Source organism: Lolium perenne, chromosome 3, assembly GCF_019359855.2.
Source record: "Lolium perenne isolate Kyuss_39 chromosome 3, Kyuss_2.0, whole genome shotgun sequence".
NCBI classification, from domain to species: Eukaryota; Viridiplantae; Streptophyta; class Magnoliopsida; order Poales; family Poaceae; genus Lolium; species Lolium perenne.
Genome location: NC_067246.2, coordinates 159,254,977 through 159,327,065, shown reverse-complemented (window position 1 = coordinate 159,327,065; position 72,089 = coordinate 159,254,977). Strand labels below are relative to the sequence as shown.

At 43.7% G+C, this 72,089-nt stretch overlaps 3 long non-coding RNA genes across 4 annotated transcripts; all 3 read right to left on the bottom strand.

Annotated features, from left to right (window-relative positions):
- Positions 1-19,787: 19,787 nt before the first annotated feature.
- Positions 19,788-23,034, bottom strand: LOC127323506 (uncharacterized). Of its 2 annotated transcripts, XR_011754139.1 has the most exons (4): positions 22,505-23,034; positions 21,578-21,642; positions 20,437-20,603; positions 19,788-20,154 (listed from the first exon to the last, which is right to left on the bottom strand). It is a non-coding gene; the product is annotated as an uncharacterized lncRNA (long non-coding RNA). The 2 variants fall into 2 exon arrangements; XR_011754140.1 differs by lacking the exons at positions 21,578-21,642; positions 22,505-23,034 and adding an exon at positions 20,921-21,456.
- Positions 23,035-38,474: 15,440 nt separating this feature from the next.
- On the bottom strand, positions 38,475-40,516 carry LOC127323502 (uncharacterized). The gene is made up of 2 exons (XR_011755538.1): positions 40,040-40,516; positions 38,475-38,760 (listed from the first exon to the last, which is right to left on the bottom strand). It is a non-coding gene; the product is annotated as an uncharacterized lncRNA (long non-coding RNA).
- Positions 40,517-46,554: 6,038 nt separating this feature from the next.
- Positions 46,555-49,822, bottom strand: LOC139838503 (uncharacterized). The gene is made up of 3 exons (XR_011755537.1): positions 49,449-49,822; positions 48,117-48,197; positions 46,555-46,837 (listed from the first exon to the last, which is right to left on the bottom strand). It is a non-coding gene; the product is annotated as an uncharacterized lncRNA (long non-coding RNA).
- Between the last annotated feature and the right edge of the window lie 22,267 nt (positions 49,823-72,089).

Below are 72,089 nucleotides of genomic sequence, written 5' to 3'. Positions count from 1 at the left end.
GATTCATAAGACGCATGAAAGTGGATGGAGCATTGGAAAGACCGAAAGGCATAACGAGCCATTCATAGAGACTAAGCTTGGTCTTGAATGCCGTTTTCCATTCATCACCAATGGCCATGCGAATTTGGTGGTAGCCACTACGCAAATCGACTTTAGAGAAAATCGTGGCACCACTCAATTCATCAAGCATATCATCTAAACGCGGAATGGGATGGCGGTAACGGACGGTAATGGCATTGATGGGGCGACAATCCATACACATCCGTTGCGTCTCATCCGGTTTAGGCACAAGAATCACGGGAACCGCACAAGGGCTAAGGCTTTCGCGAACGTACCCTTTGGCGAGGAGATCTTGTATTTGGCGTTGTATCTCCTTTGTGTCTTCGGGGTTGGTGCGGTAGGCGGCACGGTTTGGAAGCGGAGCGCCGGGTATGAGGTCGATGCGGTGTTCTATGCCTCGAAGTGGTGGTAGTCCATGAGGGAGCTCGTCGGGGAAGACGTCTTGAAACTCCTGCAAAAGAGACAACAAAGACGAAGGAATGTTGGATAAGTCGTTAGTCGCCGACGATGGTCCCTTGCATATGAGCACATAGTGCAATATGGTGGATGGGTTCTCTTGGACCTCTCTCCACTCACTCTTGGTGGCTAGGAGAACACTCTTGGTCTCACTCATATATGGCTTGTGGCACTCACTATCTTTGTGGTGGGTCGCTCCCTTTCCTCTCATCTCACTATGGTGGGTGCGGAGTTGTGCCCTCGCTAAAGCCTTCGCATTATCCGCGATGATTTGGCTAGGAGTCATCGGGCGCAACTCGAACTTCTTGTCGTTGACCTTCAAGGTGTATGTGTTGGAGAGTCCATCATGTATAGCCTTCTTGTCAAATTGCCAAGGGCGGCCAAGCAACATGTGGCACACCGTCATGGGTACCACGTCACACTCAATAGTATCCTCATAAGGTCCAATCTTGAAGGTGACAGTGACGGTATGTTGTATCTTGACGTTGCCCTTGTCACTCAACCATTGGATATGGTAAGGGTGAGGATGCTTGCGGAGAGTGAGGTTGAGCTTCTCACACAACTCGGTGCTTGCAAGGTTATGGCAACTTCCACCATCGATGATGACCTTGATCGATTTGCCACCAATTCTGGCACGGGTTTGGAAGATGTTGCACCGTTGCTCTTCCATAGCTTGAGGTTGGGTTGTTAGCACCCTTGTGACCACAAGTGAGGGACTTGGGACATGCTCGCATAAGAGAGGGTCTTCTCCACTTTCTTCTTCATAAGCTTCTTCATTGGCCGCGGCGGCTTGCACAAGGGCTTCGTATTCATCTTCACTTAGTGTCTCGATATCACCATTCTCCATAGTGATCATAACCTTGGTGTTTTTTCACTCAAACGATTTGTGGCCTTGGGTGCCACACTTGAAGCAAGTGACATTAGAGGGTCCCGTAGATGCCTTAGAGGAGGCGGTGGAGGACACCGTTTGCTTCATACGACTTTGGATAGTCGGTTTCTTGGATGATGTAGAGGACGCGTCGGGCTTGACACTTGTAGTAGGAGGAGTTGAGGTTGCGAGCTTGGAGGCGAAGTACGTCTTGGGCTTGGAGTACTTGATGTCCTCAATCACTTGGCGCTCGGCCTTGGATGCTTGGTGGACCAACTCAACCAAGTTGGAGTATGGTTGGAACTCCACAATTCTCTTGATGGGGTAGTTGAGGCCATTGAAGAAACGAGCAATGGTTTGTTCCTCGGACTCTTGGATGTTGGCTCGCATCATAGTGAGCTCCATCTCCTTGAAGAACTCCTCAACGGTCTTGGTTCGTTGCTTCAATTGTTGTAGCTTGTTGAAGAGGTCGGTCATGTAGTGCGTTGGGACAAAACGAGCATGCATCTCTTTCTTCATCTCTTCCCAAGTGTCAATTGGAGGTTCACCCTTTTCTTCCCTAAGAGTGAGGACTTGCTCCCACCAAGTGTTGGCATAATCTTCAAACTCAAGAGATGCCATAGCCACCTTCTTGGCACCGGAGTAGTTGTGGATGCGGAATATCTTGTCAACCTTGAGTGCCCATGAGAGGTAGGCCTCGGCATCTTCTTCACCTTTGAACTTTGGCATGGTGAACTTAAGCCTTCCAAACATGTTCTCTTCATCCTCCAAGTTTCTTCGGCGAGGACGGACGCCTTCATCTCTTGCGGCTTGAGGTGGGATAGGAGGTCTTCCACGGCCAACCATAGCATTGGGTTGAAGTTGAAGGTGGACACTAGCTTCACTTGGCTCACGGTGATGTTGTTGTTGAAGATCTTGTCGAGGTTGTTGACGAGGCTCAATGTTGGCCCTTTCATCTTGGTCATGTGGTGGAACGCCTCTTCCACGTTGATCATGGCGAGGGTGACGCCGGAGATCACGCCGAGGTGGATCTTGAGGACCTTGGTCTTGGGGTTGGTCATCACGCCCATGGTGGGCATGGCGATCCGCTTGGTGACGATCTTGTTGGAGGACTTGATCTTGTGGAGGACGTTCATGTGGACGAGCATGGCGATGGATTTCTCCTCGCCTAGAGTTGGAGCGAGAGTCTTCATGACGAGCATGTGGGCGATGAGGTCGATGATGGTCTTCATGCCTAGAGGAGGAGCTTGAGGACGAAAGGCCACCATGAGAGTAGTAATCTTGTGGCGAGCTTGAGGAAGATGATGTAGAGCGGTGTCGGCGATGACGACCCAAGTTGGTGATGGCGCGCTCGAGACTATCCATGCGCCGCTCCATGTTCGCATCATTGGCCGCCATTTGGCCATTCAAGTTGTCCGTAGCTTCACGAAGAAGGGCCAAGTCTTGGTTCACGGCGGAGAAGTTGTGAGCCACTTCATCGTATTGCTCATCGATGCGCGTCTCGAAGAGGGCGAGTTGCTCCTTGAACTCTTGTCGATGCATCCATAGGTTGTGTTGAGTAACCAACCTCTCGTTGTTGCGGAGGACTTCTCCCTCCCTTGGTTCATCTCCGTTCCTATCCATGATGGAAAGACAAGAACTATGTTGTGTATGTTAGTGGAAGGAGACTACCTCACACTCTTACCAAGGTAAGATAGTATTGAGGCAATCAACCAAGCCAAAAGCAAGATCAAGTGTATCGGGACACACGCAAAACCACACGCAAAAGCTAGCAAATATGGTGTTAGGCGAGTGTTGTGGAAAACCAAATGACAAAATCCAAGATCGAGTATGTTGTTAAAAGTGGGTGAGGTCCAAAAATCCAAATGTCAATGTGAAGATCACTATAAACACGGAAAAGTTGTGGAACACACACACGGGATAAGCGGGGTTAGTGCAACCAAAAGTGAGCGGAAAAGTGTATGTAAAGGTGCTCGGTGTCACACTAACACAAGGAGAGCCAAAGCTTTGGTTGCAAAGGAAGAGACAACAAGATTCACACGCGGCCTCTCTTCTCTTATCTCTCTTTTGCTTAAAAACTTTTTCTCTTTTGTATATGGTGGCACTTGCACTCTTTTGTATCTATGGCGGCACTTTCACACTTTTGTATGTATGGATATATGGATGTATGGTGCTACTTGCACTCTTTTTGTGTTTTTGGGGCTTTTTCACGCACTATGTTAGCGTTAGCTCGCTTTCGCTATCTTGCCACACGAGTGTTTGCTTGGATGCTTTACTCAACACGACACACACACCTCACAATGCGGGGCCACGTGCAATGTCTCGCAACACTAAACAAGCAATGCTCGATGGGATAGATCGCAAAAGGAAGAGGGTTACAAGGGAAAATTGCAAGTTATACCTGCGATGATGGTGGTGGTGGTGGTGGTGGTAGCCGAAGATCGAGCTCGGAGAAGGGCGCGGAGCTGTGCCCGGTCTGGATCCGGTTGGACCGGACTGTGGACCAGCGGATCCGGTTGGCGCCCGGTTGACCGGGTGCTGGGCCGGCTGGTCCGGTCTGGGGTCCGGTTGACCGGGTTTCTCAACCGGGTTTCGCGTTTCTCTCTCCTGTTCTTCCCCAAACCAAAACCAAAAGAGGAAATCGACGGGAAACGATGGAATTGGAGGCTAAAAGTTGGGGAAATAGTAGATCAAGCACAACAACACCAGATCCACGGACCAAAACAACTCAAAACGCAACCAAATCACAGATCGGTCAAGAGGCACTTTGGGTCTATTTTTTGGGGATTTTGTGGAAAATTTTCTAGAAACGAAATCGGGTGGGTGGAGGGTCAAAATCGCGGTAACCAAGAGCTCTGATACCATATGATGAGATCTAAGATCCCGGGAGTGGCCCGATCTCGCGATTTGACCCCGAAGACCAAGGGAAGAGGTGGGAGAACACGAGGAACACGAAGAGCACGAAGAACGCCGGTACGCACACACGCACACCAACCCGATACACCCGATACTTACCCCCGTGGCTCGATGGACCACGCCAATAGAATCTCCTGGAAGAGGCACACGGTAGAATTCCTGGAGAGAGATTGGGGTTGGAGAAGAAGAGATTGATGAGGGAGAGAGAGTAGCTTGTACTAGAATCTCACTCAACAATATCCAAATCAACAACCAGGATGCCTTGATTACAGAGGGATGGTAACCCTAGGGAGACTAAGCTCGAAGTTATGTTTGAGTTCAAAACAAGTCTAAGGGGTAAAGGAGGGGTCCAGGCTACTTATATAGGCATACATGGCCAGCAAGGCGAAAAGGTACGCGAATGGATAACTTAGGCAGTTTGGTGGGGCATTCTCGTCAAATCCGGTTTGGAATCCGGTCAGACCGGGCCTATGACCGGGTGGTCCGGTCCTGGGTCCGGTCGACCGGGCGCCAACCGGGAACTTGTGAAGTTTCCGGTTTTCTTCCGGTACGATGGAGCTGCGCCCGGTTGGGAGCCCGGTTGACCGGGCCAGGGACCGGGTGATCCGGCTGTGGGTCTGGTCCGACCGGGTCCTGGATCAGCCAGCGTTCTTCTCTTCCTATGAGCGCTTCGAGTGACGTCGTGTCCAGCTTCGTGATCATCTCCATGTCCCGCTGCTCCTCTCCTTCCCTTGACCTTGGCGTGTCCTCCTCTCCGGGGTCTTGATGCGCCTTGTACCTAATGACACATAGTACATCGGCATGAGGTAGCATTCCATCCAAAGGGGTACTAAGATCAAGGGTGGTGAGGAGCGAGTTCACCTCATCATGTAGAGCTTTAACTCGAGCTCGCGTCATTGGTCCACTTGGGGGACTTGTTGGTCTTGGTGTAGCGTCGACGGTGAGCGGGGCTACATCAAAACCACTCTACACTCTCTTGTTGGATGATGAACACCACTAATTGTGTAGGGCTACAAGAGCACCTCAATGCCGGAGTTAACAAGCTCCACAACATTCGATATTCATATTTAAATAACCTTAGAGTGCATGATAGATCAACACAACTATACCAAGTACTAACATAGCATGCACACTGTTACCATCACACTATGAAAGGAGGAATAGATCACATCAATACCATCATAGTAATAGTTAACTTCATAATCAACAAGAGATCACAATCATAGCATATACCAAGTACTTCATGATGCACACACTGTCAACATTACATCATGGAGGAGGGATAGCCTACTTTAATAACATCACTAGAGTAGCACGTAGATGATATTCAACTAGATCACAAAGAGAGAGATGAACCACATAGCTATAGCAGAGCCCTCAGCCTCGGGGGTGAATTACTCCCTCCTCATCATGGGAGACAGCGATGGCGATGAAGATGGCGGTGGAGTCGATGGAGATGGCTCCGGGGGCAATTCCCCATCCCGGCAGGGTGCCGGAACAGAGACTTCTGTCCCCCGAATTGGAGTTTCGCGATGGCGGCGGCGTCCCTGGAGTCTTTCTGGAGTTTCGTCAATCGGTGTCGAAGTTTTAGGTCACGACGGCTTAAATAGGCGAAGAGTCGGAGTCGGAAGAGTCCTGAGGGGCCCACCCCATAGGGTGGGGTGACCACCTCTCTGGCCGCGCCGGCCTATTGTGAGGAGGCCCTGGGCCTCCTCCTAGCTTGCCCTTCTGGCTCCGTGAATCTTCTGGCGAAATAGAATTTCTGTGATTTTTCTGGATTTTTCCGAGCACTTTGGTTTTTGGGCCTTTTCTGCAATAAACAGACATAATAAACAGAAACTGGCACTGTGGCATCTTGTTAATAGGTTAGTCCAATAAATGCCATAATATGATATAAAGTGCAAGCAAAACATGTAGGTATTGTCATAAAACAAGCATGGAACATCAGAAATTATAGATACGTTGGAGACGTATCAGCATCCCCAAGCTTAGTTCCTACTCGTCCCGAGTAGGTAAATGATAAAAGATAATTTCTGAAGTGACATGCTACCAACATAATCTTGATCATACTATTGTAAAGCATATGAGATGGATGAAGTGATTCAAAGCAATGATAAAGACAATGATTAAACAACGGAATCATATAGCAAAGACTTTTCATGAATAGTACTTTCGAGACAAGCATCAATAAGTCTTGCATAAGAGTTAACTCATAAAGCAATAAATTCATAGTAGAAGCATTGAAGCAACACAAAGGAAGATATAAGTTTCAGCAGTTGCTTTCAACTTTAACATGTATATCTCATGGATATTTGTCAACATAAAGCAATATAACAAGTGCAATAAGCAAGTATGTAGGAATCAATGCACAGTTAACACAAGTGTTTGCTTCTTGAGATAGAAGGAAATGGGTGAAATGACTCAACATAAAAGTAGAAGAAAGGCCCTTCGCAGAGGGAAGCATTGATTGCTATGTTTGTGCTAGAGCTTTTATTTTGAAAACAAGAAACAATTTTGTCGACGGTAGTAATAAAGCATATGTATCATGTAAATTATATCCTACAAGTTGCAAGCCTCATGCATAGATTACCAATAGTGCCCGCACCTTGTCCTAATTAGCTCGGATTACCTGGACCATCATCGCAATACATATGTTTTAACCGAGTGTCACAAAGGGGTACCTCTATGCCGCCTGTACAAAGGTCTAAGGAGAAAGCTCGCATTGGATTTCTCGCTTTTGATTATTCTCAACTTAGACATCCATACCGGGACAACATAGACAACAGATAATGGACTCCTCTTTAATGCATAAGCATTTAACAACAAATAATATTCTCATATGAGGTTGAGGATATTTGTCCAAAACTGAAACTTCCGCCATGAATCATGGCTTTAGTTAGCGGCCCAATGTTCTTCTCTAACAATATGCATACTCAAACCATTCAACTCATGGTAAATCGCCCATACTTCAGACAAGACGAACATGCATATCAACTCACATGATATTCAACAAAGTGTTGATGGCGTCCCCAGGATCATGGTTATCGCTCAAGAAGCAACTTAATAAGAAATAAGATGCATAAGTACATATTCAATATCACAATAGTTTTTAGGCTATTTGTCCCATGAGCTATATATTGCAAAGATAAAGAATATAAATTTTAAAGGTAGCACTCAAGCAATTTACTTTAGAATGGCGGAGAAATACCATGTAGTAGGTAGGTATGGTGGACACAGGTGGCATAGTGTTTGGCTCAAGGATTTTGGATGCATGAGAAGTATTCCCTCTCGATACAAGGCTTAGGCTAGCAAGGTTATTCGAAGCAAACACAAGTATGAACTAGTACAACAAAACTCACATAAGAACATATTGCAAGCATTATAAGACTATACATTGTCTTCCTTGTTGTTCAAACACCTTACTAGAAAATATCTAGACTCTAGAGAGACCAATCATGCAAACCAAATTTTAGCAAGCTCTATGTAGTTCTTCATTAATAGGTGCAAAGTATATGATGCAAGAGCTTAAACATGAGCACAACAATTGCCAATGTCGTTGCCTAATCGACGGTACCACGGAGGAGGGATCCTCACGAGGGGGAGAAGAAGTAGGGGCCATAGGGCGGAGTGCACACGGGACGGTGGTACGCGATTTACCCAGCTTCGGAACACCTGCACGATGACAGGGCCTACTGCTGCTTGTCTGGAATTATCTGGGCGCTTTCGCGATATTACAATGAGTTGAGGTTCTGCCTCTAGGGCTCCCGGGATCCGGCTTATAAAGGCGCACGGATCTAGGGTTTACATGGAGAGTCCTACCCGGATACAGGTTTCCTAACTACGGTACAATGTCTTGCCGTGTACGCCAAGGATCCGCCCTTCCATCTACGTCGTACCGGATCCGGGTCCCTTAATGGGCCTCCATGGATCCGGGTTCCTCCTCAATGTCGGTTGGATCCGGCTACCTGCTCCTGGGCCGGACATCTTCCGTCAGGATCAACAGCAACTGGGCCGCCCGATGGGCCACATGCCTCACCACCATCTGTGGGCCACCCGGGCTTGCCGGATCTAGGCACTGTCGATGGTACACCCATGAAGTATACCCACAACAGTAGCCCCCAGAGTTCTCCGAGTTTCACCAGCGGTTTCCGCCTTGCTGGTCCATCATGATCTCCGGCAAATGTTGGTAACGCGGAGAAACTTGAAGAACTCCAACTTCACTTTTACTTCTTTTTCCAACTTATAGCCGGAAAATGCTCCCATCCTGCGGGACTTCATCCATCGACGTTCCAAAGAACATTTCCGGGTTACTCCCTGCTCGCGAATGAGAGCCAACTTATCCTCACGCAATTACCCGGAATCTTAAAAGACTCAAACGGTTCCGCCAATTCTGGCGCCATTTTCGCGCGATTTGTGCGGTAACTTATCTCTAGCCATTTTTACCGCTTATGGTTTAGGACACGTGTCACGCATCCAACAGTGCGACGCTTGCATTCCGACCACAGGATGCGGAGCACGAATCTCGTCCAGCCGGCCTATAAATATCCGCCGTCGACGCCTTAACCCTCATTCACCCCCCTTCTCACCTCTCTGCCAAGCGCCGCCGCGAGCTCCCTCTCCGCCGTGCCGGAAACTCACCGGAACATCGCCGGAGTTGCTTCGCCGCCGCGTCGAGTTCATCCTGTTCTTAACATCAGCGAGCCACCGCGTGGAAACCTCATCGTCGGCGACTCCGACCGCCGTAAACGCCATTACGGTAAGTTCTCGAACTTTGCCCTTGCGCCGTAGTTGGTAGGGATGAACTTGGGGAAGACGATGTTTGGATCCGACTAAAGAACATTCTCCGCCATCGGTATTTTCTTCAGATGTCTTCAACGACTCCGCCTCCAGCCTCTGAACCGATCATGGCCACCCCGATCTCCTCCGCCCCTCCACCTTTCGTTCCAGTTAAGCTGGGTCCTTCGAAGGATTCCGGCAAGGAAACTGAAGGGACTTCCGCTAACCCGGAGAAGGCCTCCGGGGAGGATCAGGCGGAGCATAAGGCGGAAGAAGCCGCCGCCAAAAAATCAAAGGCTCGCCAACGAGATGCTGAAGCCAAGGGAAAATGGTGGCCATGCACCACCACCAAGACGGAGCTGACGAATCTCGAGACGGAGGGCTTCCTGCAACCCGGAAGCTGGAGGTCAGTTCCCAATGCCTTAGCCCCAGCTCCGGAGGACAACGAAATGGTGCTGACAAAAGCACTGGTGGAGCGGGGTTTTTCATTTCCGCCTTCGGACTTCTTCCTGGAGATCCTGAAGGTTTACGGGCTCCAACCCCACAACATTTCTCCAAACAGCGTGCTTGCAATCAGCAATCACGTCACCCTGTGCGAGGGCCATCTCCGGGTAACTCCCGAGCTTCCTCTGTTTCAATATTACTTCACCGTCAAGAAGGAGAGGATCCGAAACTCCACCGAGCTCGCAACATGCGGATCCATCACCTTCATGATCCGCCCGGGCCGCGTCTACCCCCACACTGACCGCCACAAATCCGCGCGGTACTGGTCCGGAGGCTTCTTCTATTTGAAGGACGTTTCCGACCCGGCGAGCACAAGGAGGCTGCCGCCGTTCAAGAACTGCCCCGCCACCGAGCCAGAGCATGGACGCCTTGCCCCCATCTCTCCGAGTCGCCCCAGCTCACTCGCGCTGTCAGGCGGATCTGCAAGCTCACGGAGGAGGGGCTGTCAGGGAAGGACTTGACCCTTTCCTGGTTCACCAAGCGGATCCAGCCGCTTCAACACAGGGATCGGCTGATGTTCCAGTACTCAGGGCGCGACGACCCAATGCGCGCCACAAAAGACAATCTTTCCGCCGACGCCATCGACAAGAGGATCCGGCTCCTCATCAAGGTTCCGCGTGAACTTCATGTTCACGTGTGCAACAAGGACATTCACACGAATGGTTCCGGAACCGCGGTACGTCGTCTCGACTTTTTAGTCCATTGCTTTTCTTCGCATTCAAACTTTTTGTCTAAGTGTTCAACACTGCATTAGCTTGAGGCGCTCGAAGAAATTGAACTCGGAACTCTTCTACGGGTTCCTTCCACCGACAACACGGATTCGGAAGCTGCATCAGAGGCGGAAGTCCACGAGGCCCCACGCCCTCCTAAGAGGAAGAGGCCAGCTCCTTCCAGCCCCGCTGCTAAACGCGCCCGCGAAATGCCTAGCACTGCGGCAACTCGGAAAGCGGAGGCGGAAAAGAAATGCCTCAAGCTGATTAATACCAGCAACAAGGGGCAGCCTGCCATCCAGCACTTCTTCAAGCCTTCCGGGTAAGTGTTTGTTTCCGAGATCCAAGTTCTAGTTTCACGAGCAATTCCTCATGTAACTGTTATGCTTTTTTCTTTCTACTGAAGCTCCGGCAGCCAGCCCTCCAAGGCTCCAAAGGTCTTGAAGAAGAAGGTCAAGCCGTCTCCGGCTTCAGTTCCTGTTACTCCAGAGGTGGAGGTCCCACCCAAAGCTTCATCTTCTTCGAAGCCGGATCCCAAGGACATCATCGACCTTGAAGATCTTCCGGAAGATCCAGCAGACCACGGCGATTCCACCAAGGGTGCCTCCTCGTCTGCCCCTCCTCAAGATCAACCAAGCGCCACTTTCGCGGAGCCCACCGAGGAAGAATATGAGGAGAAGGTAAAGCTCGTTCAAGCCTCCAACGCGATCCGGGTGGACCCTCGTCCGACCCAGTCTCTGCAAAAGCTTACACTCGCCGAGCGCCACACGGAAGTTTCCGCCATGCTGAACAAGGTCTGGGGGAAGTCGGATGAGGAGATGCAAGAGCTCACCGTCCTGGAGAACGATCTGAAAGAGTTTTTCGCCAAGCACAAAGAAGTGCGGCAGGTAATACTAGCCCCCAAGCATTGGGTCAGACATTTCCGAGTAACATGTGTTAGCCGATGCTTTCTCAAAATGTACCTTAGGCGGAGATTTAATAATTTTATTCCTTCAAGAATTTGAATTCCTCGCCAGCCCCCAGATTTTAAATCTCCGGCTAACTCCTCTCTACTTCTCAGACGACGCGGAAATTGCACGAAGATCTCCGCGTTCATGTGCTGGAGCAGATCACGGAGATCGAAGGGCTGCGTCAGAGCGCGGAAAACAGCAAGAATGCTATCCAGCTTCTTGAGACCCGCCTCTGTGGTACGTCTTCCAAGCTTTGCGTTCGTATATTGATATCTGTTCATGATGTTTGATATGTGCAACTTTCCACCTTCAGAAGAAACTGCCAAGCACTCCTCGTTTGATGAGCTTTCCGCCAAGGTCAAGGTGCTTGAGGCGGAGAACGAGTCCCTCAAAACCTTCATTCAAGAATCCTCCAATAAGGAGACTGAGGCGAGGAAAGAGCTCTCCGAGAAGCATGCCCGCGACCTGGCGGAGCTGAATGAAAAACTGGAGAAGAGCCAGGGCCGCGTGATTTCCGTGGTAGCCAAGAACAAAGTTCTAGAAACGGAGGCGGAGGCCATCGACAAACTTATCTTCCGTAAGCGTTTTTCCGTGTCGTTGCTCCGACTATCTTATATGCTTTCTCTCTAACGGAACTGGACCTCCTTCTTCCACAGCAAGCCTTGGCTTCGAGTGGTCAAAAGAGTCGAACCTGAAGAGGACGGAGGCATACGATGAAGCGCGGATTTCAATTGACGCGTTATTTGAAGCCCGTCGATTAGCCAAGTATCACATTATTCAAGACATTATACCAATCTACCACATGTAGCATTTTCTGTTTCCAACCATATAACAATGAACGAAGCAGTTTCAACCTTCGCCATGAACATTAAAAGCTAAGAACACATGTGTTCATATGAACCAGCGGAGCGTGTCTCTCTCCCACACAAGCATGAATTTATTCAAACAAAACAAAAATAAAAAACAAACAGACGCTCCAAGTAAAGTACATAAGATGTGACCGAATAAAAATATAGTTTCAAGAGAAGTGACCTGATAATTTGTTGATGAAGAAGGGGATGCCTTGGGCATCCCCAAGCTTAGATGCTTGAGTCTTCTTGAAATATGCAAGGATGAACCACCGGGGCATCCCCAAGCTTAGAGCTTTTACTCTCCTTGATCATATTGTATCATCCTCCTCTCTTGACCCTTGAAAACTTCCTCCACACCAAACTCGAAACAAACTCATTAGAGGGTTAGTGCATAATCAAAAATTCACATGTTCAGAGGTGACACAATCATTCTTAACACTTCTGGACATTGCCCAAAGCTACTGGAAGTTAATGGAACAAAGAAATCTGTCCAACATAGCAAAAGAAGCAATGCGAAAGAAAAGGCAGAATCTGTCAAAACAGAACAGTCCGTAAAGACGAATGTTTTAGAGGCACCAGACTTTCTCAGATGAAAATGCTCAAATTGAATGAAAGTTGCGTACATATCTGAGGATCACTCAAGTAAATTGGCATATTTTTCTGAGTTACCTACAGAGAACCCGACCCAAATTCGTGACAGACAGAAATCTGTTTCTGCGCAGTAATCCAAATCTAGTATCAACCTTGCTATCAAAGACTTTACTTGGCACAACAATGCAATAAAATAAAGATAAGGAGAGGTTGCTACAGTAGTAACAACTTCCAAGACACAAATATAAAACAAAATCACTGTAGTAAAACAAACACGTGGGTTATCTCCCAAGAAGTTCTTTCTTTATAGCCATTAAGATGGGCTCAGTAATTTTAATGATGCATTCCCAAGAAATAAGAGTTGAAGCAAAAGAGAGCATCAAGAAGAAAATTCAAAACACATTTAAGTCTAACCCACTTCCTATGCAAAGGAATCTTGTACACAAATGAATTCATGAAGAACAAAGTGACAAGCATAAGAGGATAAAACACGAGTAACTTCAAGATTCTCAACATAAAGAGGGGAAACTTAATATTATTAAGATGCATATAACCATGTTTCCCTCTCTCATAATAACTTTCAGTAGCATCATTGATGAAATCCACAATATACTTATCACTTAAAACATTCTTATCATGGTTCATATGCATAAAAGTATCATTAATTTTGGCACAAGAAGAATTCTTCTCATTAATAGTAATTGGAGCAGGATTATTATCAAGAATTTGAACATGGTAAACAAGTTGCATACTAAGGGAATTGTTTTTGGCAATCCAATCATGACTATGACAAGTTTCATAAGGATAGTTATAACCTATATCATAGCATTCTTTATAATAATCATCAAAGGTTGGAGGCATAGTGTCATCATAAGAAATAGAATAGTTATCTTTCACAGTATGTTCATCGTGATTATACCATCGTTGTTACTAGGAGGAGATGTATCAAACATATAATGATCAGTAGCAAAAGGATTTTCAAACACCTCATCCCCAAGCTTAGAGCTTTCTATATCATTATGGGAGGAAGCATGGATAGTACTGATACTATGGCAATTATTAACATCATCATTTTCAGAATTAGTTTCCAAGAGATTTGCAATATCAAAAGTAGTGTGCTCTTTCAAATCATGATCACTAATGTATGTAAAGGGCATAGGAAGATCATTGTGTTCAGATTCATTATCATAATAATCATTAGGAGCAACATACTTACGGTTACCTATCGTTATCTCTTTCTCTTTATTCCCCTTCTTCTTCTTCTTCTTCGTCCCCTTCTTCTTCTTCTTCTTCTTCTTCTTCTTCTTCTTCTTCTTCTTCTTCTTCTTCTTCTTCTCTTCCTTCTCCTCGTTCCCTTCTTTAGGAGGAAGAGGCTTGAAGGGAGGCTTCTCCACATAACCTGACTTATTTCTAGAAACAATAGAAGAAACTTGGGAGGATTCCTCCTTCTCATTAATAAGTTCAAAACACACAGCGGTCCTATCATATTTTAGCAAAGTGTCATCTTCTAAAATATTTTGTATGTAAGTATTTGTATGGCAATTATCAATGCAATAAGAAAAACACCCATGCAGGACATCATCAATATCAAGATCACTCATATGTAACAAAGAGATTTTTCTTGATAACTCTTCACACCACAAAAATAAATTAAGTTCATCATGCTGATTAGGAGTAATTTCATCATCACAATACAAATTTGCAGCACTCATGGGGTTCAAATTATCATTGGAGGAGCATTGAAAATTAAAATGACCCACTCTATGGCAAAGTTCACAAATAAAAGGATAGAGGGCACAAACTTTTTTACCAAGATCATCTAGAGCCCTAAACCACTTTCTAGTTTTTTCATTAATATGACGGATACAATATTCATCTTTGATTTGATTGATTCCACAAGGTCTATGCATTCCACAAAAATTAACATGCTTATAGGAAATATCATTCTTAGGAGTTTGAGCATGTTTATTGCAATCATTAACAACAATTTCATCCTTCATGCAAACCTCTTTAAAAGGTTCATGATACTTATCAAAATTCTTCCTAGGCAATTCAAAATGGGAGGCAAAAGCTTTATAAAGATTTGCAGCAACTTGAGAGTCAAGACCATAAGTAGCACTCATATTTCGGAATTTACTGGTATCCATAAAAGTTTCAATGCATTCATAATCATAATTTATACCTGACTCTTTACCTTTGTTGTTCTCCCAATCTTCAGCATTCTCCTCAATCCGATCAAGAAGATTCCACCTAGCTTCAACCTCCTTGCTTGTGAAAGATCCCTCCGAACAGGCATCTAGATAGTCCTTGTGATGTCCTGAAAGCCTCGCATAAAAATTGTTAATAATAACATTACGGGGGAGCTCATGAATAGGACATTTGAGCATTAGTGACTTCAATCTCCCCCATGCTTGGGAAATACTCTCTCCATCACGAGGATAAAAGTTATAAATGTAATTCCTATCAATATGCACTTCATGAGGAGGATAAAATTTAGAATAAAAGAGAGATACAATTTCCTCCCAACCAAGAGAATGACTATTCTTCAGCAATTTATACCAATGCGCCGCTTTACCAGACAGCGAAATAGAGAATAGTTTCTTCCTCACTTCATCCATAGAGATACCTGCACACTTGAATAACCTGCATAATTCATGCAAACACAGTAAATGATCTCCAGGATGGACAGTTCCATCCCCTTCATAGCGGTTATCAATAACACGTTCAATAATTTTCATGGGTATCTCGAAAGCAGTACTTGCAGTTGGTGGATTTAAAATATCACAAGCATCATTAGAGTTATCGCATATGGGAGATAAAGTATTATCAGAGCAAATTTTCTCCCCTAAAGATGGGAAGCTAAAAAGATCATAAAAACTAGCTTCCCCAAGCTTAGACTTCTCCATAGCATTAGCAGTGATTGCGTTCATACTAATAACATTGCTACTAGCATGCAAATGAGGTTCCATAGGTTCTTTAATTTTCGCATCACACAATTCATGTCTTAACTTAGGAAATAAATTAAAAAGCAAATAGTTGTTTTCCATTATGCCTTACTAGTGTTTAACAAGAAACAAAAAGATGCAATTGCAGGATCTAAAGGAAATAGCTTCGAGCACTTACAACGGCGCCGGAAAATAGCTTAGTAGCCGAGATCCGGAGTGTGAGTACCTTTTACCTTTCCTCCCCGGCAACGGCGCCAGAAAATAGCTTGATGTCTACTCACGCTTCTTTTCCTGTAGACAGTGTTGGGCCTCCAAGAGCAGAGGTTTGTAGAACAGCAGCAAGTTTTCCCTTAAGTGGATCACCCAAGGTTTATCGAACTCAGGGAGGAAGAGGTCAAAGATATCCCTCTCAAGCAACCCTGCGATCACAATGCAAGAAGTCTCTTGTGTCCCCAACACACCCAATAGACTTGTCAGATGTATAGGTGCACTAGTTCGGCGAAGAGATAGTGAGATGCAAATGATATGGATGAATATGAGTGGCAATAGCAATCTGAATAAAATATGGCAGCGAGTAAACATGCAACGGAACAGTAAACAAACGGAGATTCGATGTTTGGAAACAAGGCCCAGGGATCCTACTTTCACTAGTGGACACTCTCAACATTGATCACATAATAAAACCACTCTACACTCTCTTGTTGGATGATGAACACCACTAATTGTGTAGGGCTACAAGAGAACCTCAATGCCGGAGTTAACAAGCTCCACAACATTCGATATTCATATTTATATAACCTTAGAGTGCATGATAGATCAACACAACTATACCAAGTACTAACATAGCATGCACACTGTTACCATCACACTATGAAAGGAGGAATAGATCACATCAATACCATCATAGTAATAGTTAACTTCATAATCTACAAGAGATCACAATCATAGCATATACCAAGTACTTCATGATGCACACACTGTCAACATTACATCATGGAGGAGGGATAGACTACTTTAATAACATCACTAGAGTAGCACATAGATGATATTCAACTAGATAACAAAGAGAGAGATGAAGCACATAGCTACAACAGAGCCCTCAGCCTCGGGGTGAATTACTCCCTCCTCATCATGGGAGACAGCGATGGCGATGAAGATGGCGGTGGAGTCAATGGAGATGGCTCCGGGGGCAATTCCCCATCCCGGCAGGGTGCCGGAACAGAGACTTCTGTCCCCCGAATTGGAGTTTCGCGATGGCGGCGGCGTCCCTGGAGTCTTTCTGGAGTTTCGTCAATTGGTGTCGAAGTTTTAGGTCACGACGGCTTAAATAGGCGAAGAGTCGGAGTCGGAAGAGTCCCGAGGGGCCCACCCCATAGGGTGGGGTGACCACCTCTCTGGCCGCGCCGGCCTATTGTGAGGAGGCCCTGGGCCTCCTCCTGGCTTGCCCTTCTGGCTCCGTGAGTCTTATGGCGAAATAGAATTTCTGTGTTTTTTCTGGATTTTTCCGAGCACTTTGGTTTTTGGGCCTTTTCTGCAATAAACAGACATAATAAACAGAAACAGGCACCGTGGCATCTTGTTAATAGGTTAGTCCAATAAATGCCGTAATATGATATAAAGTGCAAGCAAAACATGTAGGTATTGTCATAAAACAAGCATGGAACATCAGAAATTATAGATACGTTGGAGACGTATCACCCTAGCTAGCTAACCCTAAACCCTAAAACCAAATTAAACCCTATATATAGGCCAACGGCACTTAATTGCGCATCAAGCAAGCGACCAACTAATTAGCGCTGATAAATTAATTAACTTGAATTTTGACAAGTTCTCTCGAATGAAAACACATTTGATTAAGTTGCCTCATAATATATATATATATACAATTAGTGTGAATGCGCGCACGGCATACCTTGCACATATCATTCGTGCATATATTTCAATATATATCTGAACATATTCTTGGAGATATATATATATATATATTTCAATCTCTCTCTCTCGATCTATATATCGTTGGTGGCCAAGAAATACACTTATATATATACACGCATGCACTTTATGCGCAAAGGCGCGGGTGCCTCTAATAATGTGTGTGTGCACTCGATCGATGATCCCTAAACCTTAAACCCTAAAACCCTAATCCCTAATTATACCCTAAACGTACAACCTAAACAATGTAAACACTAAACCCTAGACCCTAAACCCTAAACACTACACCCTAAACCCTAAACACTAAACCCTAAACCCTATAATTAAACCCTACATATATAGGCCAACGACACTTAATTGCGCATCAAGCAGGCGACCAAATAATTAGCGCTAATAAATTAATTAACTTGATTTTTGACAAGTTCTCTCGAATGAAAACACATTTGATTAAGTTGTCTCATAATATATATATAATTAGTGTGCATGCGCGCATGGCATACCTAGCTTGCATATCATTCGTGCATATATTTCAATATATATATTTGAATATATTCTTGGGGATCTATATATAGTTCATTCTCTCTCGATCTATATATCGTTGGTGGCCAGAAAACACACTTATATACGCATGCACTTTATGCGCAAAGGCGCGGGTGCCTCTAATAATAATGTGTGTGTGCACTCGATCGATGATCCCTAAACCTTAAACCATACAACCCTAATCCCTAATCCCTAAACACCCTAAACCCTAAACCCTAAACCCTAAACGTACACCCTAAACACCCTAAACACTAAACCCTAATTAAACCCTACATATATATATAGGCCAACGACACTTAATTGTGCATCAAGCAGGCGACCAACTAATTAGCGCTGATAAATTAATTAACTTGAATTTTGACAAGTTTTCGAATGAAAAACACGTACATTTGATTAAGTTGCCTCACAATATATATATAATTAGTGTGCATGCATGCATGGCCTACCATGCATGCATATATATATATATATATATATATATAGGTCTGCTATTCTCGAACCGGTTCGAGAATAACTATTCTCGAACCCTTTCTGAACTTCCGGGTGTTTTCCTAGTGAACTTCCCGACGGAATACCAGAATTGCATGTTCGTGCGGACAGTATTTTCATGATGATTTTCAAACAGCTTATCGGATTGATGCGTATAATATACCGTTGGATTCGCACGGAAATTTCGCAACTTTTTCGTGTTCATTGTTTTCCCAAATTCTATATTGATTAAAACTAATTTGAAATATACAAAACAACGTTTTCGCGGATTTCTCTATTTTTGTATAGTTTTGGGGTTCCAGTTTTCAAACCGTTTATCGGAATGATGCGTATGATATGCCGTTGGAAAGGTGCTGACTAGGCGCACCTTTTTCATGAAGAACACTTTTCAAAATTCTTTATAGTTTAAGAGCAGATTTGAAAATACGTGATTACGTTTTTCAAACTTCTCGGTTTTTCAAACTGTTTTTGGGGCTTATTTCCGAACCACTTATCGGAATGTTCTAAATGATATTGCGTTGAAAAGATATTGATTAGGCGAATATTTTTCATGTTGAATGTTTTTCCAAATTCTAAATGGTTTTAGTTTAATTTCAGAAATACATAAAAGTGAAGATAACGCCGACACAAGAACATTTCGAAATTGGCTCATCTAGATTGATTAGGTGTGGCATTGCGATATGTTGGAGTATTAGTAGAGTTATATTAGTGCTAATTGTACGTTGAGTTAGTCGATTTGCGTAATCGGTGGTTGTACGGACGATTTCTATGCGTATGATTTCCGCCCAGAAAAACAGAGTGCATGAGGTGGTTGAATATAGAAGTGAACTTCCTTATATTTGTTAGTGAACTTCCGATCGCGGTATAAAAGTTTCAGGGCATGTAATAAAATTATAGCGGACTTCTGTGGATGTGAACTTCTTCTCCCCTGAATCTGAACTTCTCGACGAACTTCAATAATATACAGGGCGAACTTTCGAAACTTTTAGTCTAGTTTAAAGTGAACTTCAAATAATATAGCGAACTTCCGTCGCATCTGCACTTCTCTGGATACAGATCTGAACTTTTATTTGTCAATGAGTCAAAGCTCGATGCCAACAAAAGGAGAACTTCTCGTACATACTAAACGAACTTCCCAACAAAGACTGTCTTTTTGGACTAAAAAAGTGAACTCGCATTTTACATAAAATGAACTGCATCAGTTTATACATTTTATACAATTGTCCACTTCCATTCAACCTCAAAGTCGCCAAACCACAAGCAGGACAAGAGAAACAAAATAACATTAGCACAAATCATGTTCACAACGCTAATCCAATGTCTCAACCAAAATAACAAATTGAGCTCTCTAAACTACATAGCTATTGGTCTCTGGACTTCACAAATCTGCCCCCCTGAACTTCACAGCCAATGCGTGCTTCCACAAGGTACAGCTCCACTGTAAAGGGTGAACTACTAAGTGCTGATGGCATGGGCAAATCGCACTTGGTCGAGCTTGCAGCAGCGGCGAGCTCACAGGAAAACGATCACTTTTCTTACTCCGAACTATCACCATCACACATGAAACTGCAATAGGAAAAGAACTACATCAGGTTGATTACCACCTTACAAGAATACATGCTTGTAAACCAAATATTTGTATTATAAGAGAATTTGGATATGCTATTTTATCTATTCCAATCTGCATAATTATAAGGCTTGATGTCACCTAGGGCATAAGAACAAAGTACTGTGGTTCTCCTATCTCTCCTTTCTCAAGAATTGCAGTGAAGAAAAAGCTATCCAATTAAATTGGCTGCATAAAACAGAGAAAATCAAAGAAGTTCAGAGAGGTTCAAAGAGATTAACCAGACACCATCTCGCTTGAAGCAGCAGCGGCAACGACAATGCTCGTGAAGACCACACTATCACTCGCGGAAGTCTAGAGCTGTGCTTGCAGGAGTCCATGCCAGTGCTCTTTTCAGCCCACAATGAACTTCTTCTAGAGATGAAGCTAACTCCCTGCATGGCCATGACTAACGAAGAAAGCAACAGCTCAGTTCAGATCATATACTAACGAACTTCCCAAAAAAACAATAGTGAAATTCTATATCCGCATCTTGGTAAATAACTAAGCATTAACATCAAACGAGAAGGGGTAAAATCCAAACATGAACATCGATAGTAGCTTACAGCAGCTAATGCATCAATGGAAACTGCACGACAGCTAATACATCAGCAGCATCCAACAGCATATCATGACCAATGATGAACTGTACCACAACATATTAGCTACTGTAGTGTTTAACTGAACGTCTTTCCCAACATCTTTCCCCTCACGCAGTGAACTTACCCTAAAAAGAGATGTGAACTTCATAGCCAGTCAGTTGCAAAAACATCTCAGCCTGACGAGGAACTTGGTGTGCACTGATGTTCACCAACGCCGATGCGGAGGTAGGTGCGCCGACGGATGTTCGCCAACGCCCATGTGAACTGCACTGCTCCACAATTAAATCCGAACTTCTAGTTTTCTACGTCTGTACCATCGACACTTACCCATAGATATAGCTAACCGCATAAGAGTGAACTTTCCAAAAACAAATTAGTGAACTTCTCCATAGCAAACAACAAATAAAGCACACATGAATTGATTTTATGTGTACACATGGAAAAGCTATTTTTTTCTAGATGAACCGACAGTAGTGAGCATGTACAAAATGAAACATAAACTTTCTTTGTAAACCAAAGGAACTTCTACTTTTTATAGCCAGACACGCATCAGCACATACTTGTACCGTGTTTTGCCCATGCTTGATTCATTTTTTCCATAAAAAACAAAGAACTAAAAAATACGCAAGTTCATAACCATACACGTACAAGCTCAGGTCAACTAAAAAATATAAAGTGAACTTCACAACTAGGTGTATACACACTGAACTTTCCTAGATAGAAGATGCGAGCTTAAGGGGACAAACAAAGTGCATTCTCTAATAATTTAGAAAAAAATTACCTCTTTTCAGATTGACTTCTTGGTTTGATGCAATGTGGACTGCCGATCATCATTGACACCGTGGACTGCTATGGAACAAGAGTGCACATGCAGGGATTAGGAAAATATCAATGTGATAAGAAGTGAATTTATATGCAGGCTGTTCCCGCTGAAGACAACCTAAATACAAGAAAAGTAGCACACTTATATTATTTTATATAAAAAGAACTGCCTATTTTCTCCTATGTGCACTTCCAAGCATATACTTTCTATTTAGTTCTCTGTAAAATAGCATGCAAGCAGCATAAATTTTACAGAAAAGTGGATCCAAATATAAGAAAAGTAGACACCCTGAAGAAATTAATCACACGATCGGATGGGACATGCAGCAGTATAAATTCATCGGAAAAGGTATCCAAATATAAAAACAAGCGGACAGGGATATTTCTAGTTTGAATGACCGTAAAGTTGTTTCTAGTTTGAAATGATTCTCCAATCAAATGGGCTTCTCAGGGATATTTCCTCCCTCTATTTTCTCATACAATTAACTACCAGATTTTGGATAAGTGCACTGCCTGCAATAACTTTAGAGTTGAATCCTCCATAATATAGAATAAATAAACATTACACAACCACACAGTTAAAATGCCATTGAATCTAATACTCAATTTTTGAAAAAAATGCAGTAGGAAGAATAAATGCATGCTCTGCAACATGTGTACATTCTGAACTTCCTGGCAAGAATTTTTCCAATTCCATGACTAATTACACTCCCACATAATTCACAAGAAAATGAATTTCTTTTTTATGGACAAAGTAGACTACGCATTTTTGTACAAACCGAACTTCCTAAGATCTGAACTTCAGATGGCACCGAATACAACAACAGAGAAGGTTTGACATGGAATCAAAGTAGAGGCACAAGGCTCCAGTGCCTGAGACCATTACCTGCATTGAAGGGCGAGGTGGCGCTGTGTGGGAGCACACACCATGTAGAAGTACCGCAAGTGACATGAACTGAGGGTAATTTAGTTAGTACCACACACCATATAGAAGTACAATAAAAATTAGCAACAGATGCGAACTTCCAGATTTGAAAATAGTGAACTTTGTGACAACAAAATGCGAACTTTTTCCCTCGTGGGTGAATTAGAACCTTTTTTGCTGGAAGAAATGAATATCTGCACTATAACAATTGAACTTCTAAAAAATAAAGTGAACTCTCCCACCAATAAAACTGAACTTCGACAAAAAATTGACTTTCACAAGGAACTAAATAAACAAGTGCATATCTAAACCAAATGGATGAACTAAATAACAAGTAGCAAGAGATGTAAACTTCATGAATTAGGGGAAGTGAACTACAAGGATTAGAAGAAATGAACTTCAGCAATACTGCATTCGTCCTGGCAATGCTCCTGAGAGAATATCGCCGGCATCCTGTAGCTGCTCGAGTATTGCGCAAACGCAAACTAACTTCCTGCCAACAGAGAATGAACTTTAGGACAGGAAAAGGCGAATCCCCTGAATTTTTTTATTGTAGAAGTAACATGTTGTCAGGCATACATCAACATATAAATGAATAGTTGAACTCCTAGGCGAGAAAAAAATGAAAATAGCAGTAGATGTAAACTTCGCAAATTAATAGAAATGAGCTTCACAAACTTCTCAAATAAAGAACCGCTGTAGCTTAACTAGTGAACTTCCTATTTTTCCACAATTTTTTACAGTAAATAGAACTTCTATTCCAGGTCAAAAAAAAGTGGGTGTACACCTTTCTGTTTATCACATTCAGTGTCCATCATCGTTTCATACCATTATATACATCCGTTTATGCACTTGGTTTTACTAACAGACTAGTTTATACATACATGGATGAAAGGGCTGTATGAAGTAATGGCATGCAAATGCTTGTTGGGAGACAAACTAAGAAATAAAAAGGAAATGACAAACATGAGTTCGACGACGTAGGCTACCATGAATTGTAATTAACTCTAGCTTGTGAGGCGCGTCGGGGTCTAGGAGAAGCTATTGCGGCGGGGATCTAGGAGAGCGCGCGGCGCGGGGTCCAGGAGGCGCAAACTTCCTATTCTTTGATTATGTTGGCTGCTTGTTCCGACAAAAACATAGAGAAGTAAACTTCACTTTCTGACAACTCACCGTGATCCTTTAATTTGTTTCATAGGAGACTTGACTAACCTGCTTCGCATCACGGCCTTGCCTTTTGCTAAGGACTCGATTGCCCTCCCGTATACTACAGCTCTCCCGGCCACAAGCTTTTGTGCTGAGCATAGGACAAATATTTTAGCACCGTCCAGGTGCATCCCGAGGAAGGCTATTATACTACATTGGAGGGTCATGGTCAAGATCTTTATCGGTAATCCAAATGAAAACAGTCAGCTTTGCTGAAAATGCATAACCATGATTAAATTAATAATGCAGCCAAAGCACGATAATGTCAAACTCTTAAGCTACTCTATCATGGCGTGAAATGAAACTACCGCTAGGTACCTGGTACAAGTGAATGCAAATTCTGGTATCTTCAAGTATAAGAATAATCCGAGCTCGACAATTTACTTTTCAATGATGATGTTCAAGCAGCATTATTTTTTACTCTGTTTAATTTTCTCATAATAGCTAGCTGATTATGAATTGAATTGTTCCGATGACAAAACTGGACTTCGCTTTCGGACGGCGAACTCTGCCCAATAAATATAGATCATTTCTCTGCATTTTTCTCTAAAAGTGAGCTTCTCCAATAAATAAAATTGAACTTCAGAATCAACACTACATTTTTCTCTGAATTTTTTGTGCCTATTTTTTTTAAATGATAGCTGCAATTTTGTTTTAGTTTTAATAGCAATTTCCATTTTATACTGAACCAGCCATATGGAAGAAGTGGACTTTACGTTAAGGGAATCATGAACTCTGTATCGTATCATTGCTGCTTATTAACCGCAAATCATCATCAGTTTATTGCTGCTTATTAACCCTTTTCCGATGTTGATGTGATTAACCAAATAGAAAACAGATGTACTAGCATATATCCATTTTTATCAAATAAGATTCTCCGCAATCTGCGCTGCTTCACATTTACATACGTGCTTCTAGCTTGTACATCTGTAGCACCGATGGTATTTTTCCATACAAATATAAGCGAACTGACAAAACAAACACAAAAATTTGCACGGGACTTTGCCCAGCTACGCATTGCATAAGAGTGCCTTTGGTAAGTTGCGTACCAGTAGTAGCTAGCCTCTGAATTAAGATCGGTGCTACTCATCGGACAGAGCTCAACCAACAGGGGAGGTGCGCTGGGCGGAGCTGGTTCTTTTAAAGTACTGAACAAACAAAGCAAACTTATATTGTGACAATAGCATACGAACCAAAATTCAAGCGAAGATCTGAACTGTGTCCAAAAATAAACTGAACTACAATATAAGCGCTACAAATATACAGCATGACCAGCTGTTGATGTCCTGGTTCTTTTAATTTTTAATATGTATGTATTAAGTGCATTTCCTCTAATAAGCATGCTAACTTCCTGTTCCTAAATATGTTAACTTCTTGTTACGACAAAACCACATAGAAGTAAAAACTTCCAGGAGGTAGAATGAACTTCTTACATCGGTGAACCTCTGTAGTTTAAGAAGTGCACTTCTATTTTTCTTAACCTTTTCCACGCTTTTATCAGGAAAGTACAAAAAGGCATGGTATGGATGGTATAACATAACATAAATTAACTCAGAAACTAACTTCTCTTTGTACATGTAGTGAACTTCTCTCAATGTTCCATTGGCCAAGATCTTGATCAGTCTATTTTTCACTAGTTTAATTTGAAAACACTGAAACGTCTTGGTTTGCATAGTGTACTTCATTTTTTACGATGAAATTAACTTGGAATGAACTTTGCTGATAATAAACCAGAACTTCGATTAAAAATTGAATGTTAAGATGGAAACAAATAACAAGTGCACTGTCTAAACCGGACGTACCGAACTTCCTAAAACTAACAAGTGTACCAAGGTCATTTTTTCTGCTCTTTTTCCAATAGGAACGTGCCCTATTTGGCCTAACCAAACTGTTCACAATTAAAAAGTGAAACGTTCAGTGCTGTAAAAAACCACAAGCAAAGTATGACCATAATAAAAACGCAGGCAGCAATAGCATTTGCATAGCAGCAACTAGCATAGCAACCACTGTCTATATTGCGAGGAGACGGTGACACAGGCATGATAGACTCGCCAAAGACGTGGTCACCCGGAACATTGGTTCCAGAGTCCACGGCGGCGCTCCTAGGTGTCCACGGCCACACAACTGGGATTCCAAACTTCATGTCGCACTAAAGCAATCTTCCTTACAATACAAAAAACCATGTGGTTAATCTTTCGCATTCAACATTGCATTGCATGGAAAAATTATACAGACCAATAAGCAAAAACGACAAATCACCATGTAGCTCATTTAGCTCATCCATCAACCGTGGCGTCAGCCTTTCCTCCTGGAGAAAAGGACGGCCGAGAGAGAGCGGGAGCAAAGGCGTCACAGTGGTGGACTCACGGGGCTACGTCGGGCTGGACGCGCGGTTGCAGGGGCGTGGTTGGGCGGCGCCGGCCGGTGAAGCTCAGAGAGAGGAGAGGCACAGTTCAGCTAGCACGAGGGCCTACGCGGTGGCGCTGGACCATGGGGCGGGCCGCCGGTGGCGAGATCCGCGCGGTGGAGGGGCGGTGGCGCGCCGGCAGGATCCACGCGATGCAGGGGAAGGTGGGTCACCGCCGGATGCACTTGCTGAAGGGGAGGGGCCGGATGCAGACGAGATCCACACGATGCGGGGATACAGGGCACCGCCGGTTGCCGAGAATGGTGGGGGAGGGCCTTGGAACGAGGGCATGGAGGCGGGGGTAGGGAGGGAGTTTGATTGGGAGCGGCAGGGTACGCGGCAGTGGTGGGGGCGGTGGTGGCCGGGTGCGCGGCGAGGTGGTGGAGGCGGCGGTCGCCGAGCGCGGGGCGGGTGGTGTGGCGGCGGCGGCCGGCGTGCGGCAGGTGGTGGAGGCGGCGGTCGCCGGGCGCGGGGCAGGTGGTGGAGGCGGCGGTCGCCGGCGCGGGGCAGGTGGTGTGGGAGGCGGCGGCCGGGCGCGCGGCATATGGTGGAGGCGGCGGTCGCCGGGTGTGCGGCAGGTGGTGGGGAGCGGAACGATGGGGAATCGGGTTGTTCGGATGGACCAGTTGGGGTTCTTTTCTCGGGCGTTCACATGTGTCGGTTTCGGGATAAGAAACTGTAGCGGGAATAGGGGGTTCGAGAATAGCTATTCTAGAACCCCTCTTAAGGGGGGTTCGAGAATAGTCCAGCTCTATATATATATATATATATATATATATATATATATATATATTTGAACATTCTTGGCGATTTCAATAATCTCTCATCTCTATCTCTCTCTTTATCGATTGGTGTGGCCAGCGCAACGACACACATTATGCTTGCACTTTACGCGCAAAGGCGGGTGCCTCTAATAGTGCATGTCTGTGCGCACTCGATCGATCTAGCTAGAGTTTTGATTAATTGTGTAGCACACTAATAAAAAAGTTGTAATTAAATTCACAATAATTTATAATTAACCCTAACACATAAACCCTCTAAATAAACCATAAAACCCTATATAGCTAGCTATAGGCCAACGACGACCCTTAATTGCGCATCAAGCAGGCCAGGGGTCCTCGCGGTCCTCTAATTAAATATATGTGCCATTAACCCTAAACCCTAAATCGTATATATATATATAGAAAACTAACCTTAATTAGATAATCAAACCCTCGTTAAAACACATAACCCCAAGCTAATTAATAACCCAATCTAATAAAACCTTGCTATATATAGCTAGTAAACCCTAGATTATATAACCCCAATTAATATATATGGCCTATATCGATCATATATATATAGAAATTATTGGGATTCATTAATTATATAATAAGTACTGATAATTCAATTAATTATATATATAAGTACTGATAACACAAATAAAGAAGTTTTATTTGAATCCACACAACCCTAATCTAAAACACATAGCCCCTAACATGGCCTAATTAATTGACCCCTTCTCTCTAGCTAATTAGTGGAAATTGCACAAAATCAAAAGGGGTCCCTCACTAATTATACATATATATCTAGATTATGATAAACTTTTGCCCCATATTTGGTGGATGGGTGCATCTTGGCATGTAAAACAATTAATGTTTGCAAATGGCGTTGTCAAAATTTATGTACAAATGATTTCTTTCCATCCAAAGTGCATAAAATGGGAATTTTAATGAAGAAAGTACAAATAAAATAGCTCAGCATGCCTCCACACCCCGATTTTCACACGAAGTAGAGCATATTTAAAGGATAATTCCAGAGTTTTAGTATTTTTCAAGCAACTTTGCTAATTTCCACCCACTCACATGACTTTATGTCGATTTAACGAAAATAGGGCGAATTTAAACTACATGGGCGGGATAGTTTGAATTGTGCGCGCGGCAAAGGGAACCGCCTATTCCTCAACCTTGTGCACGGCAAATTACACACGCAACTCCATTAAACACCACCTACCGGGCGGCCCGGCCGCATGACCCCCCACCCACCGCTACACAACTTATCCTCGTCCGTGCGAAGAGCTTCCCCTCCCCGTCCTGTCCGTGCGAAGAAGAAGCTTCCCCTCCCCGTCGTTCTTCTCGAGACGCACCGGCGGTCAAGTTGATCCACGGTAGGGCTGCTATCTCTAGCTCAATCATGCATCGGGCAAGACGGCCTAACGATTTATATTTTCTTGATGCTGCTTAAAAAAATCGTCAGTATGCTCGAACTAATTGGCACTTTATAGTTTTCCGCTCGATTTGTCCTCGATCAATTTGTTCATTTGCGTGGGCATATAGAGTCAGTTCTGCACTCGATCCGTTAATTTGCTGAAATTCCATGGCAGAGTTTTGTACACGATCTGTTTGCTAAAATGTCGATGGGAAATTTTTGTTTTGTACTCGACATGATTGCTGAAATGCATAATCATGTACTAGTATAGTTTTGTACTTGATGGATATACATTTCCTACTTCGCCTTAAATTAATCACCAACCATTGTATCTCTTAATTAAACAGATGGACAGAACTTGGATACTGCATGGACACTTATGTTCCCCTTCATATATAAATGGTGTTCAACCCTTTATGGGGTTTATTAGAGCTCATGAAGGTCACAACCTGGACGTGTATTGCCCGCGCTGCACATGTATGAATGGTGAGAAGAGGCCTCACCATGTAGTGGAAGATCATTTACACATTTTTGGGATGGACCGCACATATGTTAGGTGGGTTTATCATGGTGAACCATATAATGATCCTTCAGCGGAAGAAGCAGATCTTGCTCACACTGTATGTGTGCTGGCATATGTAGTTAATTATTTATATTGATCTTTGCAAATTGTTTCGATCAATAGTTTGCATTCTTGTGCAAGGTTACGTACTCAAATTTAACTTGTTGCAGATGGATGGACGGGAAGGAGAGAAAAAGCGCTTGCTTCAAGAAACGAGTTTCAGCTCTGGGACATGTGCTGTGCCAGATGAGAAGGTAAATTTGTAAACCGGCATTTGTTCAGGTTGCATCCCTTAGATGTTTGTCTAATCTGTTGATGTACTAATTGCAGAAGCATAGAGTTGAAGAGGTCTCTCAGTTTGATGGGAGATTTGAAGATGAATCTCAGTTTGATGCACCTGTGGATGGTACTGATGACAAGCCTTTCATAGACGAAGGTCCTGCACCTGAGATTATCCAGCCTACGTAAGGAGGCCGTGGACTGAGTACACAGCTTTGCGTTGAAGTGGATGCACGCCCGAGAGATCATCGGGCGTCTGGTAGTCTCAAGACCACCCAGCCCTGATGCACCTGTGGATGGTACTGATGACGAGCCTTTCATAGACGAAGGTCCTGCACCTGAGATTATCCAGCCTACAGAAGGAGGCCGTGGACCGAGTACACAGCTTTGCGTTGAAGTGGATGCACGCCCGGAGATCATCAGAGGCGTCCCGGTAGTCTCAGGACCACCCAGCCCTGATGCAAAATGTTGACCTACTTTACGATTCGTACTCTTATGTTCTGGTGCTATAGTATGTACTATCTTTGTTATGATTTGTACCCCTTTGGCGCTAGAACTATAATTAAGCATTCAGTGGATGATCGCGTTGCAAAATTTGACACCCACACAATCAGTTCATCGTATGAGTAGTAGCACAATTACTTCTACACCCGATCCACGCCAACGCATTAATTGGTAGCATGAAACACTTTCGTGCACTCCCCTCGATTCATATTAATTGACTCAATTTTGTCTAGATATGGATGTATCTAGATGCATTTGTTAACTAGACTAACAAACTTGAGTCAGTTAATATGAATCGGTGTAAACCGCCCAAGTCCTCGAGCAGCTAGTTTATTGACTCTGGACTCCAAGCCTCTCGCGGCAAGGCATCGACGAAGCTTTGACCAGATCTTAGCCCGCTTTTTTTGCGAATAGCAGAGCTTTGACTAGTTCCTCTCGGGATACAGCACGTCGGTGAGCTTGCATGGTTGCCATGAGCACTTTCCGGCGGAACTTCCTCTGCAGCGCCCTCAAGCCGCCGCTGCGAGACAGCACGCAGTGCCTCGAGGTGGACGGAACGGACAAACTCGGGATCTCAGGGCGGGGGGTCCGCCTCGTCCGGGAACGATCTCCAGCGGGTTAACGAGGACATGCATGGCGGCCGGGGGATTTGGTTTTTTTGTTGTTGTTTGAGCTTGGGATTTGGGGTTTTTTCGGATAGGGGAGGAGGAACCGAGGAAGAGGAAGGAACAGCCCGCGTGCTTGGCGCGTGGCAGTGTGCTTGAATTTCAATTTTTTGTGAAATGTTTCATTTCCCCGCTACAATTCGGGGGTTTTCTTGACGCGCCAATGCGTCCCGCGGGCAGGTTCAAGTGAATTTGGGGTGCCACACTATGGGCCCGGTTTGGTGAGACATGTAATGACTAGTCACATCAGTAAGTTCACTGTGTAATAAAATATGTTACCCCTCCCCTTTATGTAGCCCCCCTTGCCTCTCCCGATCGAGTGCCGACAGCCGACGGATGCAAGCCGCTAGCTCGATCCCCTCCTTTCGCCTCCACCGTCCAGGCATCCAGCTTGGAGGGGCAAGCTGCATCTAGACCAAGCGGATTAGGTAGTACTAGTAATGTTCTTTCCTTTCTCGAGATCGGTTCTTTTTTCCTCACCTCGATATCTTGCGCATCTATTTCCTATTCTGGGCGAAGGGGTGTCTTTCTGGTCACCCTCGCGCTAGGAGTGATTGATGGGGATGGGGGGCGGGGGCTACCTTTGCTTGGATTGGGGTGTTCTTCCTTTATTTGTCGACATTTTCAACCTTTGTAGTTTTTGCTGATCCTCACTGTATCTTTTGTCAGCTTGTACAGGAAAGGGAAGACCTCGGTGGTGGTGGTGGGGGGGGGGCAATGGAGCGTAAGGCCACCACGCATGTGGGCAGTTAGGCGAGCACGAGCTGCGTCCCAGCCCCGGAAAGCGGGTACTCCGTTTGCTTATCCACTGCAATCTGTCTGCATCCTCAATCTGTTCTGTTTACGAAAAAATGCTTAAAGTAGCACATGTCTTCAGTTGTTTGTGCATAAAGCCTCTGTGACACCATGCTCTATATTCTCTGTATCAGGTTGGTACCTCCGGGTTCCGTCTTTGAGGCTATGGGGAACGATAGCGCCCCACTGCTGCAGGAGCATGGCCAGATCTGCGGCACAAGAAGCAAAATGCCATCGCGAGCGAGGGGCGGACCGCCCAGGTAATTTTTTAAACCAACTTACCATGATGTAGTCCGAATCGATACTCCCTCGGATCCAAATTAATTGACTCAACTATACGTAGATACGGATGTATCTAGACGTGTTTTAGCTCTAGATACTACTACCTCCATCCCAAAGCTTAGGGCTTATATTATTTTTAGAAAGTCAAACTATACCATATTTGACTAAGCTTTTACCAAAAATCATTAACATGCAAAATACAAAATTAATATCATTAAATAGGTTGTGAAATATATTTTCCTACGGTATCTACACAATATTATATTTGTTGATAGAATGTTCTAAAATTTTGGTCAAACTTTACTTGTTTTGATTTCTCAAAAATAAATAAGCCTTAAGCTTTGGGATGGAGGTATCTAGACAAAGCTGAGTCAACTAGTTTTTTTGTCTGTCCATAGCTAGTGTTCATGGTGCAAAAAGCTAAGAGCATCCACTATATGCATCAGTCTATCTCATACAGTAATTCAATATCACTGCTGAGGTCTGCCTTTTGCTTTGCTATTCATATGCAGACTCAAACTTTAGGGCCTTTACTCAAAAGGAAGATCAAAACTGCGAGTGATCAGCTGCCGGTATGTTGATGCCGCCCCCATCTTCTAAATGCCTCTACAAGCACAAGGCCACGCGTCCGCTGGGTGGTGATCTTTTAATGAATATGGTATATTTTCTTAATCCACAAAACATGCCTTGATTTTTGTCTGTTTATTGTCGGTTTTTTCTAATGCTTGCCAAAAGTTTACAACAACAACAACAACAACCAAGCCTTTCAGTCCCAAACAAGCTGGGGTAGGCTAGATTTGAAGCCCATAAGATCTCGAAGCCAAAAGTTTAGAAACACCAAATTCGTTTGCTTACAATCATCATACAGTAATGTTCATCTACTCTCCGATTCCCTAACCCAACAAAAAATGATGTTAATTACGATTTTTAGATTAAAAGAGCACCATTAGGCGCTGTTAATTACGATTTTGAGATTAAAATGTCATTTGCAATTGCTAATTACAATTTTGAGACAAATGATTAGTTTAACCTCGATCTGTTCTGCTCTCCATTTTTACCAACCGAAAAAATGTAACCATTTCATTCCTCTGAAATGGAACCATTCCATTCCATTCCACGCTGTTTCAGAACCGAATACACCCTTGCATTGTTGTGAACTGTTGTCCATACACAGCCATACCCTTCCACTTACATCCAGCACTATATGCATCGATCTGTCTCGCAGTCATTCAATATCACTTGTTGAGATCTGTTCCCATTCTTATGCGGTGAAACTGCTGCGCCTTTACTCAAGTGGATGCAAAATGAGGCTGATGAGGCTGCTGTGAGGACGATGGTGCCGGCACCATCATCCGAAAACCTCTACAAGCACGAGGCCATGGGCCAGCTGGGTGGTGACCTTTTAATGAATCTGGTATATTTTCTTAATCCACATACATGATTTTATTATTATCTGTTTAATTACTGTTGGCTTTGCCTAATGCTTAGCAAAGGTTCAGAAACACTGCGTTTGCTTACAATCATCATACACTAATTTTTCACCTTTCAGTCTGTCTCATCCAGTATATAAACTGTTGAGTTCCGTTGGCTTCTTTTGTAATCATTTGCATTGTTGTCAACTGTTGTCTATGCACAACCCTATTCTTCCACTTACATCCCGCACTACTTGCATCAGTCTATCTCATAGATTTATTAAATATCAATGATGAGTTCTGTTGCTATTCATATGCAGGATGAAGCTTCTGTGCCTCTACTCAAATGGAAAAAAATGATCCTGATGAGGCTGATGTGAAGACGATGGTGCCGCCACAATCTTCTGAAAACCTCCTCAAGCACAAGGCCACGGGCCGGGTGGTATCCTTTTCGGTAAGCAAGTATATTTTCTTAATCCTCATACATGATTTGATTTGTCTGTTTATTGCCGGCTTTGTCTAATGCTTACCAATAGTTCGTAAACACACACAACCCTATTCTTCCACTTACATCCAGGCACTATATGCATCGGTGTATCATAGATTCATTTTATATATCACTGCTAATGTCTGTTGCTCTTCAATTTTCATATGCATCGAAACCGCTAAGCCTTCATCGGTCAAAAGGATTGCAAGCTGCTGATGAGGCATCTGCAGAAGGCTGCCACCAAGTTATCCGTCGGCCCCACCTTGGATGCTTATATAAGCTCAAGTCCAAGGACCAGCCGGGCCGTAACCATCCAAGGGTTCGGGTATATTTTCTTAAGCCACATATACATGCCATGATTTATGTCTGATATTATCACCGGCTCTGTCTAATGCTTTTTGGAATTCGGAAACGCCAAATTAGCATGCTTATATTCATCATACACTAAATTTTGACTGTTCAGTTTGTAACATAGTGTTATGCACTTGCTTGTCAACATTTGCATTGCTCTGAACTATGCACTTTACACAACCTAATTCTTCCACTTACATTCAGCGCTACGCACCAGTAGTACCTCCCATGTTTCCTTCACCATCCCGATGCTAAGCTTGCGGGAATATGACGGGCCCATGTACATACCCCGCATATAATACCTCCTATGGCTCTATCTACCTTTCTAATAACTCCTTCACAGAGTTACAGGTATGTATTCTCAGTGGTTTAGCATGAATTGGCATACAGTAAAGTCTTGTTTTTAGTCTTCCTGCTTCTTACATTAGTATCAATTTTCACCTGCAGACTGTACCTTGTGAACTTCGTCCAATGATTAACCAAATGTGTCCGCATGAAGGGTCTTTCACTATGCATGGCAATGGCAAATTGATGAACACCTACACGGTCTATGAGGTTTATGTCTACAAGACGCAGGCCATCACATATTTGTATGGAAATGATTGGAGAAAGTTTGCTTTTGACTACGGTCTGAAGAAGGGCGACGAGCTGAGGATCAGAAACTCAAACGGGAAGATATACGTAACTGCTTACAGAGTTGGAGACACTTCCAAATATATAATATGTAACTTTTTTGTACTCATATCCTTTGATTACTGCATTCTGAGCAGTTGTTCTAAACCATTCCCTCTGTTCTAGCTTGATGGGTTTAACATGATCAAAGCTGCAGATCCCCTGATGGAATAGGAGCGGATGTCACAAAGGGCACCCACACCAGCACCGGCACCGGCTTCCCACTCTCATGCATCAGCACCGGTTCCTATACCAGCTCCGTTTACTGCATCTACCCAGCATGCCCCTACATCAGCATTGGTTCCTATCGAGGCCCCATATACTACACCTGCCCAGCAGGCTCTTGCATCAGCACTGGTTCCTCTAGCTGCACCGTTTCGCACTCTGCCCAACAGCCTCTCTGCATCGCACCGGTTCCTCTAGAGGCACCGTTTATTGCACACCTTGCCCAGATCTCCTGCATCGGCACCAGCTCGTGTACCAGCCCTTGCTCCCGCACCTGCCTGCACCAGATCACCGAGGTCTCAGCTCATTGTTGTGGCCACCCGTGTGGTGACCAGGACGCATCTGAAGGCTATGTTCGTGAGTATATGACAGCATAACTGCTCTTATCTTGATGTCTTCTCTGCTCAAAGTCTCACATGGTTCAGTCTTTAGTGCATTGGTGCCATTGACTAATTTTTGGTGGTATCTCTTGCTTTGAATCAGAAATTGCCTAAAAGTATCTCCAAGGATCTCAATGCTGGCCGAAGGGGCAAGATTCCCTCGTCATGGAGAGTGAAGGTCTCACCGTGGAGGGACGGTACTCCGTCAGTCCCACAGATGGCCGCTTGGCTGTTACTTCCAGGTGGAAAAAGTTCATTGGCGGTGCCAAACTTCGCATTGGATCAAAGTTGAAGGTCAAGATCTTTCGATGCCACTGTGACATGCTGGTCATAAAGTTTGCGGTTGTCTAGTTCTGTTGTCCCATGAGCCCTTAGCAGGTTCCTAAACGTTTCAAACTCGGCATGAGATTGAAAGAAAAAGGCAAGTGACCAAATATCAGGAGCAAAAAATAATCCAAGAAAAGAAATTTTATTGTACATAGAGGATGACATGCGGGTCCCATTTTGCAGCAGCGGTCTCAACGTTTCCAAGGCGGCACAGGACCAAAAGAAAAATGAAGTAGCCAGAAATCAGGGGGTGAAAAAAATCCAAGAAAAGAAAGATTTCAATTGGGCTGCATCTGGACATCTGGGCCTTCGAACTATCCCGCTGGGCCTTTTGACTCGTACAATTTATGCCCACTCCAAAACAGGAAAGTTCGGATTTATCTAAAAAAAACAGGAAAGTCCTATGCTTCGCAAAAACACAAAACAAGGAGATTCAACATATAAGTTTGTTTATGTAAAAATAAATATTTAATTTATCCGTTTGCAATAGCTCAGAGCGAAATACAATGTTTATTGTCTGCAAAATAATCAAGATATCACATGTTTCTTGTACGGGGAGGCTGACATCGGGGACCCATGAGCCGACGGCGTCGTCAACGTTTTAAAGGCGGCGGGGGATGAAAAAACCAAAAATCGGTTGGTAAAAAAATCGAAGAAAAGAAAACATTTATCGTTACGAGAGGATGGCATGCGGGACCCATGAGGCGGCATCCTCAACGTTTATTGTTTATAGAGGCGACATGTGGGACCCGTGAGCCGGCGACCTCTCGACAACGTTTTAAAGGCGGCGGGAGATCGAAAGGAAAAATAAGACAAAAATCAGTTGGTAAACGAAATCCAAGTAAAGAAATATTTACCGTTCTGAGAGGATGACATGCGGGACCCATGAGGCAGCAGCATCCTCAACGATTCCAAGGCGGCAGGGGATAATTCGCAAAAAAAAATTCGCAAAAAAAGGCGGCAGGGGATCAAAAGAAAAAAAGGAAATAGCAAGAAATTAATTAGGGGTCAAAAATAAATCCACCAAAGGAAACTTCTATTGTTCATAGAGGATGACATGTGGGACCGACCTGCCAACAGCGTCCTCATCGTTTCAAAGGGGTAGGGGATCAAAAGAAAAAGGCAAATAGCCAGAAATTAGGGGTCAAAAAATAACTCCAATAAAGGAAACTTTTATTGTTCGTAGAGGATGACATGCGGGACCCATGAGCCAGCAGCTTAGTCAACGTTTCAAAGGCGGCATGAGATCGAAAGAAAAAGGCACGTGACAAAATATCAGGAGCCAAAGATAATCCAAGAAAAGAAACTTTATTGTACATACAGAATGACATGCGGGTCCCATTTTGCAGCAGCGGTCCCAACGTTTCAAATGCGGCTTGAGATCAAAAGAAAAAAGAAAGTAGCCAGAAATTAGGGGGTAAAAAAACTTCAAGAAAGGAACGTTTTATCGTTCATACGAGCTGACATGTGGGACCTATGAGCCAGAGAGTCCTCAACGTTTCAAAGGCGGGGATCAAAATAAAAAGGAAATAGCCAAAAATCAGAGGGTGAAAAAAACCCAAGAAAATGAACTTTTATAGTACATAGAGGATGACATGCGGGTCCCATGAGCCTGCAGGTTCCTAAACGTTTCAAGCGTGGCATGAGATCGAAAGAAAAAGGCAAGTGACCAAATATCAGGATCCAAAAATAATTCAAGAAAAGAAACTTGATTGTACATAGAGGATGACATGCGGGTCCCATTTAGCAGCAGCGGTATCACCGTTTGAGAGGCTGCACGGGATCGAAAGAAAAAGGCAAGTGACCAAATATCAGGATCCAAAAATAATTCAAGAAAAGAAAGTTTTATAGTACAAAGAGGATGACATGCGGGTCCCATTTAGCAGCAGCGGTCTCACCGTTTGAGAGGCGGCATGGGATCGAAAGAAAAAGGTAAGTGACCAAATATGAGGTGCCAAAAAAATCAAAGAAAAGAAAGTTTTATAGTACATAGAGGATGACATGCGGGTCCCATTTAGCAACAGCGGTATCACCGTTTGAGAGGCGGCAGGGGATCGAAAGAAAAAGGTAAGTGACCAAATATGAGGTGCCAAAAAAATCCAAGAAAAGAAAGTTTTATAGTACATAGAGGATGACATGCGGGACCCATTAAGCAGCAGCGGTATCACCGTTTGAGAGGCGGCAGGGGATCGAAAGAAAAAGGCAAGTGACCAAATTTGAGGTGCCAAAAAAAACTCCAAGAAAAAAAAGTTTTATAGTACATAGAGGATGACATGCGGGTCCCATTTAGCAGCAGCGGTCTCAACGTTTCCAAGGCGGCAAGGGATCAAAAGAAATAGGAAGTAGCCAGAAATCAGGGGGTCAAAAAAATCCAAGAATAGAAAGAATTTTGGTTTATAGAGGATGACATGCGGGACCCATGATCCTGCATCGTAAACGGCTCGATCGGAGAGCGTTGAATGAGATGGCGATATCGAGAAAAAACAATGCCAGAGAGGCTGCCATCTGGGCCCTACATCCCTCGGCGGTGCGGATTTGCGTTGACTCGGCCGGCGAACCCGAGAATTCGAGATGCACCACGTCCCGGGCCACCATACGCAACGGTTTGGCCGGTTTCGTCGGGCTAGGTGGCCTCAAAAATGAGAAAAAAACGTTTTGACATGCACAACGGACAGACCCAAAATCGTTGGACATGGTACACCAGCAACCACGATGCGACTTCAACTTCGTCGGCCATGGCAACTTTTCTTGTAGTGATATAGAGAGGTGTTTTAGTAACATGAAAATTTCTACAACCATATTTTCCTCTCTCATAAAGATTTTCAGTAGCATCATGAACAAACTCAACAATATAACTATCAAATGAAACATTCTTATCATGAGTCTCATGCACAAAATTATTTGTAAGCCCCAGGAGTAGGAAAATCTAGAGCGCGCATGTAAGAGGGGTTTATGTGCATGAGGTCACTACAAAGGACCGTGAGGTCGCCTCGCATTCCCAAGCATATGGGTAGGCCAAGCAACAGCTCGACACGCCCATGCACACAACACCCACCTCAAAGGCTCACGATAGGCTTTCCAAGCCTGACTGCTTCACCTTCCTGTGCACTTCACACATACACACACTGTGCACAGGATACGAGGGTAGAATACAGCTTGAATATCACAACATGACTATGTACGACACAAAAGATGGAAATAAAGTTCATATATATAGCAACGCTCTAATGAGCAAGATCCAAATGACACTCAGAAGGGAAACACATCCCATCAATACATCATACATAAGGTAGCCAAATAGTCTGGGTACAGACAAGATCCAAATTGGACTAAGAGTCCTGAAGATAATCAAGCGGGGGTTCCATGACCAACAAGCCACAGGCTGCTGCCTTAGGAACGATCCTGCTACGCAACGAAGTCATCGTCAGGGAACCCGACAAAGTAGCCACTTGCGTACTCTTCATCATCTGTCGTACCTGTTTGTCGAAAAGCGGGTTCCGGAAAAAGAGGGAGAAAAACGAGGGTAAGTACCAATGGCACGTACTTGCGAGACAAGACCAGCTATGCTTGCTGGTGGGCGGTGTAAACTTCGCCCGGCTATATGTGGGGTTTAGCGGCAGCAAAGCAACTAACCAATAGAGACAAGCTACAACATTCGTCTATCAGAGAAGGTGAGAGAGCGCATAACTAGCAGTTCTATACTCTACAAACAAAACCCAGCCAATGCGATTCCCCTTCGCCAAGAGGTATTGCAAAGGCACTCACACTTTTGAAAAAGTTTTATTAGCAAATTTATTAGCAACATGCAATAAGGTGTAAGTTGTTCTATGATCGAGTTTAATAGCTCCAAGTCGTCCATAACCGCGGACACGGCTTATCGATAAGATTTCACCCTGCAGGGATGCACTACTGTACCCATACACGCATGTCCGACTCCACATGCAAGGGTTTTGAGAAAACTTGCCAGCGAAACCTCGCATCACAACCCCTCCCTTCACTACAGACCAAGTCCAAGAAGCCACCTACCTAGGTTAAATCCGTTTCAGAGCCCGATCGGAACTCCAATGCGGACCTAGCTGTTGCGAGAACGGCTAAGAAGGATCAGAGCCCACTAGAGGATGACCTCTTAACAATGCGGACCGCGCCTACGAGCGTGCAAGAGACAACGGGGTTACATGGCACAAAAGGCTTCCCCAAAAGTAACACCATATCATCGGACCACAAAGAAACAAGCTTGCACGCTCGGGAGAAACAAAACGTTACGAAACTAATTGTGGCACTTGGACAGTGGAGGCAGTTCCGGTAATAGGTCCAGGGGGGTCCCAGTGAAACCTCCCACGTGTGGTTAGTGCGCTCAGTCTTGGATCATAAAACAAGAACTCGTCCTAATTATAAAATTGGACACAAGTGAGCCATGGTAAAACCAAATATACAGTTGACCCACCGATGCCTCTTCTTATCCATTTTAATATTAACATTAGGGTGAGCCATGATTATCTCCAACCACAGATGTAGCAAGTAAAACAACTACCCAACAAGATATCCCGAATATTTCGAGATATCAACAAGACCCTAAACTCGCCTACGACTCGCAAAGCTGGCAAACAACAAACAATGGGTAGGGCGATGAGGTGTAACTCGGTAATATAGGGTAACAAGTGGAGTAGGATATGTGACACAACAGAATCGCAATATAGGGATAGCAATAGATCAAAAGAGCATGAAAATGTAAAATAGGTGAAGGGGTGGGCTCGCCTGTCAAATCGGAAGAGGAAACACGAACGCGATCTTCAGGGGTGATGTAGAGGAACTCCTCGAACTGCTCGGTATCGGTGTCTACTCGAGAAGAACCAAATAGCACATACAAGAAAAGTAAATAGCACAAATCAATACAAGGATGCAATGCGCAATACGATGCATGATGACATGGCAAGATGATATGTGCAAGCCAAATTTAAGTGAGGTGCTCATAATTCACATGAATGATAAACATCCTCACATATAGTTTTAATTCAATTTGCAAGTTTTATTTGGACAATTCAGAGATGATGCCAATGATGCGTGACAATGTGATATTTGAATTACTCATGTTTTTCTGTTACAAATAGATATAAAATTTGTCCAAAATGGAGTTATGGAGTAGGAGTTATGAATTATGCCATATTAACCAATTTAATTCAGATTTTAATCATGTCCAAATTTTTAATTATTCAAAAGCCAAAATAAACTTCATATTTGGATGGTACATAATTTGCTGATCAATTTTGATATAAGTTTTGTATGATTTGGATTCAGGAAAAGCAAAAATTAAATAGTTTGAAATTGGTCAGGGAACAAAAACAGAAATTGTAAAACTAAAAAAGGAAGACTACGAACTGAATTTTGATAGAAACTATTGCTGTAGACAGTGAACTTGCACGAAAAATAAAGTAAACGCCACGACGAAACTGGGCGTCCTTTTGAGCGAAACCAAACACTGGAGTGAAACTGGATATGGGGAGCATCGAATGGATCCATTGGCTCGTGCTGAAAAGGTGTGAAACATCGGTGAGATTCGACGGAAAACGAATCCGTGACGACGGCGAGGAACAGCGCAAAATCAACAACTTCACGGGTTGATCTTGCGTCGTCGTGGGCGTCGCGTCCGAGCTTCGTCTTGGGATGAAGCCAGAAGCAAAGTTTAAGCTGGTGGTGGTGTGCTTCGAATGGTGCAGCTAGCTCGTGCTGAGGTGGTGTGTGTCACCGGCGGCGTTCGTTGGAAAAAGGGACCATGACATGTGAGAGAAACAGCGTAACTGAACCAGTTTTAGACCTGACTTCGCTCGAAGATTGCGTCGTCTACAGCCGATGAAAACGAGTGCCTCCAAAACGAAAATTGTAGCCCTCACTCCCAGCTATCCAACGATGTGAAGAGCGCGTCTTTGGCGTGGCCTGTCTGGCCGTGTGAGGTCGGTCGGAAGATGGGGTGTCGGGATGCAAAGCGTGCGGGTTTTGATTTCGATTTCGTTTTTGAAATCGTATCTCCTTCTCAACTAGAACCGAGAGATGCAAGAGCACGTGCGAGGGGATGAAGGAAAGGTGGCTGCGCACCACAGGGGTCGCCGTTGAAGAGGAGGATGCGGCGGGGGAGGTGCGGTGACAAAGACGAAGGGTGGCACAGGAGGTAGACGATAGAGGGGCTCGGGTTGCGTACGCCTTGGCGTTCTTGGAGCTCCGGGAAGAGGTGCAGGTCGAAGAGGAGGCGATGTGGACGCGCCCTGGTGCTCGGTATAGACTAGGGCCGGCCATGGCCATGGTGGTGGTGGACGGCGACGTGTGCTGGGTTTGCACCGAGCGGAAGAGATGGTGGCGGCGGCTACTGTTTGGAAGAGGAGGAAGAGGGGAAGGTAGGGTTTGGAGCTGCTGGTGTTGCTTAAGAGGGGGGCATGGTAGCCGGTGGATGGAGAGAAAAGGAAGACGTGGAGCTCGGGAGTTGCTTCTTTACCTGATATGGGTGGTGGCTCACGTGTAAAGAAGAAGGAGAAGGGGTTGGCTTGCATGCTATTTTTGGCTGGGGAAAAAGTGGGCCGGATGGTGTGGTGAGGCTGGGTTGGGTTAGATGGTTAGATTAGATTGTTAATGGCTGTAGCGTTAGGTTAGCTTAGGGTTTTTCTCTTTCTTTTTATTTTCTGTTTTTATTTTCTTTGTAACCAAAACTGTTTTCTGAAAATTTGAGAAGGGTAGTGTTTGAAGTATTTGAACAGGGAAGAATATGAGATCAGCTCAAGTTATACCATATATGGTGGCTTGAGTAAGAAAGAGAATAGAATTAAAAGAGAGAGAGAGAGAGGCATAGAGAAAGTTAAAAGAGATTGAAATTATTTGGTCTTCAAATATTTGACAACCCTAATGGGCTCATCCATTTGAGAACCATCTCAAAGAACTAAAAATAGTTTCATTGCAAAAAGAATGAGAGGGGAGGTTTATATACCAAACCATATAAGAATTTTGGCATGACCTATTTGAAAGTAGGTCAAGAGAGGGAAGGAGGTTTGGCTTGTGCTTTTCTTGTAACATCACAAGTGGTGAGATGAAACAAGAGAGAGAAGGAGGAAGAACAAAGCCATAACATATAGAGCAACAAAACCAAATGCAATATATTATTAAAAACCAAAGGTGACATGATATGACATGCATGATGCAAAGATGATGCATAAACATGGAAAGTAAAGATGGTAGCTCACTTGGGATGTTACAAACGCCCCCCTTGAAGGAATCGCGCCCCGAGATTCTCAGGAAGAAGAGAAGAAGGTAGGGTACTCGGAACGGAGTTGATCTTCACGTTCCCAAGTTGCTTCTTTATCAGAATGGTGCGACCACTGCACCTTGAGGAACTTGATAGATTTGTTGCGTGTTCGACGTTCAATTTCATCAAGAATCCGAATGGGATGTTCTTTGTAGGAGAGGTTTTCTTGGAGGTCAATGGACTCGTGATCAACTGCACGGCCCGGATCTTTGAAGCACTTCTTGAGCTGTGACACGTGGAAGACATTGTGCACTTTTGAGAGCTTCTCAGGAAGTTCAAGGAGGTAAGCGACTTCACCACGCTTTGCTAGAACTTTGAAGGGACCAATGTATCTTGGCGCCAGCTTGCCTTTGATACCAAAGCGATGAGTACCCCTCATAGGAGTAACACGAAGGTAGGCTTGATCACCAGGATGATATATCATATCACGGTGCTTGCTATCATAATAGCTTTTCTTCCGAGATTGTGCTATCTTCAGATTGTCACGAATGATTCGCACCTTTTCTTCAGCATCGTTGATGACATCGGGGCCAAAGATTTGCCTTTCACCGGTTTCAGACTAGTTGAGAGGTGTTCTGCATTTGCGACCATAGAGAGCTTCGAAAGGTGCCATGCCCAAACTAGCTTGATAACTGTTGTTGTAAGAGAACTCAGCGAATGGAAGGCATTCTTCCCATTTCATGCCGAAGGAGATAACACAAGCACGGAGCATGTCCTCGAGAATCTGATTGACTCTTTCGACTTGCCCACTTGTTTGAGGATGGTAAGCTGTGCTGAAGAGCAGATTAGTTCCCATAGCTTTCTGAAAGCTAGCCCAAAACCTGGAAGTGAAGATACTTCCAAGATCAGAGCTTATTTCCAAGGGAACACCATGAAGAGAGACGATGTTTGCTGTGTAGAGATCAGCCAACTGACTAGCAGATATTGTCTCTTTGACCGGAAGGAAGTGAGCAACCTTGGAAAGACGGTCGATCACCACGAATATAGCATCATTGCCTTTGCGAGACTTTGGAAAACCAGTTATGAAGTCCATCTCAATCTTATCCCATTTCCACTCAGGAATTTTCAGGGGTTGGAGGACACCGGCAGGTCTCTGATGTTCTGCTTTGACACGACGACATACATCACACTCTGAAACATATCGAGCAATGTCACTTTTCATCCTAGTCCACCAATAGGTAGACTTGATATCGAGATACATCTTTGTGCTGCCAGGATGGATAGAAAGAGGAGTGTCATGAGCTTCTTTGAGAATGAGGCTTCTGAGGTTTGGATCCTTCGGAACAACGATTCGACCTTGGAAGAAGAGAGTTCCTTTGTCGTCGATAGAGAAAGACTTGTACTTGGGCTTGTGCATGTTCTCTTTGATGTTTTTGATACAACCATCTCTTAACTGTCCGGTTCGTATCTTATCTTCAAGAGTTTGCGTGATCACCAAGTTTGCAAGGTAGCCTTGGGGAACGAGCTCAAGATTCAATTTCCTGAATTCTTCATAAAGAGCAGGTTGACTTTCTTGAATCATGAGGTTGTTGCAATAGGACTTGCGACTAAGGGCGTCAGCCATGACATTAGCTTTGCCTGGAGTGTAGCTGATAGACAGATCAAAGTCCTTGATGGTTTCCATCCATCTCGTTTGACGGAGGTTCAAGTTGGGTTGTGTGAAGATGTATTTGAGACTCTTGTGGCCTGTGAAGATCTCACATTTGTTGCCCAACAAGTATTGGCGCCATGTTATTAAAGCATGTAACACAGCTGCAAGCTCAAGATCATGTTTGGGATAGTTGAGTTCATGCTTTTTCAACTGACGAGAAGCATACGCCACAACTTGACGTTCTTGCATGAGGACAGCGCCTAAACCATGAAGAGAGGCATCACAGAATATCTGGAAAGGTTTAGAAGTATCTGGAAGAACAAGGACATGTGTGGAAGTGAGCTTCTGCTTGAGGAGGTCAAAGCTTTCTTGACATTGAGGAGACTAAAGGAACTTCTTGTCTTTCTTCAGGAGGTCTGTAAGAGGCTTGGCGATCTTGGAGAAATTCTCAACAAAGCGGCGGCAGTAACTTGCCAAACCGAGGAAACTTCTCACTTGCTTGACATTCTTCGGAGGAAGCCATTCAACGATTGCCTTCACTGTTTCAGGATTGATAGCGGTGCCTTTTCCCGAAATGACATGGCCAAGATAGACGACTTGAGGAAGCCAGAATTCGCATTTAGAGAACTTGGCATAGAGGCGATGTTCACGAAGCTTCATGAGGATGAGGCGAAGATGCTCTTCATGCTCCTCATTGGACTTGGAGTAGACAAGGATATCATCAAGATAGACCACCACAAACTTGTCGAGGTACTCCATGAAAATGTAGTTCATCAACCGAGAGAAAGTGGCAGGAGCATTAGTGAGGCCAAAGGACATGACGGTGTATTCATAGAGGCCATACCGAGTTTTGAAGGCTGTCTTGGGTACATCCTCCTTGCGGATTTTGATTTGGTGATAACCACTTCTCAAATCCATCTTAGAGAACACAGTTGCACCCGCAAGCTGATCAAATAGCTCATTGATGCGAGGAAGAGGATATGTATTCTTGATCATTTTCTCATTGAGAGGGCGGTAGTCAACCACCAATCGATCAGTTTTATCCTTTTTCTTGACGAAGATGGTAGGACATCCCCATGGAGAAGTGCTTGGCTGAATGAAACCAAGTTTTTGCAACTCGTCAAGCTGCTTCTTGAGTTCAGCCAACTCATTGGGACCCATCTTGTAAGGCCGCTTGGAGATAGGAGCTGTACCAGGTTCTAGTTCGATGACGAACTCAACAGCCCTGTCAGGAGGCATACCTGGAAGTTCTTCAGGAAAGACATCAGGAAAGTCGCAAACCACCGGTATAGACTCAAGCTCCGGAAGAGAGCTAGGATTCAAAGCGAAGAGCTGAACGGAAGGTGTCTCAGAAGGTGAATAGACTATGTGGCCTGTCGAAGTAGGAAGGGAAACTGAATGCTTGGCACAATCAATTACAGCTTTGTTGGCCTTCAACCAATCCATGCCGAGAATGACATCAATGTCTGAACTAAGAAGAAGAAAGAGGAAAACCTCGAACAACAAGTTAAAACTTTGATAGATGAAAGAATGTGACGCTCCGGTATCAAATAGAACTACAGCTGAAAAAGGGTTGATAGGAAGGACGAGGAACCATTTGTCTTGTAAAGCTGAAACAGAACTTTTGCTGAACTTGAGATCTCCGTGGAACAGAAAGAGGGGTGGGAGGGCGGGAAACAAAACCTTCGGACGAGGCACGTAGGTGGGTTGCGCCGGAACAACAGATGAACCAAGATAGCAACGGAACAACGAAAGAACATGTTAGCATGAAAATACTAACAATTGCAAAGGAAGAGATTATATGTGGAGATTGACAAAGGATGATAATGAAGCAACCATAGTACAGAAAATTTTCAAAACACTTTTCCCTATGGCACTATGGTTTCCCCGAACACGTCCAAGCCTAGATGAAACAAGATAAGAATAGAGTAAAACCGTTGCACGTCCTTACCAGAGGGTGGGTGGGTGGGGTATGAAATAAAAGCAGAATTCCTACTCTCGCGCATAAAATTTTCCTATGTAGCTACTAAAATATGAGTTTCTAGACACAACTTCGTCCGCTGCAAGGGGCTCCTAAAGGCAGTCCTGCTCTGATACCAAGTCTGTAAGCCCCAGGAGTAGGAAAATCTAGAGCGCGCATGTAAGAGGGGTTTATGTGCATGAGGTCACTACAAAGGACCGTGAGGTCGCCTCGCATTCCCAAGCATATGGGTAGGCCAAGCAACAACTCGACACGCCCATGCACACAACACCCACCTCAAAGGCTCACGATAGGCTTTCCAAGCCTGACTGCTTCACCTTCCTGTGCACTTCACACATACACACACTGTGCACAGGATACGAGGGTAGAATACAGCTTGAATATCACAACATGACTATGTACGACACAAAAGATGGAAATAAAGTTCATATATATAGCAACGCTCTAATGAGCAAGATCCAAATGACACTCAGAAGGGAAACACATCCCATCAGTACATCATACATAAGGTAGCCAAATAGTCTGGGTACAGACAAGATCCAAATTAGACTAAGAGTCCTGAAGATAATCAAGCGGGGGTTCCATAACCAACAAGCCACAGGCTGCTGCCTTAGGAACGATCCTGCTACGCAACGAAGTCATCGTCAGGGAACCCGACAAAGTAGCCACTTGCGTACTCTTCATCATCTGTCGTACCTGTTTGTCGAAAAGCGGGTTCCGGAAAAAGAGGGAGAAAAACGAGGGTAAGTACCAATGGCACGTACTTGCGAGACAAGACCAGCTATGCTTCTTTGGTGGGCGGTGTAAACTTCGCCGGCTATATGTGGGGTTTAGCGGCAGCAAAGCAACTAACCAATAGAGACAAGCTACAACATTCGTCTATCAGAGAAGGTGAGAGAGCGCATAACTAGCAGTTCTATACTCTACAAACAAAACCCAGCCAATGCGATTCCCCTTCGCCAAGAGGTATTGCAAAGGCACTCACACTTTTGAAAAAGTTTTATTAGCAAATTTATTAGCAACATGCAATAAGGTGTAAGTTGTTCTATGATCGAGTTTAACAGCTCCAAGTCGTCCATAACCGCGGACACGGCTTATCGATAAGATTTCACCCTGCAGGGATGCACTACTGTACCCATACACGCATGTCCGTCTCCACAAGCAAGGGTTTTGAGAAAACTTGCCAGCGAAACCTCGCATCACAACCCCTCCCTTCACCACAGACCAAGTCCAAGAAGCCACCTACCTAGGTTAAATCCATTTCAGAGCCCGATCGGAACTCCAATGCGGACCTAGCTGTTGCGAGAACGGCTAAGAAGGATCAGAGCCCACTAGAGGATGACCTCTTAACAATGCGGACCGCGCCTACGAGCGTGCAAGAGACAACGGGGTTACATGGCACAAAAGGCTTCCCTAAAAGTAACACCATATCATCGGACCACAAAGAAACAAGCTTGCACGCTCGGGAGAAACAAAACGTTACGAAACTAATTGTGGCACTTGGACAGTGGAGGCAGTTCCGGTAATAGGTCCAGGGGGGTCCCAGTGAAACCTCCCACGTGTGGTTAGTGCGCTCAGTCTTGGATCAGAAAACAAGAACTCGTCCTAATTATAAAATTGGACACAAGTGAGCCATGGTAAAACCAAATATACAGTTGACCCACCGATGCCTCTTCTTATCCATTTTAATATTAACATTAGGGTGAGCCATGATTATCTCCAACCACAGATGTAGCAAGTAAAACAACTACCCAACAAGATATCCCGAATATTTCGAGATATCAACAAGACCCTAAACTCGCCTACGACTCGCAAAGCTGGCGAACAACAAACAATGGGTAGGGCGATGAGGTGTAACTCGGTAATATAGGGTAACAAGTGGAGTAGGATATGTGACACAACAGAATCGCAATATAGGGATAGCAATAGATCAAAAGAGCATGAAAATGTAAAATAGGTGAAGGGGTGGGCTCGCCTGTCAAATCGGAAGAGGAAACACGAACGCGATCTTCAGGGGTGATGTAGAGGAACTCCTCGAACTGCTCGGTATCGGTGTCTACTCGAGAAGAACCAAATAGCACATACAAGAAAAGTAAATAGCACAAATCAATACAAGGATGCAATGCGCAATACGATGCATGATGACATGGCAAGATGATATGTGCAAGCCAAATTTAAGTGAGGTGCTCATAATTCACATGAATGATAAACATCCTCACATATAGTTTTAATTCAATTTGCAAGTTTTATTTGGACAATTCAGAGATGATGCCAATGATGCGTGACAATGTGATATTTGAATTACTCATGTTTTTCTGTTACAAATAGATATAAAATTTGTCCAAAATGGAGTTATGGAGTAGGAGTTATGAATTATGCCATATTAACCAATTTAATTCAGATTTTAATCATGTCCAAATTTTTAATTATTCAAAAGCCAAAATAAACTTCATATTTGGATGGTACATAATTTGCTGATCAATTTTGATATAAGTTTTGTATGATTTGGATTCAGGAAAAGCAAAAATTAAATAGTTTGAAATTGGTCAGGGAACAAAAACAGAAATTGTAAAACTGAAAAGGAAGACTACGAACTGAATTTTGACAGAAACTATTGCTGTAGACAGTGAACTTGCACGAAAAATAAAGTAAACGCCACGACGAAACTGGGCGTCCTTTTGAGCGAAACCAAACACTGGAGTGAAACTGGATATGGGGAGCATCGAATGAATCCATTGGCTCGTGCTGAAAAGGTGTGAAACATCGGTGAGATTCGACGGAAAACGAATCCGTGACGACGGCGAGGAACAGCGCAAAATCAACAACTTCACGGGTTGATCTTGCGTCGTCGTGGGCGTCGCGTCCGAGCTTCGTCTTTTGATGAAACCAGAAGCAAAGTTTAAGCTGGTGGTGATGTGCTTCGAATGGTGCAGCTAGCTCGTGCTGAGGTGGTGTGTGTCACCGGCGGCGTTCGTTGGAAAAATGGACCACGACATGTGAGAGAAACAGCGTAACTGAACCAGTTTTAGACCTGACTTCGCTCGAAGATTGCGTCGTCTACAGCCGATGAAAACGAGTGCCTCCAAAACGAAAATTGTAGCCCTCACTCCCAGCTATCCAACGATGTGAAGAGCGCGTGCTGGCGTGGCCTGTGCTGGCTGTGAGGTCGGTCGGAAGATGGGGTGTCGGGATGCAAAACTGTGCCGGTTTTTGATTTCGATTTCGTTTTTGAAATCGTATCTCCTTCTCAACTAGAACCAGAGATGCAAGAGCACGTGCAGGGGATGAAGGAAAGGTGGCTGCGCACCCTGGGGGTCGCCGTTGAAGAGGAGGATGCGGCGGGGGAGGTGCCGGTGACAAAGACGAAGGGGTGGCCTGGGAGGTAGACGATAGAGGGGCTCGGGTTGCGTCTGCCTTGGCGTTCTTGGAGGTCCGGGAAGAGGTGCAGGTCGAAGAGGAGGCGATGTGGACGCGCCCCTGGTGCTCAGGTATAGACTAGGCTGGCCATGGCCATGGTGGTGGTGGACGGCGACGTGTGCTGGGTTTGCACCGAGCGGAAGAGATGGTGGCGGCGGCTACTGTTTGGAGGAGGAGGAAGAGGGGAAGGTAGGGTTTGGAGCTGCTGGTGTTGCTTAAGAGGGGGGCATGGTAGCCGGTGGATGGAGAGAAAAGGAAGACGTGGAGCTCGGGAGTTGCTTCTTTACCTGATATGGGTGGTGGCTCACGTGTAAAGAAGAAGGAGAGGGGGTTGGCTTGCATGCTATTTTTGGCTGGGGAAAAAGTGGGCCGGATGGTGTGGTGAGGCTGGGTTGGGTTAGATGGTTAGATTAGATTGTTAATGGCTGTAGCGTTAGGTTAGCTTAGGGTTTTTCTCTTTCTTTTTATTTTCTGTTTTTATTTTCTTTGTAACCAAAACTGTTTTCTGAAAATTTGAGAAGGGTAGTGTTTGAAGTATTTGAACAGGGAAGAATATGAGATCAGCTCAAGTTATACCATATATGGTGGCTTGAGTAAGAAAGAGAATAGAATTAAAAGAGAGGGAGAGAGAGGCATAGAGAAAGTTAAAAGAGATTGAAATTATTTGGTCTTCAAATATTTGACAACCCTAATGGGCTCATCCGTTTGAGAACCATCTCAAAGAACTAAAAATAGTTTCATTGCAAAAAGAATGAGAGGGGAGGTTTATATACCAAACCATATAAGAATTTTGGCATGACCTATTTGAAAGTAGGTCAAGAGAGGGAAGGAGGTTTGGCTTGTGCTTTTCTTGTAACATCACAAGTGGAGATGAAACAAGAGAGAGAAGGAGGAAGAACAAAGCCATAACATATAGAGCAACAAAACCAAATGCAATATATTATTAAAAACCAAAGGTGACATAATATGACATGCATGATGCAAAGATGATGCATAAACATGGAAAGTAAAGATGGTAGCTCACTTGGGATGTTACATTATTACTACTCCCAACATAAGCATAGTCATTCGTATTAATTGTAGTGGGAGCAAATTCAACAAAGTAGCTATCATCAAATATAGGAAGCATATTGTAATCATAATTAAATTTATCCTCCATAGTAGGCGGCACCAAAAGACTACTATCATTATAATTATCATAAATAGGAGGCAAAGTATCATCAAAGAAAGTTTTCTCCTCAATGCTTAGGGGACTAAAAATATCATGCTCATCAAAACCAGCTTCCCCAAGCTTAGAATTTTCCATATCATTAGCAACAATGGTGTTCAAAGCTTTCATACTAATATCATTGCTACTAGCATGCAAATAAGGTTCCATAGGTTTTTTAATTTTCACATCAAACAATCCATGTCTTAACTCAGGAAATAATTTTAAAAGCTCACTGTTGCTTTCCATTATGCCTAACTAGTGTTTAACAAGAAACAAAAAGATGCAATTGCAGGATCTAAATGAAATAGCTTCGAGCACTCACCCAGAAAATAGCTTAGTAGCCGGGATCCGGAGTGTGTGTGCCTTTTACCTTTCCTCCCCGGCAACGGCGCCAGAAAATAGCTTGATGTCTACTCACGCTTCTTTTCCTGTAGACAGTGTTGGGCCTCCAAGAGCAGAGGTTTGTAGAACAGCAGCAAGTTTTCCCTTAAGTGGATCACCCAAGGTTTATCGAACTCAGGGAGGAAGAGGTCAAAGATATCCCTCGCAATCAACCCTGCAATCACGATACAAGAAGTCTCTTGTGTCCCCAACACACCCAATACACTTGTCAGATGTATAGGTGCACTAGTTCGGCGAAGAGATAGTGAAATACAAGTGGTATGAATGAATATGAGCAGTAGTAACGGTGCCAAAAAATAGCTTGCTGGCGTGCAGTTGATGGTAGTAATATTGCAGGAAGTAAAGATGCAGGAAAACAGTAAACAAGCGATGATTGCAGTATTTGGAAACAAGGCCTAGGGATCATACTTTCACTAGTGGACACTCTCAACATTGATCACATAATAAAACCACTCTACACTCTCTTGTTGGATGATGAACACCATTAATTGTGTAGGGCTACAAGAGCACCTCAATGCCGGAGTTAACAAGCTCCACAACATTCGATATTCATATTTAAATAACCTTAGAGTGCATGATAGATCAACGCAATTATACCAAGTACTAACATAGCATGCACACTGTCACCATCAAGCTATGAAAGGAGGAATAGATCACATCAATACCATCATAGTAATAGTTAACTTCATAATCTACAAGAGATCACAATCATAAACTACGCCAAGTACTACATGATGCACACACTGTCACCATTACATCATGGAGGAGGAATAGAGTACTTTTATAACATCACTAGAGTAGCACATAGATGAATAGTGATACAAAACTCATATGAATCTCAATCATGTAAGGCAGCTCATGAGATCATTGTATTGAAGTACATGGGAGAGAGATTAACCACATAGCTACCGGTACAGCCCCTTAGCCTCGATGGAGAACTACTCCCTTCTCATGGGAGACAGCAGCGGTGATGAAGATGGCGGTGGTGTCGGAGATGCCTTCCGGGGGCACTTCCCCGTCCCGGCGGCGTGCCGGAACAGAGACTTCTGTCCCCCAGATCTTGGCTTCGCGATGGCGGCGGCTCTGGAAGGTTTCTCGTACCGTGGCTTATTCGTATCGAAGATTTAGGTCATCAGGGCTTAAATAGGCGAAGAGGCGGAGTCGGAAGGGCTATGGAGCCGCTAGACAATAGGGGGCTCGCCCCCCCTGGGCCGCGCCGCCCACACGTGTGGGCCCCCCAGGGCTCCCCTCTGGTGCCTCTCCGGTGTTTTGGAAGCTTCGTGGAATTATAAGATGCTGGGCGTTGATTTCGTCCAATTCCAAGAATATTTCCTTACTAGGATTTCTGAAACCAAAAACAGCAAAAACAGGAACTAGCACTTCGGCATCTCGTCAATAGGTTAGTTCCAGAAAATGCATAATAATGACATAAAGTGTGAACAAAACATGTAAGTAATGTCATAAAACAAGCATGGAACATAAGAAATTATCGATACGTTGGAGACGTATCACTCCTGGCGGTAGTGCCGCCCCTCCTGGATGAGTGTGTTGTTCCTTGGCGTCCTTGATCAGGAAAGGGCGATGACGTTGTCCTTCTTCCTTCTCGGGGTCCTTTCCTGAGCGCTCCTTGATACGTCTCCAACGTATCTATAATTTCTGATGTTCCATGCTTGTTTTATGACAATACCTACATGTTTTGTTCACACTTTATGATAATTTTATGCGTTTTCCGGAACTAACCTATTGACGAGATGCCGAAGTGCCAGTTCCTGTTTTCTGCTGTTTTTGGTTTAAAAAATCTTAGTAAGGAAATATTCTCGGAATTGGACGAAATCAACGCCTAGAATCTTAAAATTCCACGAAGCTTCCAGAACACCCGAGAGGGGCCAGAGGAGGGCCACAGGGCCACCACACAGGTGGCTAGCGCGGCCCAAGGGGGGGGGCGCCGCCCTGTTGTGTGGCGCCGCCCTGTTGTGTGGCGCCCCCGTAACCCTTCCGACTCCGCCTCTTCGCCTATAAGAAGCCCCCTGACCTAATTCTTCGATACGAATAAGCCACGGTACGAGAAACCATCCAGAGCCGCCGCCATCGCGAAGCCAAGATCTGGGGGACAAGAGTCTCTGTTCCGGCACGCCGCCGGGACGGGGAAGTGCCCCCTGAAGGCATCTCCATCGACACCACCGCCATCTTCATCACCGCTGCTGTCTCCCATGAGGAGGGAGTAGTTCTCCATCGAGGCTAAGGGGCTGTACAGGTAGCTATGTGGTTAATCTCTCTCCTATGTACTTCAATACAATGATCTCATGAGCTGCCTTACATGATTGAGATTCATATGAGTTTTGTATCACTATTCATCTATGTTCTACTCTAGTGATGTTATTAAAGTAGTTTATTCCTCCTCCATGATGTAATGTTGACAGTGTGTGCATCATGAAGTACTTGGTATATGCTATGATTGTGATCTCTTGTAGATTATGAAGTTAACTATTACTATGATGGTATTGATGTGGTGTGATGGTAACAGTGTGCATGCTATGTTAGTACTTGGTATAGTTGTGTTGATCTATCATGCACTCTAAGGTTATTTAAATATGAACATCGAATGTTGTGGAGCTTGTTAACTCCGGCATTGAGGTGCTCTTGTAGCCCTACACAATTAGTGGTGTTCATCATCCAACAAGAGAGTGTAGAGTGGTTTTATTATGTGATCAATGTTGAGAGTGTCCACTAGTGAAAGTAGGATCCCTAGGCCTTGTTTCCAAATATCGAATCTCAGTTTGTTTACTGTTCTACTGCATCTGTACTTCCTTCAATATTACCACCATCCACTGCACGCCAGTTGTAGACATCAACTATTTTCTGGCGCCGTTACTACTGCTCATATACATTCATACCACTTGTATTTCACTATCTCTTCACCGAACTAGTGCACCTATACATCTGACAAGTGTATTGGGTGTGTTGGGGACACAAGAGACTTCTTGCATTGTGGTCGCAGGGTTGCTTGAGAGGGATATCTTTGACCTCTTCCTCCCTGAGTTCGATAAACCTTGGGTGATCCACTTAAGGGAAAACTTGCTGCTGTTCTACAAACCTCTGCTCTTGGAAGCCCAACACTATCTACAGGAAAAGAAGTGTGAGTAGACATCAAGCTATTTTCTGGCGCCGTTGCCGGGGAGGAAAGGTAAAAGGTACCCACACTCCGGATCTCGGCAACTAAGCTATTTCCTGGGTAAGTGCTCGGAGCTATTTCCTTTAGATCCTGCAATTGCATCTTGTTGTTTCTTGTTTATCACTAGTTTGGTATAATGGAGAGCAACTGTGAGCTTTTGAAGCTATTTCCTGAGTTAAGACATAAATGGTGTGATGCAAAAATTAAAAAAACCTATGGAACCTTATTTGCATGCTAATGGCAATGTTGTTACTATGAATGCTTTGAACACCACTATTGCTAATGCTATGGAAAATTCTAAGCTTGGGGAAGCTGGTTTTGATGAGCATGATATTTTTAGTCCCCCAAGCATGGAGGAGAAAATTTACTTTGATGATACTTTGCCTCCTATTTATGATGATTATAACGATAGTGGTCTTTTGGTGCCGACTACTATGGAGGATAAATTTAATTATGATTACAATATGCCTCCTATATTTGATGATAGCTACTTTGTCGAATTTGCTCCCACTACAATTAATAAGAATGACTATGCTTATGTTGGGAGTAGTAATAATTTTATGCATGCGACTCATGATAAGAATGTTTCATTTGATAGTTATATTGTTGAGTTTGCTCATGATGCTACTGAAAATCTTTATGAGAGAGGAAAATATGGTTGTAGAAATTTTCATGTTACTAAAACACCTCTCTACATGCTGAAAATCTTGAAGTTGCGCTTGTCTAGTTTTCCTATGCTTATCGCATTATCCCTACATGACTTGTTTATTTACAAGATTCCTTTTCATAGGAAGCATGTTAGGCTTAAATGTGTTTTGAATTTTCTTTTTGATGCTCTCTTTTGCTTCAACTCTTATTTCTTGCGAGTGCATCATTAAAATTGCTGAGCCCATCTTAATGGCTACAAAGAAAGCACTTCTTGGGAGATAACCCATGTTTTTATTTTACTACAGCAACTTTGTTTTATATTTGAGTCTTGGAAGTTGTTACTACTGTAGTAACCTCTCCTTATCTTTATTTTATTGCATTGTTGTGCCAAGTAAAGTCTTTGATAGTAAAGATGATACTAGATTTGGATTACTGCGCTTAAACAGATTTCTGTCTGTCACGTATTTGGGCAGTGTTCTCTGTAGGTAACACAGAAAAATCTGCCAATTTACGTGAGTGATCCTCAGATATGTACGCAACTTTCATTCAATTTGAGCATTTTCATCTGAGCAAATCTGGTGCCTCTAAAAAATTCGTCTTTACGGACTGTTCTGTTTTGATAGATTCTGCCTTTTATTTCGCATTGCTTCTTTTGTTATGTTGGATGGATTTCTTTGTTCCATTGACTTCCAGTAGCTTTGTGCAATGTCTAGAAGTGTTAAGAATGATTGTGTCACCTCTGAACATGTGAATTTTTGATTATGCACTAACCCTCTAATGAGTTTGTTTCGAGTTTGGTGTGGAGGAAGTTTTCAAGGGTCAATAGAGGAGGATGATACAATATGATCAAGAAGAGTGAAAGCTCTAAGCTTGGGGATGCCCCGGTGGTTCATCCCTGCATATTTCAAGAAGACTCAAGCATCTAAACTTGGGGGATGCCCAAGGCATCCCCTTCTTCATCAACAATTTATCAGGTTTCTTCTCTTGAAACTATATTTTTATTCCGTCACATCTTATGTACTTAACTTGGAGTGTCTGTTTGTTTTTATTTTTGTTTTGTTTGAATAAATGCTTGTGTGGGAGAGAGACACGCTCCGCTGGTTCATATGAACACATGTGTTCTTAGCTTTTAATGTTCATGGCGAAGGTTAAAACTGCTTCGTTCATTGTTATATGGTTGGAAACAGAAAATGCTACATGTGGTAATTGGTATGATGTCTTGAATAATTTGATACTTGGCAATTTTTGTGCTCATGTTTAAGCTCTTGCATCATATACTTTGCACTTATTAGTGATGAAATACATAGAGCTTGCTAAAATTTGGTTTGCATGATTGGTCTCTCTAAGGTCTAGATATTTTCTAGTAAGGGTTTGAACAACAAGGAAGACGGTGTAGAGTCTTATAATGCTTGCAATGTGCCTTTTATGTGAGTTTTGCTGTACCGGTTCATACTTGTGTTTGTTTCAAATAACCTTGCTAGCCTAAGCCTTGTATTGAGAGGGAATACTTCTCATGCATCCAAATCCTTGAGCCAAACACTATGCCATTTGTGTCCACCATACCTACCTACTACATGGTATTTCTCCGCCATTCCAAAGTTAATTGCTTGAGTGCTACCTTTAAATTTCTATTCTTTATCTTTGCAATATATAGCTCATGGGACAAATAGCCTAAAAACTATTGTGGTATTGAATATGTACTTATGTATCTTATCTCTTATAAGTTGCTTGTTGAGCGATAACCATGTTCCTGGGGACGCCATCAACACTTGTTGAATATCATGTGAGTTGCTATGCATGTTCGTCTTGTCTGAAGTAAGGGCGATTTACCATGAGTTGAATGGTTAGAGCATGCATATTGTTAGAGAAGAACATTGGACCGCTAACTAAAGCCATGATCCATGGTGGAAGTTTCAGTTTTGGACAACATCCTCAATCTCTTATGAGAATATTATTTGTTGTTGAATGCTTATGCATAAAAGAGGAGTCCATTATATGTTGTCTATGTTGTCCCGGTATGGATGTCTAAGTTGAGAATAATCAAAAGCGAGAAATCCAATGCGAGCTTTCTCCTTAGACCTTTGTACAGGCGGCATAGAGGTACCCCTTTGTGATACTTGGTTAAAACATATGTATTGCAATGATAATCCAGGTAATCCGAGCTAATTAGGACAAGGTGCGGGCACTATTGGTATACTATGCATGAGGCTTGCAACTTGTAGGATATAATTTACATAATACATATGCTTTATTACTACCGTTGACAAAATTGTTTCTTGTTTTCAAAATAAAAGCTCTAGCACAAATATAGCAATCAATATCTTCCTTTGTGTTGCTTCAATGCTTTTACTAAGAATTTATTGCTTTATGAGTTAACTCTTATGCAAGACTTATTGATGCTTGTCTTGAAAGTACTATTCATGAAAAGTCTTTGCTATATGATTCAGTTGTTTAACCATTGTCTTTACCATTGCTTTGAATCACTTCAATTCATCTCATATGCTTTACAATAGTATGATCAAGATTATGTTGGTAGCATGTCACTTCAGAAATTATCTTTGTTATCGTTTACCTACTCGAGGACGAGTCGGAACTAAGCTTGGGGATGCTGATGCGTCTCTAACGTATCTATAATTTCTGATGTTCCATGCTTGTTTTATGACAATACCTACATGTTTTGTTCACACTTTATGATAATTTTATGCGTTTTCCGGAACTAACCTATTGACGAGATGCCAAAGTGCCAGTTCCTGTTTTCTGCTGTTTTTGGTTTCAGAAATCCTAGTAAGGAAATATTCTCGGAATTGGACGAAATGAACGCCCAGAATCTTAAAATTTCACGAAGCTTCCAGAACACCCGAGAGGGGCCAGAGGAGGGCCACAGGGCCACCACATAGGTGGCTGGCGCGGCCCAAGGGGGGGCGCGCCGCCCTGTTGTGTGGCGCCCCCGTAACCCTTCCGACTCCGCCTCTTCGCCTATAAGAAGCCCCCTAACCTAAATCTTCGATACGAATAAGCCACGGTACGAGAAACCATCCAGAGCCGCCGCCATCGCGAAGCCAAGATCTGGGGGACAGGAGTCTCTGTTCCGGCACGCCGCCAGGACGGGGAAGTGCCCCCGGAAGGCATCTCCATCGACACCACCGCCATCTTCATCACCGCTGCTGTCTCCCATGAGGAGGGAGTAGTTCTCCATCGAGGCTAAGGGGCTGTACCGGTAGCTATGTGGTTAATCTCTCTCCTATGTACTTCAATACAATGATCTCATGAGCTGCCTTACACGATTGAGATTCATATGAGTTTTGTATCACTATTCATCTATGTGCTACTCTAGTGATGTTATTAAAGTAGTTTATTCCTCCTCCATGATGTAATGTCGACAGTGTGTGCATCATGAAGTACTTGGTATATGCTATGATTGTGATCTCTTGTAGATTATGAAGTTAACTATTACTATGATGGTATTGATGTGTGATGACCCACAAGTATAGGGGGTGTATCGTAGTATCTTCGATAAGTAAGAATGTCGATCCCAATGAGGATCAGAAGGTGTTGACAAGCAGTTTCGATGAAGGATTCACTGTAAATGCTCACAGACAAGTATTCAGGGGGTTTTGATGTAGCAGATGAATAAAGTACGAGTAAGTAAAGTGCGAGAGTAACAAAGTGAGTGGCCCAATCCTTTTTAGCACAAAGGACAAGCCGGTTTGTTTACTTATAATGACCAAACGTTCTCGAGGACACACGGGATTTTAGTCTAGTGCTTTCGCTACATACGGCTAATTAATCTTCATTGTTTTGATAAGTGTTGTGTGGGTGAACCTATGCTAATGTACCGCCCTTCCTAGGACTAATACATACTTGTGATTATACCCCTTGTGCGGTGACCCAGCATACCACTGCATGTTGTAGTATACAAGTCGTTGATATGATCTTTGTGAAGGGACTTCTTCACAAATTGCCATATCCCTCAGAGTGGTACAACAGAAACATTGCAGGTCATAACACTCCATACATTATTACAAACATTGTCTTAACAAGTTGGTATTCTCACAGGTCCTATGAGAACACCCTAAGATACTACTTAAGTACGATTACAACTTATAACAAATATAAAGAGAGCTCAACAACTTATTTAGGTAAGTTCTACGTTGCTCGGCTCTATGATGCTAGGATATGTCACTACTCTTACACCTCGGTGTCATCGGGTCCATAGACTATCCCATAGTCTACTCCTTCCACTCCGCCGGTAAGATCAGGTTCCTCGTAGACCAGCTCGTAACTTCCTTCTGGTGCTCCATCGTTGATGGCCTCCACTTCCGGATCACAGTCTAGCAAGGGTGTCGAAAGAAAGTGAGTACAGGGGTACTCAGCAAGTTCTAAAAGAGTAAAAAGGTGTTTGATGCACTAGCTACGACCATTGATCAGGAAATCGCAGGTCAATGCATGTTTTGAATTCATTTCTTCAAAAGGTTGCTTTTATTATGAAAACTATGCCCGTCAGTCTTCACAGGTTGACTAGAACTTCGTGGAGTTCCTTTCCTGCCGCGTTCGCAGTTCCCTTCCCGGAACAGGGAGTGACAGCCACAATTTGATACACTCTGCAGAGGTGCGTTACTTTTCCCACAAGAGATCTCACCCTTTTTTGCCATCCGCAGGGACTTGCCCCCGTTCACACTTCCTTTGGTGTGAGGCCAGGTATAAAGATCCAAGCCCACACCGCCTTCTCCGCGACTGCAAACCCACCCTTTTGTCCACCCGCACACCCACAGTAGACTTCTCCCGATAATACGGCTTTAATCACGGTGTATTTTGGACAATCCTTCATAGATCGTAGAGCCATCATCACTAATGGATGGGGATTTAAAAGGCCATCCCAACCTACGGCAGTGCCTCCAACACCCCGCCGGCTCTACCAATCCGTTGGCGTGCAGAAGGGAAAAGATACGGCTGGCTTCCCCAGAGCCATTATAGATCTCATGGTCAACGCGGTTTGTACGGCACTAGAATCACTGGACGGCATTGGTAATTAATCCTAGGGTGATATAACCCATGCAATGGAACCTCCACCATATCAACACATACCATGGTTCCATTGCCAGCCACATAGTCATATTCATAGTTGGAAACTAACATTTCATTTGCAATGCAGGAATGATAAGTATATAGCTTTGCATTAAAGTAGTAGAAAATAATCAAGTTGACATGAGCAAGGGTGAACTTGCCTGTGGACTGCGAGATAGTGCAGTTCAATGTAGTTGATGGAACCTAGACCTCGGGTTCTGTAAGAAGCATCATTGTCCGGTAAGGACAATGTTATAAAATCCAAATAATGCAATCATGGATGTATTATTTATGTTGAATCCCTTTACCGCGCTGAGTTATAGCAATTTAGGGTTGCGTTTAAGATTTATGTCTTTGATAGTAACTTGCAATTGATTCAAAAGTATAAACCATTTTAATTCACATAAAGTAACATACTTCAAAGTAAAACTACTTTACTTGGTGATTCCCTTAATCATTCCAAAAATAATTTGAAATCATAGAGTTACCTCTATAGTTTTTGGAATAAAAGGAATATAGTATTTTTCTTGGAAAAATACCCTTTTTAATAGAAATGACTTGGAATAGTAGAATTTCATTTTGAAATGTTTGAAAATAAGTATTTGAACTTATTTGAGATTTTTCCTTGAATTTTAAATACAAGGAAATAATAGTTTAAAATTCCAAGTTATTATTTAAATTCTTAAAATTCATAATTTTGAATTTGTTTCATAAATTTTATTTCATATTTTATTCTTGTTAAGATTTATTTTTCATTCATTAATCCAATTTTTAATGGATTTTTAGAGTTGTATTTTATTTATTAAAAATTGGTGAAATTCTGGCCTTTTCTAAATTGTTAAAAGACCAAAATGCCCCCTGGCCCTATTGGGCCAGCCCATTTAACTAAAGCCCAGGGACAGCCCATTAAGGCTTGTCCCTTATGGGTCGGTGGCGCCGAACGGCCCACCTCACTCACTCACTCGGCCCTCTCTCACTCGTTCGTCTCTAACCCTAATCCTCCCGCGACGCCTGTGGCGATGGCGTCGCCGCCATGGCCGCCGCCGCGCTCCGGCCAGCTCCGTGCTCCCCTGCCATAGCCACCTACCAAATCGGGACCGCCGCGTGCAGATCTATCGATCTGTCCATGTGTTTTCCCCCTTCTCTTCCTCTCCTGGCGAATCGCCTCCGCTCTGGATCTCGTGGAGAATCGCCTCTGGCGATTGACGATCTCCGGCGAGCTCTCATCCTCGCCGACGATGTGTGCGCCCCTGAGGTGGACCTGGCGCGGGTGCTGCTCGCAGTACTCGTGCCGTCGCCTCAGGTGCTCTGCTACGGTGGTGTTCGTGTTCGCCGGCGTAACGTCGGCGCCTACCCTGGATTTGCAGCTGCTATGGCCGCGCGAGCACTGCCTCGCCATGCCCTAGCTTCTGCTTCCAGGCGCGTGTAAGTTACTTCACCTCCTCCTTCTCTTCTCCATGTCTGTGCGCCTCCCTTGCTACTGTTCTTCTTCCTCCTCATGCTCTGTTGCTCTCTGGTGATCCTGTGATCACACAGAGCTTTGCCATAGTTGCTTAATCTTCCAGTGCTTCTATCTACTGCAAGCTCATGGCCAAATCACCAGTTTCTGGTACTGGCCAGTGTTGCTTTGCTTGCTATCTGTTGCTCCTAGCATGCTCTATTCTTGCTATGCTCTGCTGTGCTAGCTTATGAGCTTGCTATGCCATGCTGTACTTGCTTATGGCTTGCTTGTGCTTACTGGCATGTCATACTTGCTTGTCTAGGTGTACTGTGGTGCATCAGTGACACTTGTGTGTGCTAGTGGTGTTGGTGAAATGCCTCTGTGCTTCCTGTGCAAGCTAATGATCCATTGGATCATCCATTGCTTGTTGGCTAGCTTATCTGTGTAGCTTGACTTGATTCAATTGATCCATTTGATCAAGTAAATGTCAATGATGGCTTACTGATTAATTCTGTGGCTAAGTGATTCCTTTTCCTTGTTGATGCTAATGCTCAAGCAAACATTATCTTTCTTGCTTACTTGTCTTGTTGCTCATTCAAGCTTACTTGGACTTGCTCAGTGGCTATGATCTAGTGGTTGGTGCTGTGTTGCTTAACAGTATGCTACTGTCAGTACTAAGCATGGATCTGTGATAAATTCATGCTTGAATTAATTAAGTTATGATGAACTGCTTATGCAGTTATGATTTAAATGTCTTGCTTGGATATGAATTTGCTATTCATGATTGTTTAGCAAGCAAATGAATCTGAATCCATTCCTGGATGATGATGGGCTATATTTGGCTTTCTTTTAAATGGTGCTAAGTGTGATGTGACCTCAGTAGCCTTGCTACTGATTGGTTGCTCACCTATTTAGTTGGCTCTTGTGGCTACTCAACCTTTGCTTGCATATTTGGGGATCATACTAGATATGAATGCCAGTATGCTTACCTGATGAAATCTAGGGTTTACTGATGGTTACTAGCTTAGGGTTTACTGTGTAGTCTTTATTAGCTGCTAATCCTTGCAATACATCTACTGGTGCTATCTGTGCATATGATCTGGCTATTGTGTGCATCTGTGCATGTTTGCTAGCTTCTGTGTACAAGATCTGTATCTAGATGCTTTCCATTTTTAGTGGCTTTTAGACTGGCAGTAATCCTTGGTGAAAACCAAGTGATGATCTACCCATTTGAGCATCTGCTCAATCCCATGATTATCTCATGCATATATGATGGATCAGATCCATTGGATCTGTCCAGGAACTTGGTATACCTTGTTCCAGCTCCTAGATTGAAATATTTGGTTGTTGCAGACTTGGGGTTTTGTGCACAGCCCTTCACCTCCAGATTCTGGTTGAGCTTCTCAGGTCACCATGATTCCTGGGGCTAAGTGGTTGTGTGTTGGTTTCTGTTCTTGAGTATGAACTGGATGAACTTGGGTTGGTTCTAGCTTCACCCTTACCTGGTGAATTGTCTATCTGGTCGACTGTCATGGTTCTAGGGTTTGTGTGCTATTTATATGGTCCCTACTTCTACTCTGGCCATGACACACAAGCCTGGGTTACTTTGTGACTCACCCCTTGCATTGCCTTGCTGTTGCTTGGTTAGCAACAGCCTTCATATGCTGAAACTTGAGCCCACTGTGGCTGCTCAGTTCTGGTCTGCCTATGCCTATCTTGTGCTGTCCAGGAATTTGGACAAGCACAAGTGTGCAGTGACAGTGTGCACTGTCCAAACTGAATCTTTGTGTTGTTTTGCTAACTGTCCAAATTGAATATCTAACACTTACATTCTGGCTAGCACTTGTTATTTATTTTGCAGGTTTGAAATGGAATATGACCAGAAGATCATCCTCAAGTCACATAGTCTAGATTTTAGTTTAGAACAAACTTGTAATTTTCCTCTTTTTATTTCTGTTCATTATTTCTCAATTCTTGTATCAAGAATAATGTAAAGACTTTGTAATTTGTGTGGTATATCAATAAAGCTCAAGTTTTGTTTATGAGCTTTTGTATTATGTAATGTTTATATTCTTGATTAAATATTGTATTCTATATTCACTTTGAAATTCAAAGTGATTTGAATTTATAACTTGTGTTTGAATTATGAATTCATTGTTTATATTGTGTGATGTTTATTGTTAAATGTGTTGACACTTATCAAATGCAATCATTCCCCAAAGTAACAAGATACAAAAGAGATCATGTCGAAATTTCCCTAACTCACATTGCCTAACCCTAGGTGCAAAATGAGAGAGAACCTTGATCCCTCTTAGGTTTAGTTGCAATAAGGCGCGAAAATTTCCCCCGTTTTGCGATGAAATGCACATCCCATTTCTAAATCTACCCTTCGTTGTTCCTATGTTCTGGGTTATTACAGCCTCTCCCCCTTAACAGAAACTTCGTCCCGAAGTTAAGATTGGTACCTGAACATTTCGGGGTAAGACTTCCTTAATTCTTCTTTCGTCTCCCAAGTTGCTTCTCGTTCAGGATGATGTTGCCATTGAACTTTGCAGTGTTTGATTGCTCTGTTTCTTAACTTCTTCCACTGTACTTCTAAAATCTTTTCCGGTCTTTCCACATAAGTTAGGTCAGATTGCAATTCTATTTCTTCATATGTGATAGGATCATCCGGTCCCTTCAAACACTTTCTGAGTTGTGAAACATGAAACACATTGTGAACTTGACTTAGTTGTGCTGGTAACTCCAACTCAAAAGCTGTTCCTCGATTCTGACTGAGTATCTTAAATGGTCCTATATATCGAGGACTTAACTTTCCTTTCACTCCGAACCTCTTAAGTCCTTTCATTGGGCTAACCTTTAAATAAACCATGTCTCCCACTTTCGGTTCCCAATCTCTTCTTTTCAGGTCGGCGTAACTCTTCTGACGACTCTGAGCTATTTTGAGTCTATCCCGGATCACCTCGATGACTTCTTGTCTCTCCTTGATGTAGTCCGGTGTAAACTCCTTGTTTTCTCCGGTTTCAAACCAACAAATTGGTGATCGACACTTCCTTCCGTACAATGCTTCGTACGGTGCCATCTGGATGCTACTCTGATAACTATTGTTATATGAGAATTCCGCTAAAGGTAAATGGTCCTCCCATGAGCCTCCAAAGTTCAGAGCACAAGCTCTAAGCATGTCCTCAAGTATCTGATTGGTTCTTTCGGTTTGTCCTCCGGTTTGTGGATGATAAGCGGTACTGAAATCCAACTTGGATCCCAAAGCTTCTTGGAGTTGTTTCCAAAATGCTGATGTGAAAATTGAACCTCTATCTGAGACTATTTTCTTGGGTACTCCATGCTTACTCACAATCTCCTTCACATATATATCCACAAGCTTCTCTGCAGTATCCTTTGTATTTACGGCTATGAAGTGAGCACTCTTGGTAAGCCTGTCCACTATTACCCATATCATATCCTTCTTCTTACTAGTCATTAGTAGACCAGTAACAAAATCCATTCCGATTTCATCCCATTTCCACTCCGGTATCTCTAGTGGTTTGAGTAATCCCGCAGGACTCTGATGTTCTGCCTTCACTCGTTGACATGTATGACATTCCGAGACATATTGTGCTATTTCTCTTTTCATGTTGTTCCACCAGAACATCTCCTTCAAATCCATATACATCTTAGTACTTCCCGGATGTATTGAATAAGGGGTTTCATGTGCTTCCTTTAATATGATTGACTTCACTTCTGGATCATCCGGTACACATATCCTTTTCTGGAAGTATAATGAATCAAAATCCCCTAGATGGAATTCCGATGGTCTTCCTTCTCCTATCCTCTTGATTTCTTCTTGGATGAACAAATCATCCGCTTGTTTTCGGATAATCTCATACTTCAAGTCTGAGTACATCTCATCCATAATCCTCATGGTTGCTATACTTCCCTTAACATCACCTTGAATAAATAAAATCTGAGCATCCTCTAGCTCTTTCCGAAGTTCCTTTGGAATCTCCCATTCCGTAGGTTGATTCTCCGTACTCTTCCTACTTAAGGCATCTGCTACTACATTAGCCTTGCCTGGTGTATAGTTGATTGTAAGGTCGTAATCCTTAATCAACTCTAACCATCTCTTCTGTCTCATGTTTAATTCCTTCTGGGTGAAGAAATATTTCAAACTTTTATGATCGGTGTATAACTCACACTTGGATCCATATAAAAATTGTCTCCAACTCTTCAAAGCATACACAACTGCCGCTAACTCTAGATCATGTACTGGGTAGTTGTGTTCATGTGGTTTCAACTGTCTTGATCCATAAGCTATTACCTTCCGATCTTGCATAAGAACACATCCAAGTCCATTCTTGGAAGCATCACAATACACCGTGTAATCCTTTCCTGGTTCAGGAACTGCTAACACCGGTGCTGTGGTTAACTTATCTTTGAGTGTTTGGAAGCTAGCTTCACACTCATCCGTCCACTCAATTGGAGTATTCTTCTTGAGTAACTTGGTCATTGGTCCTGCAATCTTCGAGAATCCTTCTATGAATCTCCGATAATAGCCTGCCATACCAAGAAATCCTCGTATCTCCTTAGCATTTTTAGGTGATTTCCATTCTAATAAGGACTGAACCTTGCTTGGATTCACCGCTATGCCCTCTTTGGTTATGACATGTCCAAGAAATTCAACACTATCTAACCAAAATTTGCACTTGCTGAACTTTGCATATAGCTGATGTTCTCTCAAAATTTGCAGAACTATCTTCAAATGCTTGGCATGTTCTTCTTTGTCTTTGGAATAGATTAGAATATCATCTATGAACACTATCACAAACTTGTCAAAGTACTTCATGAATATCTTGTTCATCAAATTCATGAAAATTGCTGGTGCATTTGTTAGTCCAAATGGTACAACCAAATATTCATGGTGTCCATACCTTGATACGAACGCTGTTTTTGGTACATCCTCCTTCTTGATCTTGATTTGATGGTATCCTGACCTTAAATCTATCTTCGAGAAGACTCCAGCTCTTTGAACTTGATCAAAAAGGTCTTGGATTCTAGGTAAAGGATACTTGTTCTTGATAGTTACATTGTTCAAATTTCTGTAATCTCCACACATTCTCTTTCCTCCATCTCTTTTATCCACAAAAATAACTGGTGTACCCCATGGTGACACACTTTCTTGAATAAATACCTTCTGTTCTAACTCATCAATCTGAGCTTTTAGTTCCACTAATTCCTTTGGCCCCATCTTATATGGTGGTTGAGCTATTGGTGCTGTGCCTGGAATCAGATCGATTGTGAATTCTATCTCCCTATCGGGTGGCATACCCGGTAGTTCCTTAGGAAATACATCTTGAAACTCATTCACTACAAGAATATCTTCAATCCTTACCTCCTTCAGACTATTGAGTTCCAATCCTATCTCCAACTCACTGTATTTGTCTCCTTGGAAAACTATTCGGCCTCCTATGGAGTTGCGAAGTGATACTGTTTTGTCTCCACAGTTAATCACCGCTCCATTCTCTGTCAACCAATCCATCCCTAGGATGACCGATATGTCCTTCATGGGTATGATGAATAGGTCCGCGAAATACACACAGTCACATATGGTTAGGACTTGTGCTTCTTTCACGTGGGTTACTAAGATCGTTCCCCCCGCGGATAGAACAGTTATAGGGGTTTCTAACTTAGAACATCTAAGCCCGAATTTTTCCACAAACTCCAATGCAAGAAATGATGTGGTTGCTCCAGTATCAAATAATACTTTGCCAGGATGAGTAAGAATGCTTAGCGTACCTAAGACTGTTTGATCCGACTCTTCCGCTTGTTCCAAAGATGTGCAATTCAGCTTTCCATAAGGCTTTCCCCTCTTGTTGTTGTTGTTGTTGTAGTTGCGGTTGTTGTTGTTGTTGTTGTTGCGGTTGTTGTTGTTGTTGTTGTTGTTGTTGTTGTTGTTGTTGTTGTTGTTGTTGTTTCCACCTCGTCCTCCTGAGCTCTGTCCGCTCCAAGATGACTTGTTTGGGCACTCCGGCTTGATGTGTCCATCCTTCGCACAACCATAACAGATGATTCTGGGTTTCTGACAATCCTTCTGCAAATGACCCTTTAGGCCACAATTGTTGCAGATGATTTGGCTGATTGGATTCTGACTCTGACCTCCCCGGTTGTATTGGCTACCAGTAGTAGGTCGGTATCGGGGTTTGAAACTCCGATCAGGTGTTGGTTTACTAATTGGGTACTTCCTTGGCTCTATATGAGCCCTCTTCCTCCTGTCCTCTTGGACTTGCCGGTAATCATCCTCGAAAGTGATTGCCGAGTCAATCAGTTCCTGGAATTCGGCAGTCCGTGCCAACCTCAGTTGCATCTTCATGTATGGATTCATGCCTTTCATGAACCGCTTCTTCCTCTTTTCCTCCGTATCTACATCCTCAGGTGCATACCTGGATAGCCTGTTGAAATCCCGAACATACTGCATGATGGGTGCAGTATTCTGTCGTAGTTCGTCAAACTCCCTCTTCTTCAGCTCCACCATGCTGTCCGGAACATGGGCATCCCGGAACTTCTTCTTGAACTCTTCCCAGGTGAACACCTTATCTGGAGGGTGTACTGCTACAAGATTCTCCCACCATGACGCTGCTGGTCCTGACAACAAATAAGTAGTATATCTAATCTTCTCTTCATCGTTGCAACCAACGGTCTTCATCTTCCGTTCCGTATCCATAAGCCAATCTTCAGCGTCCATTGGTTCTGGAGCTGATGTAAACGGTAGTGGTCTTGCATTTTGGAAGTCTGATAGGGTTACTCCCTTGCCTTCATTACCCCTATCATTGATGACGTGGGTAAAGAAATCTTGCATGTTCTTGCTCTGGCTTTCCTGGTAACGCCTCCTATCTTCCTCCATTGCTCTCATATACTGTTGGAAGTCTGGGTGCATCATTGGGTGTGGTGGTGGTGGTGCATTCTCTGCTCTAGCTGCTGCTTCTGCCTCCTCTTTTTCTCTTGCCTCCCGCTCTCTGCGAGCCTCTTCGGTTTCTACTAACGCCATTTCCCCCTAGTCCTGTAACAAAGAGCGATTACTCATAATTACACCATGCAAATGCTTTCTGAGCTCAACTCAATGCCCAGAACTAGTCACACAATGAAATCAAGAAGCAAATACAAAACAAACATTTATTATGCATATACTTTGTATAATACATAACACACACACAAACTTATATTACATGTGGTATTTATAAACCACTTATTTGGCTCAAAGCCCAAGCCAATGGAAATTTAAAATACGTTCTATTACAATACCACCTAGATTACTTTATTCTTCCTTGGAGCTTGATACGCGTACAGCACGCGTCCGTTGGGAACCCCAAGAGGAAGGTGTGATGCGTACAGCGGCAAGTTTTCCCTCAGTATGAAAGCAAGGTTTATCGAACCAGTAGGAGCCAAGAAGCACGTTGAAGGTTGATGGCGGCGAGATGTAGTGCGGCGCAACACCAGGGATTCCGGCGCCAACGTGGAACCTGCACAACACAACCAAAGTACTTTGTCCCAACGTAACAATGAGGTTGTCAATCTCACCGGCTTGCTGTAACAAAGGATTAGATGTATAGTGTGGATGATGATTGTTTGCAGAGAACAGTAGAACAATTGCAGTAGATTGTATTTCAGATGTAAAGAATGGACCGGGGTCCACAGTTCACTAGAGGTGTCTCTCCCATAAGATAAATAGCATGTTGGGTGAACAAATTACAGTTGGGCAATTGACAAATAGAGAGGGCATGACCATGCACATACATGATATGATGAGTATTGTGAGATTTAATTGGGCATTACGACAAAGTACATAGACCGCTATCCAGCATGCATCTATGCCTAAAAAGTCCACCTTCAGGTTATCATCCGAACCCCTTCCAGTATTAAGTTGCTAACAACAGACAATTGCATTAAGTATGGTGCGTAATGTAATCAATAACTACATCCTCGGACATAGCATCAATGTTTTATCCCTAGTGGCAACAGCACATCCATAATCTTAGAGGTTTCTCTCACTCCCCCAGATTCACGGAGACATGAACCCACTATCGAGCATAAATACTCCCTCTTGGAGTTACTAGCAAAAACTTGGCCAGAGCCCCTACTAATAACGGAGAGCATGCAAGATCATAAACAACACATAGATACAAATTGATAATCAACATAACATAGTATTCTCTATTCATCGGATCCCAACAAACACAACATATAGCATTACAGATAGATGATCTTGATCATGTTCGGCAGCTCACAAGATCCGACAATGAAGCACATAAGGAGAAGACAACCATCTAGCTACTGCTATGGACCCATAGTCCAGGGGTAGACTACTCACTCATCACTCCGGAGGCGACCATGGCGGCGTAGAGTCCTCCGGGAGATGAATCCCCTCTCCGGCAGGGTGCCGGAGGCGATCTCCTGAATCCCCCGAGATGGGATTGGCGGCGGCGGCGTCTCTGGAAGGTTTTCCGTATCGTGGCTCTCGGTACTGGGGGTTTCGCGACGAAGGCTATTTGTAGGCGGAAGGGCAGGTCAAGGGGCGTCACGAGGGGCCCACACCATAGGGTGGCGCGGCCAGGGCTTGGGTCGCGCCGCCCTATCATCTGGCCGCCTCGTGGCCCCACTTCGTTAGCTCTCCGGTCTTCTGGAAGCTTCGTGTGAAAATAGGCCCCTGGGCGTTGATTTCGTCCAATTCCGAGAATATTTCCTTACTAGGATTTCTGAAACCAAAAACAGAAGAAAACAGCAACTGGCTCTTCGGCATCTCGTTAATAGGTTAGTTCCAGAAAATGCATAAATATGACATAAAGTATGCATAAAACATGTAGATATCACCAATAATGTGGCATGGAACATAAGAAATTATCGATACGTCGGAGACGTATCAGAGCTCTACTCCTCTTCATCATAACTTGCCTCCGCGTACATCCCTGGGGTCCATCCGGTACAGCGGTTTGTCTTCCGAACACCGTCCGGAATGAAGGTCCTTCTAGTAGGTATGTAGTCTGAATCGGACGAAGTGCCGAGACAGAGATCTGTCATGCCAAAGTAACTGGATAAAGACTCATATGTATCCCCAGTGGGATACAACTCACCTTCTTCTGCCATCCATGGAGGATTCCTACTCACTTGACCTCTCATCTTCTTCTTCTTCTTTTTCTTGGTTCCCGAACTCTCACCTACGACGTACTGGGATGTTTTGGGTAATCCCATCTCCAGATCTAAAGAAATGGAGTTGGTGTCTTTCTCTTCCTGCCCAAAGCTTTGGTTAACATTCTGGTTAACCGCGCCTCCTTCATCCTCTGATTCACATGTGATGGGTTCTCCTTCATCTCCAAATGGTTCCCCGAAACGCCAACCGGTCGAATTCTCGATTGGTGACTCCGAGCAGTTTAGGTTCCTGGAATCATCTCCCCCATATCCAGACTCATATGATGCTGACACATGTGGATAGTGTGGAACAAAGTTGGGTGTGAGTGGATCTTTATGGGACAACTGGTCACTCAAATCTACATAGCTGTCTAGGCTAAAGAAAGGTGTAGTATGTTGTGGTTGTGCCCTCAGATCACGCATCCGAGTTTGGACTTTATCAGGGTCCGTGAACTCAGCTAGCATGTGGTCAATCTCACCTCTCATCTTCATGTGTAAAAGGTACATCGTGGTCAATAAAGACTTACAGCTATCCATGTGCTGTGCTGCAGCTTCAGGACTTCTGTGTGCTAACACCAGGTGATTCAGAGTGGGATCCTCATCTTCCTCGGCATGAGGTATATGAGAAAACTCCGAACATAGCAGTTCTACTGACTTGTGCTACCTTATCTCAAGGATTGCCTTGAATAGGCCCATGTGGTAGGCTGTGGTGATGGTTTTGGCTTCTCCGTATGGCATTACACGACTCATCAGCAGTTTTGTCGGTAGTTGGACCGATACTCTGCACTTGGCTAGGATTTCCCCATCATAGTAGGTATACTTGATAACAGGTATCCGTGGATCACAATGAAGTTCCTTCAGCATCCCACACAGGAGAGCTGTGATTGGTCCATCATAATCACCGAGCCATCCCTCAACCTTTCTCAAAGTCCTCTTAGGAAAAGTGTTCGCCATTATGGCTGTATACAAAAGCAAAATATTAGTAGTGATAATGCATCATAATAGCTATAATAAAGAATTATCGCACTAAAATATATGGTTTTGCTATTCTCATGTGAATAATCACCATATTTCTAGAGAATCCTTTACTATTTCTACTAGACTCCTACAGGTTTCTTCCCTATACTAGGTTTTTACAACCTAAGGTCGCAACATTTGCTCTGATACCAGCTGCGGTGACCCAGCATACCACTGCATGTTGTAGTATACAAGTCGTTGATATGATCTTTGTGAAGGGACTTCTTCACAAATTGCCATATCCCTCAGAGTGGTACAACAGAAACATTGCAGGTCATAACACTCCATACATTATTACAAACATTGTCTTAACAAGTTGGTATTCTCACAGGTCCTATGAGAACACCCTAAGATACTACTTAAGTACGATTACAACTTATAACAAATATAAAGAGAGTTGAAC